The following is a 69,308-nucleotide window of genomic DNA, read 5'->3' on the forward strand; positions in this document are numbered from 1 at the left end:
AACCGACGCCTTCGTCTCGGTGTTCTTCCAAGGGCAGAGCATGGAGACGGACGTCATTCGTGAGAACAACAACCCCATATGGTCACAAGACCTGGACTTCGGGCCGGTGACACTGCCGCTGAAGCCCGACTTGAAAATCGAGGTATTGGACAAGGACACATGGAGGAAGCAAAGCCTGGGCGTCTGCAACACCTACCTTGAGGTCGGCAGGAGCGAGACACTCACCTGCAGCCTTAAACACGGCCAAGTATCGTATTCGTACACGCTGGAGTGCGGGCCCAACCTGGGAGGCAACAACTGCCATGAGTACGTGCCTGTGAGAGGCTAATGGGCTAAAACCCAGCAGTCCAGGCTCCCAGCCCCCTGCGCTAACCCACTAGCCCCCACTTCCCTCCCAGAGCTGGGGATAGAACCCAGGAGTCCTGGCTCCCAGCCCCCTGCGCTAACCCACTAGCCCCCACTCCCTTTCCTGAGCATTAGCAAGTCTCCCAAGAGAATAAAGCGGCTACACCTTTCCAAACTGACCCTGCCCATCTCAGAGAGAGTGCAGGGGTGGGTTTAGACAAATCCCTTTGTTGTTTTTAGTTGGTCTAGTTTTGCTGCTTCCAACCACAAGTTGCACATTGAAACCATGAAACTAATAAATGTCTGTGTACTCTTGAATTATTGTTTTTATTTTAAAAGGTTCTCCTCGTGCTCGCCAGCCGCCGTGGGCGCTGTTGCCTCCCTATGGCACATGCCTGTGTTGAAGTACATCCCAGAGCAGGACAAGCAATTGGCACATAGTGTGCATTGAACGGGCAGGCCAGAAAGTTCCCACATTTGGGGATGTTTTGTTCATTGAACGGGCGCGGGGATTGGAGGCTTCTCAAATTCTCACGATGGGCGTCTACATTGGCACCGGTTGATCACCGAAACTGCTCCATCCATCCCCTGTCACTCATTTCCATGCCCGCCCATCCTGGCTAATAGCTAATTACCATTGATTGACATATCCTCCATGAACTTATCGAGTTCTCTTTTGAACCCTGTTATGGTCTTGGCCTTCACAGCATCCCCTGGCAAAGAGTTGACATTGAGGGTTCAGGGCGTTGACAATTTAAATGCCATACGGACGCTGGGCAGAGATGACTGGGCCCTTCTGAGATGCTGGAAGGGGTAAATCCGGTCCCAGGGCAGGGGATTGGCTGGCTTGGCAGGGGGTGGGGAATGGGACATGGGGCCTTGCCTCTCTCGTGGGTGCTGGCTCCAACCCAGCCCCAGGGCATTGCACTGGCTGACTCATGGGGGGTGGGGAATGGGGCCTTTCCCCTCTAGGGGCCATTGGCTCCTATCTTAACCCAAGAGCCACACGCCTTTGCCCACCCAAGGGGTGAGTGAGATGCAGCTGCCTCTGGGGCTGAGCAGAGGGGACCTGTCAGGGTGTGGCCATTTCCTTCCCATTTCAAAGGGAACTTCGCAGTCCACATCAAAGCCCCTGGGCACAGGTTGTGTGGGGGCTGGTCGGCAGATGCAGGCAGGATGCTGGGGGCTCCTGGGGCTTGACTCTTTGTGGCCACCTGACTCACAGGCTGCCAGTAAGCGTCTGAGAAGAGACGGCACCGGGATGTGGCCAGAAGCCCCCCGAGCAGACAGCCCTCCGCAGCTCCCACCCCTCCCAGTGAAGAGAAGGAGAATCAAGACCACAGAGGTCAACAGAGCAGGCTGAGCCCTGTGCAAAGAGAAACAAACATCAGCTGGATTGTTTAACAGGTGGGGAAATTGAGGCAGGGAGAGAGCGGGGGTACGCCAAGGTCAGGGAGCTGGGGATAGAGCCCAGGAGTCCTGGCTCCCAGCCCCACCCTCCTCTAACCCACTAGACCCCAATCCCCTCCCTGAGCTGAGGAGGGAACTCTAGTGGGTTAAATCTGTGGGGCCTTGTACAGCAGACACAGAAGAAGGAAGGACACTGAGAGCCTTTGCAATGGAAAATAGTCTGTGGAGCCCTTTACTGTACCAGTAGCGATACCCCCATTCCCAGCCGGCCCCAGAGCGGGGGGGGGGCTCATTGGGAACGGGCCATGGGGCCTTTCGCCTCTAGGGGGCACCAAACTCCACCCTTCCCCAACACAGCTACCAAATGCCCAGGCATTCCCAACACAGTCACCTCCCACCCTTCTGGGAACAGGACACAGGGCCATTCCCCCTTAGGGGGTGCCGGCTCCACTCCAGCCCTAGGGAAGGGGACTGACCGGCTCAGATGGGTGGGGAACGGGCCATGGGGCCTTTCCCCTCTAGGGGGCACCAAACTCCACCCTTCCCCACCACAGCTACCAACTGCCCAGGCATCCCCCACACAGTCACCTCCCACCCCGGCCCTCTTCTGGCCGGCTTGGGCAGATGGGTTATGGGATTCGGGGCCTTTCCTGTCAAGGGGGTGCTTCTGATCCAGCCCCAGGTTTTGGGGGGACTTTACCTTGAGTTTTCATAAGGAACCATCTGGGGCCAGGGGAGAGGACAAGTGGGTAGAGATGAGCCAGAGCTGCTGGGGTTCCTACATATCCTGTCTTCCAGAAGACCTGTCAAGGCTGATCCCCACTCTGGCACTTCGAGTGCAGAAGGTGGGGGCCCGCAAGGACTCCAAAAATTAACAATGGCCAATCCAGGCTGGTATTAAACTCCCAAGGTTACAGCTTTTTTCCAGGGACTGGAGATGCCTGGAGAAGCATCACCGCCGACTGGTGGATGCTGTACTCAGCAGGCCTAAGAGGAGACACATTCAGGTTACTTCAGTGATGAATGACCCCAAAGTGCTCACCCAGCACAGAGATGCAGCCACCTCTGGGGAGGGGCAGCTGGGAAAAGGAGGCAGCTTCTCAGGAGGCAGCAGAGTGGGGAGGGATGGCTGTCTCCTTATTGGTGCCTGGCACCATTGATCCGCATCCCCTGGCCCCTGCTTCCCCTCATTCCCATCAGCCCCTGCTCCACCGCTCTCCTTGGCCCCTCCCCTCCACCACGCTCCCCATCAGCTCCCAGCCTTAGCACGGCCTTCACACTGCCTGTGTTGTACCAAGTGGGGGCCCTCACCCCCAGCCCTTGGCTGCCCCTCTCTTCCCTGGCCCACAGCACCCCCTGCTCTTTGTGTTTGTGGGGGTGTCAGCTGGCCCAACCCCCCACAACAAGCCAGGGAGGGGTCTCTGACCTCCTTGTCTCTCCACTCCCGAGCCCAGCTGTGTCTCACCCACGGCAGCATAAGCCAGATATTGGCTCTCCCCATTAACCCGGCAGGGGGTCAGGACTCCTGGGTTCTCTCCCCAGCTCTGGGAGGGAAGTGGGGGCCGGTGGGTCAGAGCAGGGGAGGGCTGGGACCCAGGACTCCTGGATTCTACCCCGAGCGCTTTATTTTAATTCCTAACCTCTAAGCTGCAATGAGGAGTGACATTTCCCAGTTGCCGTGGCGATTCAATGAAACATGGTCCTCCTGGTGTGATGTCACCTTGCACCTGTTCCTCAGCTGCCCCTCCCCAGAGGTGGCTTCATCCCAGTGCTGGGTGAGCACTTTGGGGTCGTTAGTCACTGAAGTAACCTGAATGTGTCTCCTGTTAGGCCTGTTGTAGTACAGTATCCACCACTAGGGGGCAGTGCTTCTCCAGGCATCTCCAGTCCCCATGAGCGGCTCATTTCCTGTCAGGTCCTTCTGTATGTGCAATAGTCTGACTCAGTGTAGGAGTGTAGAGAGGCTTTATGATTATCCCCTCCCAGAGCTGGGATAGAACCCAGGAGTCTTGGCTCCCAGCCCCACCACTCTGACCCACCAGACCCCACTCCTCTTCCAGAGCTGGGGATAGAACCCAGGAGGGGGCCGAAGCTGGGGACCTTGGAGTCCCAGCTAGAACTGGGCAAAAATGTTTATCAAAAAATACAGATTCATGTTGACAGAAGAAATTTAGGGAATTTGCGTCAACTTCAGAAAATTGTTTCTCGCTCCCCAAAAATGGTCAAAAAATTGGAAACGTTTTGTTATTCCAATTCCAATCAAAATCTCCCATTTTATTTTTAAAAACCCTCAAAGCATTTTATTTGACCAAACATGATATTTTATGTGCTTTCACTTTGCCAAAAAATTTGAAATTTTTTTGTATTAAGCCAAACTAAAACTTCCCCACCCCTGAGGTTTTGGCATCACTCCAAGTCATGCAGTTTGACGAGGATTTGATGTAGGGAAGGACCAGGGAACTACAGTGGATCACAAATTGAATTGAGTGAAGACCGTGATGCAGTTGCAAAAAAGGCTTTAGGAAAGATGTGGACACACTAGAGAGAGTCCAGAGGAGAGCAACAAAAATGAGAAAAGATTTAGAAAACCTGACCTGTGCAGGAAGGTTAAATATCTGGACATATTTAGTCTTGAGAAAAGAAGGGGGACTCGAGAACAGTCTTTAAATATGTTCAGGGCTGGTATAAAGAGGACGGGGATCAACGGTTCAGGTAGGACAAGAAGTAACGGGGTTAATCAGCAGGAAGGGAGATTTAGGTTAGAAGAGAGCAGGAAAAACTTTGATCAGCACAGAAAAGGCCCCTTCCCTGCGTTTCTACCCAGCTGTCCCCTTGTAGGGCCCTGTCTTCTCCCCGCAGGCCCAGCAAGGGCCGATGAGGATTGATGAACCGGCCCCTGGCACAGCTCTGCCCTGATCTCTCTTACAGAGACAGAATCCCAGCCTAATGCAAGGGGCTCAGAGCTCGCGTCAGAGGTTCCGTTGCCAGTAGGTTGACCAGTTCTCCCAAGAGCCAGCTGTGGGGATCAAAAGTTATCTTACTGGTGTGTGACCCTAGCAGATAAAGCTGGAACAGAATTTCACTGGGTCCAAAGTGGGCCAGGCGCTGGGACCAGCTGCCCGCCAGCAGACACCCCCGTTGTTCCTCCATCAGCTGCAGGTGCAGCAGGGTTTAGCCGTAAATCGCTACGGCAGATATTAAGCTTTTCACCCATGGAACCTCGGCACGTGTCCTGATCCCTTGCTTTCGCCTAGCTTCCGTGAGGGCAGCCGCGGCTGGGTGAGCCGGGCCTAGTCTCCTTCCAATGGTCCTGGCGACACCTCCTGGCTTGAATCCGCATGATTCAGGAGGAGACTGGAACTGGGAATGAACGGATCGAATCTGAGGGCTTGGAAATGAAGCTGGATTTGTGGACAAAATCAGGAGCTGTGGCTATTTTGGCCACTGCCCCCTTTGGAGAGAACTCTGGGGTGGCGATGAAGAGGCCGGGTGGACAGATGGGAGCAAGTTTCACCATCAGGGCAGCCACCTGTACCGTCTCCTGGACTCCACCAGGTAGGGTTCTCGATTCTGGTTGGCCGCATTCCTGGAGGTTTCATCACATGACAGAATCTTTAATGAAAGATTAATCTTTAATTCCTGGACATACCCTATCATCCCCCCTCCCCTGGCACTCACATTAGAGACAAACACCTCCATCTGACCGCTTTCCAGCATCTGCTCCTGTTCTTTGTCCAACACCACACCGCTGTCGGCTGCCGAGAGAGTAAGGGACTGGGTCAGCTCCCTTCTCTCCTCTCTAAACCCAACTGAACCTCCCTGAGGCAGGGATAGAACCCAGGTTTCATCAGTCCCGCACCCCCCCCCCCCCGGCTCCAAACAGCTCCCCTCCCGTCCTGGAGGTGGGACTAGAACCCGGGAGGTGGCTGCATCTCAGCACTGGGCGAGCTTTCCTGGTGTGATGTCATCGTGTCGCTGTTCCCCAAGTGCCGATCCCCAGAGGTGGCAGCATTTCATCACCAGGCAGCCCTCCTGGTGTGACATCACCTTGTGACTGTTCCCCAGTTGCCTCTCCCCAGACGTGGCTGCATCTTAGTGCTGAGTGAGTACTTCAGGGTCTTTCATCACTGAAGTAACTTGAATCTGCCTCCTGTTAGGCCTGCTGTAGTATGCTCCCCAATCTGGGTCTATACTGATTATGTGATATGTATGTGATAAGTAGCCCTGCTTGTGAACCTTGTAACCCAGGGATCGGCAGCCTTTCAGAAGTAGTGTGCCGAGTCTTCATTTATTCACTCTGATTTAAGGCTTCGCGTGCCAGTCATACATTTTAACATTTTTAGGTCTCTTTCTGTAAGTCTATAATATATAACTAAACTATTGTTGTATGTAAAGTAAATCAGGTTTTTAAAATGTTGAAGAAGCTTCATTTAAAAATAAATTAAAATGCAGAGCCCCCCAGACCAGTGGCCAGGATCCGAGCACTGTGAGTGCCACTGAAAATCAGCTCGTGTGCTGCCTTCGGCATGCGTGCCATAGGTTGCCTACCCCTGGTGTAACTAACACATGTAATCTCTCATAACTCAAGCCTGACCCCAGATGTGCAGCACCTTCTTCCTTAACTTGTGTAAATTTGATTTTAAACATTAGCTTTAATAAAAAAATTAATATTCACCAGTAGGTGACGATGCTTTTCCATGCATCTCCAGTCCCCGGGAGCTGCTCCTGTAACATCAGTTCCTTCTGTATGTCCTGTAGTCTGACTCAGTGTAGGCATCTAGGGAGGCTTTACGATTATCCCCTCCCAAAGCCAGCCACAAAACTCAGGAGTCCTGGCTCCAGCCCGTCCCCCACCCTCGCTCTGACCCACTTGGCCCCACTCCCCTCCCAGAGCTGGGATAGAACCCGGGTGAGCCGGGGCTGGGGAGCTCAGACTCCCAGCCTGAACTGGGCAAAAATTTTCAATTTTTTTATTTTAAATGCAGATTCAACTTGACAGAGAAATTTTATGAATTTGTTTCAATTTCTATATATTATTTTTGTCCCAGTCCCTAAAATGGTCCAAAATCTTGAAACATATTGATACTTCAATTCCAGTCAAAATCTTCAATTTAATTTTAAAATCTCTCCACACCGAAGCATTTCATTTGACCCAACATGATTTTTTTCCTGTGTTTTCACTTTGCCAAACTGGTTTTCCTTTGTTTTCAGGTTTACCCACAATGAAATCCCCCCCCCCCCGCCTCCCCGGGTTTTGGCACAGCCAGCCAACTGCATGAAAATCAGGTTTTCACATCACTCCCATCATTCAGTTTGAGGAGGATTTAGTGTCGGGAAGGACCTGGAGGCTACAGGGAATCGCAAATTGAATATGAGTCAAGACTGTGATTCGGGTGAGAAAAAAGTGAATTTTCTGGTGTGCAGAAACAAGAGTGTCCTACGTAAGATGTGGAAGGTAATTGTCCTGCTCTACTCGGAACTGGTGAGGCCTTCACAGGAGAACTGTGCCCAATTCCAGGGCTGCACTTTCAGAAAGATGTGGACACACTGGAGAGAGTCCAGAGGAGAGCAACAAAAATGAGAAAGGTTTAGAAACCCTGACCTGTGAGGAAAGGTTACAAATCTAGTCCTGTTTCCTCTTGAGAAAAGAAGGGAGGAGTTGGGAACAGTCTTTAAATATGTTCATGGCTGGGATAAAGAGGACAGGGATTGATTGTTCTCATTGGCCACAGAAAGCAGGGCAAGAAGCAACAGGTTTAATCTGCAGCCAGAGAGATTTAGGTTAGATAGCACGAAAAACTGGGCTCAGCACAGAAAATGCCCCTTCCCTGCATTTATACCTGATTGTCGCCTGGTAAGGCCCTGTCTTCTCCCCGTGTGCCCAGCAGGGTCCGATAAGGATTGACAAACCTGTCCCTTGTGCAGTGCTGGCCTGATCTCTCTCTCACGGAGACAGAAACCCAGTCTGAACTCACACACACATTAACAGAGCGTGTCTATCAGGACTGGGTTAATCAGAACTCCCAAGTTGACCCACTATATGTCCCTCGGCTCAGTAGGTTGGGCTGAGCAGCACTTTCAAGCTGTGACCCTCATATGCTCCAGGATCAACACGTCCCTTTCCCCACTTTTACATTACAATTGTTCTGGTAGTAACCCAACTGATGAGCAAACCCCGCAGGACTCGCTGCATAGTCAGTGGGGATCCCGGCTGCAACACACCGACATGGGCTCTGGGTGTGCTGCAGCCAGACCAGGGTCCGCTGCCCCTGAGTACTTCCAGACTCCCCCTCGGGTAGTAACTGGGTCAGGGTGTTGTCCTCCGGGGGGTTCAGCACCATAGGTTCCTCTGAGTAGCGAGCGCAAGGTAGGTCTGGCAACTCCTCCGGGTAGCGGGGGCAGGGCAGGTCCGGCAACTCCTCCGGGTAGCGGGCGCAGGGCAGGTCCGGCAACTCCTCCGGGTAGCAGGGGCAGGGCAGGTCCGGCAACTCCTCCAGGTAGCAGGAGCAGGGCAGGCCCGGCAACTCCTCCGAGTAGCGGGTGCAGGGCAGGTCTGGCAACTCCTCCGGGTAGCGGGCGCAGGGCAGGTCCGGCAACTCCTCCGGGTAGCGGGCGCAGGGCAGGTCCGGCAACTCCTCCGGGTAGCAGGGGCAGGGCAGGTCCGGCAACTCCTCCGAGTAGCGGGTGCAGGGCAGGTCTGGCAACTCCTCCGGGTAGCAGGGGCAGGGCAGGTCCGGCAACTCCTCCGAGTAGCGGGTGCAGGGCAGGTCCGGCATCTCCTCCGGGTAGCGGGTGCAGAGCAGGTCCGGCAACTCCTCCGGGTAGCGGGGGCAGGGCAGGTCCAGCAACTCCTCCGGGTAGCGGGTGCAGGGCAGGTCTGGCAACTCCTCCGGGTAGCGGGTGCAGGGCAGGTCCAGCAACTCCTCCGGGTAGCGGGGGCAGGGCAGGTCCGGCAACTCCTCCAAGTAGCGGGCGCAGGGCAGGTCCGGCAACTCCTCCGGGTAGCAGGGGCAGGGCAGGTCCGGCAACTCCTCCGGGTAGCGGGCGCAGGGCAGGTCCGGCAACTCCTCCGGGTAGCGGGCGCAGGGCAGGTCCGGCAACTCCTCCGGGTAGCGGGGGCAGGGCAGGTCCGGCAACTCCTCCGGGTAGCGGGCGCAGGGCAGGTCCGGCAACTCCTCCGGGTAGCGGGCGCAGGGCAGGTCCGGCAACTCCTCCGGGTAGCGGGCGCAGGGCAGGTCCGGCAACTCCTCCGGGTAGCGGGCGCAGGGCAGGTCCGGCAACTCCTCCGGGTAGCGGGTGCAGGGCAGGCCCGGCCAGTCCTGGCGGCCGCCTTGGACCACGGAGTTTTCCCAGTCACAAGCTAGGCTGGAGGCGTCTGGCCTCTCCGGCGGCTGGGCTCCTACTGAGCTCTGAGGGCCGGCCTTTATACTTCCGGGTCGGCGCCTGACCCTCTGAGGGGCGGGCTCAGAGCTCCCTAGCTCCATCCACTCCGGCCTCTGGACGGGCTCTTCCGTCTCCGGGGCGGCAGGTAGCCACACCGCCTGACTACAGGGCTAGAGACAGGAGCTGTTTTCAGTTAAGCGTGGAGCTTTGGGGAACGTGGTTCAGACCTGGGTCTGTGTTGCAGCAGGCTAGCGTGTCTAGCTCAACAAGACAGGGTACTGAAATCCCGAGCCGGCAGGAAAAACGGGCTCAGAGGTAGTCCCAAGGGGGGTTCTGCGACCCAACCCGTCACAGTGGCGTAGTCGGCAGTCTCTGTGCACAGCTGATTGCTTTGAGACACTGGTAGAGATTTTAAGTGTGTTTTAAGTGTGCTGGTTGGAGAACAGACAAAGTGGTTACTGGTTTGTTATTTTCTGCTTGCTTATTTCAGTTAGTGGGGTGTATGGGGTGTTCAGGGGTGTATGGGGGGTTCAGGGGTGTATGGGGGGTTCAGGGGTGTATGGGGGGTTCAGGGAGGGGCAGCACCTCTGGTGTAGGGGCATGTCGTGTCCCTTCAGGGCAGCTCGTCCACCTTTGGTCCCCACCTGTCACTCAGCTCTCACCTGTGGCTCCTAGTAGCTGTAGCATGCGCAGCGGCCACACCCCGGGCAACAGCTTCGACAGGCTGGCCAAACCAGGTTGAGGGTAGCCGTCGGGCATAGACCTTCGGTGAGATGGGGCCTTGTCTATCCCGAGCATGTGAAGACAGACTCCGGCGGATTGAGCGGATGAGACCTTTTGGAATAGGACCAACGGTCATGAAGGTGGTTTCTGCAAGCGACGTGGTACGCTAAGAGCACGGCAAGACGCGAAAGACGCCCTGGTCAACCACTGCGCCCAGCCCATCTCCAACCGTCTCGACTTTTGTCCTGCCACTGGAGCAAGATGGGATCTGGGAAGAGAGAGTGAGGCTGACTATGCGCACCTCTCCCTCACTTTAATCCAATTCACGTGCAAGTCTTGACATCCCTCCAATTCCCGTAAACTTTAAAGTCCTGTGGCGATGGGCGAGCGACGAAGCAGCAGGTGTGGATACACTGGAAGCTGTAGCCGTGGACCTGCACACAGGTGGCTCAGGTCTAATGGTCATCTTCTTGCTGACCGAAGCAACAGCTGGATTCGGCGTCTACCTGAGTGACTGAGCAGCCCTCTTTAGGACCGCACTGCTCACCTCCGTAGCAAGAGGAAGGGGCTAGAAAAGGTGCCCTAAACATTGTTTGCTTCATAGAACCCTGGCCAGCTTACCGCGGCTGGAGGGGATCCCACCTTATGCGGTCGAATAACAAAATTTCAAACAACAAAACGCAAGGTGACACCACTCATTATTGGTACATGGAATGTACGCACGCTTCAAGACAACCCCTCAGCAGATCGACCAGAAAGAAGAACGGCTCTGGTCGCCAGAGAGCTCGCAAGATTTAACATCAATATTGCGGCCCTGTGTGAAACTCGTCTAGCCAACGAAGGTCAGCTCACAGAAACAGGAGGTGGTTACACATTCTTCTGGTGTGGACGTAGCAGTGACGAACGTCGTGAATCTGGAGTTGGCTTTGCGGTTAAGAATCATCTTGTCCACAAACTTGCCAGTCTTCCCAAGGGCGTGAACGATCGACTCATGACACTGCATCTTCCACTACCGAGAGGAAAGCGAGTTATACTAATCAGTGCTTACGCACCCACAATGACGAATCCAGATGAAGTAAAGGACAAGTTTTATGAAGATCTCGATGTCCTACTTTCATCCGTGAAGCACACCGACAGGCTGATTCTACATGGCGATTTTAACGCGAGAGTAGGATCCAATCACTCTGCCTGGGATGGCGTCATTGGAAAAAATGGAATTGGCAAATGCAACAGCAATGGCCTACTGCTATTGAAGACATGTGCGGCTCATGATCTGATCATCACCAATACCATCTTCCACCTGCCCACTCGCAAAAAGACGTCCTGGATGCACCCACGTTCCAAGCACTGGCATCTCATTGATTATGTCATCGTGCGGAGGAAAGACAGACAGGATGTAAGGGTGACTAAGGCCATGCTGAGTGCTGACTGTTGGACTGATCATAGACTTATCATCTCTAAATTAAGCCTTCACATCAAGCCAAAGAGACGTCCGCAGGGAAATAAAGCTGTGATGAAAAAGATCAACGTCAGTAAACTGAGGAACCCCAACACAGCAGCTTCACTAGTAGAAGATCTCGACAACCAACTCTCAGAGCTACAATTAGAGGAAAACGTTGAGAGGAACTGGGAACGCTTCCGAAATATTGTGCACTTTTCTGCACTAAAGGTTCTTGGACCCTCACACAGGAAACAGCAGGACTGGTTTGATGAAAACGACGAAGAGATCAAGGCTTTACTTGCTGAAAAGCACTGCCTTCACCGTGCTCATCAGAACGACCCGTCATCAACAGCTAAGAAAAATGCCTTCAACAACTTTCGCAGGACCGTACGGAGCAAGCTTCGTAAGATGCAGGACTCCTGGTTGAGTGCCAAAGCAGATGAAATCCAGAAGTTTGCTGATAGAAACGATGCCAAACGGTTCTACGAAGCCCTTAGATCCTTGTACGGACCTCGGCCTTCAGGGAGTTCCCCTCTACTGGACTTAGATGGTGTAACTCTCATTACTGAGAAGACTCTGATTTTACAGCGTGGGCTGAGCATTTCCAATCCGTACTGAACCGCCCATCTTCCATCAATAATGAGGCAATTGACAGAATGCCCCAGGCGGATATTAATTACAGCCTGGATGTTCCGCCATCAGAGACTGAAACCCTACAGGCCATCAGTCAGCTGTCTAGTGGCAAGGCCTCAGGATCTGATGCGATTCCAGCGGAAATCTATAAGGATGGTGGTGCAATGCTTGTTGACAAACTCACTCAGCTGTTCCAGTCCTTCTGGAATCAAGGGTCCATTCCTCAGGAATTGAAAGACGCGTCCATCGTACACCTCTACAAGAGGAAAGGAAATCAAAAAGTCTGTGATAATCATAGAGGAATATCACTGCTTTCTAGCGCAGGTAAGATCCTTGCATGAGTGTTGCTGAATCGCCTGATTGACCACCTGGAACAGGGTTTACTACCCGAGACACAGTGCGGCTTCCGCAAAGAGCGTGGCACTGTGGACATGATCTTTGCAGTTCGGCAGCTCCAAGAGAAGTGTCAAGAGCAGAATCGTGAACTGTACACCATCTTCGTGGATCTTACCAAGGCTTTTGACACTGTCAGTCGCGAAGGTCTGTGGCGCATCATGTCGAAGTTTGGGTGCCCTGACAGATTCATCCTGATGGTACGTCAGTTCCACGCAGGGCCGGCTCTAGGTTTTTTGCTGCCCCAAGCAAAAAATGTTTTGGCTGCCCCTCAACCCAGCCCTGGGCTCCCCCCCGCACTCCCCTGTTGCCCCAGCCCTGGGCTCCCCCCACCCACCCCCTGCCACCCCAGTGCTGGGCTCCCTCCTTTCCCCCCCACTAGTGCCCTCCCCCCACCCGCACTCCCCTGCCGCCCCAGCTCTGGGCTCTCCCCCGCAAACTGCCCCCTGCTGCTGTCCCAGCCCTGGGTCACTGGTAACTCGCTCCCAGGGCGGGTCATTCATCAGGAATTTTGGATGTGCACAGAACACAGACAGGATTGGTTCCCATATGGTTACAGAACTGTGGTAAAGTGGAACAATTTTCAGCTTCTGTGATTGGAGGATATTTGGATGCATATTATAAGACTGTCCTACATAAATGAGGAAAAGTTGAGATGCCTTTATTATTCTTTTGTTCCACTCTTTGTTTCTATGGGGAATTTGCCAATGGAATATCACTGTCTTCCTTTTAAACAAATAAAACTTTTTTTTTTAAAAGGGGGCAATAGCTGTTGAAAATAGCAATTCCAGTCCTAAAAACCACCGGGAAGCATTTCTTGCTTCTTCATTTCTTATCCTACTTATTCTACAGCAAGTTACAGTGGATCAGTATATTTGATTTGGGAGAAATGATGTAACAGCTGCCCAAATTGAGCTTGAGCACTCCTGAATTTTGAGGGTGTTCAAATCTGGAAGGCAGGTGCTAATTCCCTTTCTGAATATTAGCTAAATCTGGAAAGGAAAAGTCAATTTCTGCTTCCATGGCTCAGAAGTGGAAATCCTTCTACATGCCTGGTACTGTATCTAAAGCTGCCGAAGTCCCCTAGCAGAGCCTTCCCCCCCTTACTTTTCATTTTAAATTCTAGTGGGATCCGTGTACCTCCCTTGCTAGGCTTCAGATAGAGAGGGGCACTGTCCATTTAGTCCACCCAATTCCTTCTTTGGGGGCTGCAAGGTGAGGTCACACCAGTATCCCTAATGCAGTCTGGGGATGTCTTCTGAAGGGGATATCTGGGCCAAAGCCTTCTACTCCTTGGGCATACTTGTTCCCCATTCACAGTGCCACCCCTTTCGACTCACAGCAAGCTGCAGCATGGCTCAGCTACCTCACTCCCTACCCCTCCCTTTCCTGTTGATAGCAGCCAAGGGAATGCTGGGAAATGTAGTTCTTTCCCTGCTCCAGGGCTGGCTCTATAGGCAGGGAGCAAGGCAAGGAACAACAGCTCCCAGGGTCCCATGGGTTCTCAGCTTCCATGCTGTATGCCTAGCTGCTCTGTGGCGCCGCTTCTGCAGGGTTGTGAGAGAGGAGGAAGTGAGTTTAAAAAAAAAAAAAAAAGGATGGCCAGAATGCTGCCCCCTGCAAATGTGCTGCCCCAAGCACCTGCTTGTTTTGCTGGTGCCTAGAGCCGGCCCTGGTTCCACGACGGCATGATGGCTCGTGTTCTGGACGACAGAGAAGTTTCAGAGGCCTTTCCCGTCACAAACGGCGTCAAGCAAGGGTGTGTGTTAGCACCGACCCTGTTCAGCATAATGTTTTCAGCTATGCTGTCAGACGCCTTTCAGAACAGTTCCTTGGGAGTCAGCCTGAGATACAGGACTGATGGGAAACTGTTCAACCTGCGAAGACTCCAGGCTGTCACCAAAATAAAGGAGACTGTGCTACGAGACCTTCTTTTTGCTGACGACTGTGCCCTGAATGCTGGATCAGAGCAGGAAATGCAAGCTAGCATGGATAAATTCGCAGCAGCATGCGATAACTTCGGCCTCCTCATCAACATAAAGAAAACCGAAGTGATGCACCAGCCAGCTCCGAAAGCCCAACACCAAGAGCCCACCACCATAGTGAAGGGACAAAAGCTGCAAGCAGTGGACCAATTTACATACCTTGGCAGCACCCTTTCTCGCGCAGTGACAATTGACATCGAGGTCAACTTCAGAATCGCTAAGGCAAGTTCTGCATTTGGCAGACTGTTGACCAACGTGTGGGACTGCCATGGAATAAGCCTTGCTACAAAGCTTAAAGTCTACCGAGCAGTAGTGCTAACTACACTGATGTATGCCAGTGAGACTTGGATTGTATACAGGAGGCACGCTAGGCAACTGAACCACTCCACATGACTTGCCTCCGCAGACTTCTGAGGATCCGGTGGCAGGATAAGGTGCCAGATACAGAAGTCCTCTCCAGAGCAGGCCTGCCATCAATTTATACTCTGCTTATGAAAGCCCAGACACGCTGGGCAGGCCATGTTGTAAGGATGCCAGACCACCGCATCCCCAAACAGCTCTTCTATGGTGAGCTGTCTCAAGGAAAGCGATCGCACGGGGGACAAAAGAAGCGATACAAAGATACGCTGAAAGCCTCTCTTAAGTCCCTGGATATTGACATCACCTCCTGGGAAACCCTGGCACAAGACCGATCGACATGGCGTACGCTGATCCATCAAGGCTGCCAGACATCTGAAGCCAGAAGGATAACCATAGCACAAGAGAAGCGAGCACTCCGTAAAGCCAGAGCTGTAAATGTAGTAACAGTGGTGCCGACACATGTCTGCCCGACATGTGGCAGAACATTTCATGCCCGTATTGGCCTTATCAGCCACCTGCGGATGCACTGTGGACAGCTCACAACCTGCTAGATGTCAAGGTCTTCTTCGAAAACGATGGACGAACATCATCATCATCATCATTTCAGTTAGCGGAAATAGGGACAGAAAAGTAAGCAAAATAAGTGAAGATCAGAAGACGTTAGAACTGCACAGGTTGAAAATTGCCCAGAAAGGCTGAACACTGGGAGCTGGGAAAGTCTCTGTTAACTAAGAAGCCCCTGAGCTGAGTGCATCTCAGTTTCAGTGAACTGCAGAGAGGTTTGGCCCAACCTCTGGTTCTGTGCTGAAGCTGACTGGAGTGTCTAACTCAGGAAGACAGGAGTGGAGGGGCGCCTGTTCTGGTAGGAAGGGGGTCTCTGTGGTATCCCAGTTCATTGAGTGATGATCTCAAGAGAAGACAAATGGAAATTGATGTGCAATTTGCCCAGGAAAAGGCTGCCATGAAGGAAGAAGCAGCTAAACAAAAGGCTGCATACCAGCAAGCACTGGACTTAAAAGACAAAGAGATTGGAGCACAGAAAGATGCCCAGGAGGAAAAGAAAAGAGAACTGGGTAGCAGAAGCCCTCCCCAGAAAACCAGAATGTTAAATGTCCTGCCTCCGCCATGGACAGTTTCCAAGTCTCTGGCAGTAAGTTCAGGTGAAGTGTGTGACGTTGCACTCCGTATGATTTTATGAAAATATGCTAATAAGTGTGAATATAATGTAACTGGAATATGCTTTATGCAAAAGGTCTAAGGTATCATTACAAAGCTTATAATCTACTGAGTGTGTTCATCCTATTTGCATGAATGTATCATTCTTGTATCTGAAACTAGAAGTATGAAATATAACTCTGAGGTTCTATTGTAATTATGCAAAGTGTGGGCCATTAATGGTGATTTGGAATCTTGATGGCTCCCATCAACCAGGACAATTGACTGTGGATGGCTCTGTTTGCTTGCAAGCCTTCCTGTGAGTCAAGCCAGGGAAGAATGAAGGCTTGGGGGTCTCACAGGACATGTGACCATGTCACCTGCTACTGGAATCCATCTTAAACCTGGTGCTTTTCCATTTAGAAGGAGGGGTGGGGACCCAGAGAGACAAAAGATTCCTGCATTGTCCCAAAGCTATAAAAGAGGGTGGAACAGAACAAAGGGGGCTGCAGTCATGAGAAATCCCCTAGCTACCACCTGAGCTGGAAGAAGGACTGTACCAGGGGACAGGATTGGGCCCAGACTAGGAAAGAGTCTAGTCTGTGAAAGAAGCTGATTGGAACATCTCTGAGGGTGAGATTGTATTTGTAATCAGTTTCTTAATGTATTAGGCTTAGACTTGTGTGTTTTGTTTCATTTTGCTTGATAATTCACTTTGTTCTGTCTGTTATTACTTGGAACCACTTAAAACCCACCTTTTATATTTAATAAAATCACTTTTCCTTATTAATTAACCCAGAGTAAGTAATTAATTCCTGGAGGAACAAACAGCTGTGCATATCTCTCTATCAGTGTTATAGAGGGCGGACAATTTATGAGTTTACCCTGTATAAACTTTATGTAAGCAGAGTCAGGATGAGCTCTACCCTGACATCTGGTGGTGAATTATGGCGAGTGTGGAAAAGAATTTCAGGGGCTGATCTTGTTTGCATAGGCAAACCCACTCCGCCTAGCATAGCCCACGACAGCCCAAAATGGTCACTTTGACAGTTGTGGGATCCCCAATTTCTCTGTTATTGGGGCAGGAGGAATAAAGTGTTGTTACCCTGATTATGTGAATGAAAGACTATGAAACTGTTTTATGACAGAGGGTCTCTCCATCAACTAAATAGCACTCGCTAGACAAGGGACATGGGTTCCAAAACCCAGTGAATTGAGAGCAGTTGGGAATTGATATGTGGATGTGATGGGATGGGCTCTTTTTGAGGGCCTGGAGCACTAATTGCATCTCTTTTTCTCTCCAGTGTTGAATAGCAGAGCTAATTTTGATTCCATTAGGAGTTTAGTTACAGGCGGCTGAGCTGAATTCACTTTGGGCCAATGGTGCACCAGCACTGGGGCTCCCCTGCTAATAGCTGAAATCACTAAAAGAGCTGAACTTACTGATCTGAGTGCTGTGTTAACTAGTGGGAGAGCCTGAAGCTATATTGCTAAGCAGCTGGCAGAGCAGAGCAGTCTGCAGGATAGTTGGAGCGGCCCACGGACCAGGGAGCGGAGTGGAGCAGAGCGGAGCTGAGCAGTTTGTGGGATGGTTAGCGTGGCCCATGGAACAGCAAGCGAGCAGAGCGGTTTGCGGGGACGGCTGGAGTGGCTCACGGGTCGGCTGGAGGAGCAGAGCGGCTGGTGGAGTGGAGCCAGTCGTGGTGAAGGCGGCAGCAGAACTCCACGGAGAGGCGGAGCAGTCAGCCTCGGACCACGTAAGGTGCCCCTTAACACCTCGTGTGCCCCTCCCCCTGCATTTCCACCCAGCCGGGGGTGGGGCGGTAAAACTCTGCAGATAAACTTTTGAACTCTGGGGCAGCACTGACCAGAGACAGAGACTTTTGGGTTGTTGGACTTTGAGGTGATTGGACTTAAGACCCTAAGGGGAAAAGGACATTGCCAAAACTTACTTGGTGGGTCTTTTGCTCATGGTTTATGTTATGAATCCTGTTGGTGTTTCCTCAATATGATGCCACATTGTTTCCCTCCTTTATTAAAAGGATTTTGCTACACTCAGACTCTGTGCTTGCGAGAGGGGAAGTATTGCCTCCTAGAAGCGCCTGGGGGGGAAGGGGGTGGTATGTAATTGTCCCAGGTCACTGGGTGGGGGCTCGAGCCGGTTTTGCATTGTGTTATTGAAACGGAACCCCTGGATACTGAACCCGGCCCTTGTTTCTGCCAACTCAGAGGGGCAGAAGGGTTACATTCTGTAACAGAGTAAAACAGATTCATTTGGAGTTTGGATCCCACTGGGGGCTTGGTGTCTGGGTGCTGGAGACAGGAGAACCTCTTAAGCTGTTTTCAGTTAAGCCTGCAGCTCTGGGGGACGTGGTTCAGACCTAGGTCTGTGTTGCAGCAGGCTTGCGTGTCTGGCTCAACAAGGCAGGGTTCTGGAGTCCCAAGCTGGCAGGGAAAACGGGCTCAGAGGTAGCCTCAGCACATCAGGTGGCAGCCCCAAGGGGGTTTCTTTGACCCAACCCATCACACAGGGCTCTTTAGCTTAGGTACGAGGAGAGTTACTGCAGAGCGAATGGGGAAGCCAAAAACACTCAAGAGAGACTGGGGGTGAGGTGCTCACCTCTTTGTGAAGCTTGAATCAATTGGGTTTCCCAGGTTGTGGTGGTAGCTGAGGGTCTGGAGCACTGGAGACAAGCAGAGCCCCCAGAACTATCACTCAGGAGAAGATAAAGTCCCAATTTAACTGATGCAGATTTTGGATCCAGACATCAGAACACTCACTTGAGCATGTGTGGGGGTTTTTGTAGAAAAAGAACAATGGCTCAAGGGAGACACTAGATTTCTTGGTGGGTAAACCAGGGCCACCCAGAGGGGGGGGCAAAGGGGGCAATTTGCCCCGGGCCCCGGGCTCCGCAGGGGCCCCCAAGAGAACAGCGGAGGCTCCCGCCTCCGCCCCTCTCCTGGAGCCTCAGCGCATCAAGCGCCGAGTCTCCGCCGCGGCCTCTGAGCCCCACACCGCTCCGAGCCGCGTGGGGAGGGGGCGGGGCTGGGAGCACCGGGCTGAGCTCAGCTGCCTCCGCTCGGCGGGGAGCTCCCAGCCCCGCCCCCTCCCCACGCGGCTCTGAGCGGGACGGAGCTCAGGCCCCGCCGGCCACACGCTGCGGCTGTCGGGCGAGGCGCTGAGACTCCGGGTGAGGAGGGAGCCGGGGGTAAGAGGCTGGGGCCAGGGCGGGGGGGAAGCGGGACCCGCCGCCGAAGCGCAGCCCGGTCTTCGGCGGCGAGGGGCCCCTTCCCTTCCGGGCCCCGCCGCCGAAGTGCCCCAAGACCCGTGGGGGGCCCCCCCCCCCCCCCCGCCGAATTACCGCCGAAGACCGGGCTGCACTTCAGCGCTTCAGCGGTAATTTGGCGGCGGGGAGGCCCCCGCCGCGGGTCTTGGGGCACTTCGGCGGCGGGTCCCGGAACAGAAGGGCCCCCCGCCGCCGAAGACCCCGGGCCCCCGGAATCCTCTGGGTGGCCCTGGGGTAAACTGATGATTTAAGGGAGTATATCAAAACTGTTTTGTTCAGGCTAGACAATAAGAACTGATCATTCCCGGCTATGGGCAGTGTCCCTTCGAGGGAGCTCATAATGCCATTGGGCAGCTTCAGTATATTGGATACCAATAGAGGATTTATTACTAGAGTTGGTCTGATAACTGCTGAGCTGGGTGTGTGCAGGCGTGGGGTCATCAACATCTGGAGCAGAGATTTCCCATCATGCACTGCTTCCCTGCTTTCCTGGTCCCAGAGTTCAGTGCGGTTCTTGCCTTGGAATTTCTGTTCTCCATTATCTATGGTAATGGAGGTGCCTCTGTCACATCTTTAGTGCAAATGAGGCTGGGGAGTTGCCTTAATCCTGTCACCCTTGTCCAGAGGGGCTTAGGTGTGTCTCCCCCTGCCATTTCACTGGTTTTTGTAGGTCTTTCTTCCGAGCAGTTTTGATTCAAGCAGAGGTTGCGGGGGGGTCGGGGGAGGGAAGGTCCTTCCTGAGTCAGACAGGCTGGATACTGTGCCCTGGTTTCCCAAGAACACAGAGCTGGTAGGTAACACGTGACAAATGCCCCCTCCCAACTCCAGCTATATATCCACAGAGCACGCTGCCGGGATCAAACATTATCTTAATGGAGGAAGTCCCTAGCAGATAATAAAATTGGAGACCTGATTGGTGAAGAAAACCAAGAGGGGAGGGACTAGCTTGGCCACTTCCCTGTTTTAGAGAGAACTCTGGGGTGGCGATGAAGAGGCCAGATAGGCAGATGGGAGAAAGTTTCACCATAATAGCAGCCACCTGTATTGTCTCCTGCACTGCACCAGGCAGGGTGGCCGATTCTGGTTGGACATATTCCTGGAGGTTTCATCACAAGACTTTTCATTTTTATGAAAGATTAATCTTTAATTCCTGGAGGTTCTAGGGGGGTCCTGGAGGGTTGGGGACCCAACTGCCATGACATCATTGGGGCTTCATTGTCCTGGGCCTTGGATCTGAGCTCGGATCAGGCCAGACAGAGGGACCCGGGTGTCGTTGCCATCACCGCTGGCTTTGGCTAAATCCCATACACGGCCAGGAAGGTGAGACATGGAGATCCTGCTCCCTCCCCCTCCATCATGCTCGTCTTTTCCTTCCCCCTCTTCTTTCTTCTCTCGCCTCTTTCTCTCGCTCTTTTCGCCTCTCTGATAAGAGTCCGGCTCAGCTGAAAAGATTTTGTCATGTGACGACCCCTCCAGGAATACGTCCAATCAAAATTGGCTACCGAAATGGCCCATTGCTGGGACAAGTTTGCCAGGCCTTGAAGTGGCTGGTCAGGGTGGGATCTGGGGCCTTGTTTCTCCAGCTGTGAGGCTACAAGAGTAAGTCAGCAGCTGAATTTTGTTCTCTCTGCTGGTCTTTTCTGTCCCCTTTCATGTGTGTTTTTGGGTCTTCTGGGAGACAGGATCAGCCTTTCTCAGCAGCAGCAACATCCCCTGCAGGTCCACCCTCGTCTCCTTTCCCCCCCAGAGGACAGTTTGTTCCAGCTAGAAGAAAAGCAGTGTGTCAGACAGGGGGTCCCTTATCAAAATACCCGGTAAAATCCCCCCCAACCTGGGGCTGGATCAGAGAAGCGGCCCCTTGATGGTAAAGGCCCCGAATCCCATAATCCACTTGCCTGAGCCAGCCAGCAGGTGGCCAAGGTGGAAGGTGACTGCGTGGGGGACACCTGGGCAGGGGCTGGCTGTGGTGGGGGAGACCGGGGTCTGTTGCCCCCTACAGGGGAAAGGCCCCATGTCCCACTCTCACCCACCTGAGCCTGCCACGCCCCTGCTCTGGGGATGGAGTGAAGCTGGCACCCCTAGAGGGGAAAGGCCCCATGTCCCTTTCCAACCAGCCCCTCAGCTCTGGGGCCGGGCAGGAAAGGGAATATGGCCGATGGGTACAGTAAAGGTCCCATGGCCTAGTTTCCATTGCAAAGGCTCCCAGTGTCCTTCCATCTGCCTGTGTCTGTCACACAAGGCCACACAGGTTTTACCCACTAGGGTTCTGTCCTGGGCTCTGGGAGGGGACTGGGGGCTGGTGGGTTAGAGCAGCGGGGGCTGGGAGCCAGGACTCCTGGGTTCTCTCCCAGCTCTGGGAGGGGAGTGGGGGCTGGTGGGTTAGAGCAGGGGGGGCTGGGAGCCAGGACTCCTGGGTTCTATCACCTGCTCCCTGAATCTAACCTAGGCCCGCCCTCCCCATGCCTCAATTTGCCCACCTATAAAACAATCCAGATGATGGTTGTTTCACTTTGCACAGGACTCAGCCCCACTCTGATGTACCTCTGCCCCCTAAGCTCCGTAGACCTCTGTGCATAGGATTCTCGTACTCTCCACTGGGAGAGGTGGGAGCTGCGGAGGGCTGTCTGCTTCTGGCCACATCCTGGTGTAGCCCGTGCTTACCTGCAGCCTGTGACTCATGGGGCCACAAAGAGTTGGGCCCCAGGAGCCCACACCATCCTGCCTGCATCTGCGGCCCAGTCCTGGCCCCATGCATGGCTGGGGGCTTTGATGTGGACTGTGGGGCCCCTTTTGAAATGGGAAGGAACTGGACACACCCTGACAGGTCCCCTCTGCTCCACCCGAGGCAGCTGCATCTCACACATCCCTGGATGGGGAATGGCGTGTGGCTGTTAAGACAGGAGCCGGCGCCCCCTAGAGAGGAAAGGGCCCATTCCCACCCCCCTGACTCAGTCAGTGCCCCACCCTGGGGCCAGATTAACCCCGGCCAGCATCTCAGAAGGACCCAGCCATCTCTTCCCCCATATTCCTCTGGCATTTAAACCCCTGGTGGGCTGGAGCTTTCTTGTCCTGGCTGCAGCGCCTCAAAGCCAGCCCCGGCCTGGGCTCACACTCCCTGGTGCCCACCCACCCCTGAGGGATCTGAGTTTCTCCTACCCATGGCCATCACTTCCAGAGCGTGTCCGGCCGAGCAATTCTCACCGCCCTGGACTGTTACACAGAGACACGAATGGGCCACCTGTAGGATGCCGCCCTAGTAGCAAACGCGCTTCCCTTCTGCTGTCCAGCCGCGCGCCGGGGGCCCGGGCTGGGAGGGGGAGGCTGCTGACCTTTCCCCCACTTTGTGCTCTGCGTGATTTCTGGTAAATGTAAAGTGAAGGCTGGGAGCCAGTGACCATGAAAGACTTTCACTTCCAGCTGGCTCTTTTTCTCCATGGTACAAAGCAAACCCACCTATCAACGCCCTGGGCAGGGGGGAGGGTGCTCGCCCACCCACAACCGAGGGCTCCGGCACCAGCTCAGGAGGAGAAAACACTAACAAAGCCCAAGGTTCAACTAAATTCAGGGGAAAACAAATGATCAAACGGGAGCAGGAGGCTACAGGGCCATGCCTCTAGGGCCATCCCTGGGGGGGTGCAAGGCCAGGGAACCCCCCTCCCTTCCATCCTGCCCCTTCCCGTCCCTGCTCCACCCCTTCCCCTAAATCCTCACCCCTGCTCCACCCCCAGCCCGCCTCTTCCCCCATGTCTCCTCCTCCAAGTGATGCTGATGAGGAGGCAGGCCCGACCCCTGCTGTCAGTGCCAGGCTACCCCCCCACACACTAACCGTCTGGGCCGCCCTGGGCCCCACATGCCCCCCAAAGCACAGGGCCCGTGGCGGTTGCCCCAAACCAGCCTATGGACGGGACGGCTCTGACTGGTGCTGACGTCTAGGTCTGTGGCAGACACTGAGGGGGTAGGTCTCTTCACGGAGCTCTTGCTGCACAATCCCCAACTAAGTGTAGGGGTAGCGGGGTCCCCCTCAGTGCGCCGGAGGCTGGTCCTGGCAGGAAGCACCAGGATCAGAGACCTCCTGCACTATGAGCAGTGGGGGAGGGACTGGATGGGTCCCCTGCCGCGTGGTCATTTCATGGGGCTCTCCACCCCTCATACCTCCTGGCGTGTACTCCCGGAGGTGAGGGCCGCCTTACCGCCCACCTCCATGGCTTTCCTTGAGTAGGTTCTGTGAGCAGGAGCTCCCTGCCCAGCCCTCACCCCCGCCCTCTGGACCTTGTTATCAGGCCCCTTCCCGGTGACCCACCCCCCCCCCCCCGACCTGACCCGTTGGCTCTCACAACTTGACAAGGCTCCATAATCTGCAGCCAATTCATTTCTGAATCACACGTAGGAAACATCTGCACATGCTCGTGCTCCACACGTTTCATTTGCTCACCCTTGTGTCCCACCCCAATACGCAGAGGGGGCACCTTGTGCCATCCCTTGAGGGTGAGGAGCCCCGGGGAGCCAGCCTTTATTCCACCGGGTTCCGCAACTCGCCAGGAACATCAGCTGATGGCTCCATGAAGGTACTTGCACGGTTCATGCCTATCCCAGGCCCCTCCCCTTTTGTGGCGTGAGGGAGACTGTACCAGGTTGCAGACCCCTCGGATGGAGAAGAAAGAGCTGCCGGTCGCAGCGGAGCTCTTCGGGGGGGCAGAGGAAGTCGTGTGCCAACACACTTCATGCAGCTTAAAGGAATCTCTGCAGGGCCTGGAGGTGGAAGACTTGGACCTGGGTGCAGAGGCAAACCAGGCCCTGTCCTTCCCCCTCTGGGGAGACGAGACCCAGTGCAGGCCTGGCCAGAGAAACTCCAGAGCTACCTTCTGGAGCAGGGCCAGGAAATCCAGGGCCAGGCTCAGGGTGTTGAGCCGGTGCCAGAGCAGGGACAGGACTAGCTGGTTGAGCACCAGTGATTTCCTGCACAGGAAGAGGCACCGGGACAGTCCGGTTCACCTCCGCAGGCGCTCAGGCACCTGCCCACCTATCAACGCCCCGGGCAGGGGGGAGGGTGCTACCCCACCCACAACCGAGGGCTCCGGCACCAGCCCCGGGGGAGAAAACACTAACAAAGCCCAAGGTTCAACTAAATTCAGGGGAAAACAAATAATCAAACGGGAGCAGGAGGCTACAGGGCCATGCCTCTCAGGGCCGTCCCTAGGGGGGGTGCAGGCCAGGGACAACCCCCCCCCCCCACCCTGCCCCTTCCCGTCCCTGCTCCACCCCTTCCCCTAAATCCTCACCCCTGCTCCACCCCCAGCCTGCCTCTTCCCCCATGTCCCCTCCTCCGAGTGATGCTGATGAGGAGGCAGGCCCGACCCCTGCTGTCAGTGCCAGGCTACCCCCACACACTAACCGTCTGGGCCGCCCTGGGCCCCACATGCCCCCCAAAGCACAGGGCCCAAGGCGGTTGCCCCAAATCATCCTATGGACAGGACGGCTCTGACTGGTGCTGACGTCTAGGTCTGTGGCAGCCACTGAGGGGGTAGGTGTCTTCGTGAAGCTCTTGCTGCACAATCCCCAACTAGGCGTAGGGGTAGCAGGGTCCCCCTCAGTGCGCTGGAGGCTGGTCCTAGCAGGAAGCACCAGGATCGGAGACCTCCTGCACTATGAGAGGTGGGGGAGGGACTGGGTGGATCCCCTGGCGCGTGGTCATTTCATGGGGCTCTCTACCCCTCATACCTCCTGGCGTGTACTCCCGGAGGTGAGGGCCGCCTTACCGCCCGCCTCTGTGGCTTTCCTTGAGTAGGATCTGTGAGCGGGAGCTCCCTGCCCAGCCCTCACCCCCGCCCTCTGGACCTTGTTATCAGGCCCCTGCCCGGTGACCCACCCACCCCCCAACCTGACCCGTTGGCTCTCACAACTTGACAAGGCTCCATAATCTGCAGCCAATTCATTTCTGAATCACACGTAGGAAACATCTGCACATGCTCGTGCTCCACACGTTTCATTTGCTCACCCTTGTGTCCCACCCCAATACGCAGAGGGGGCACCTTGTGCCATCCCTTGAGGGTGAGGCGCCCCGGGGAGCCAGCCTTTATTCCACCGGGTTCTGCGGCCCGCCAGGAACATCAGCTGATGGCTCCATGAAGGTACTTGCACGGTTCATGCCTATCCCAGGCCCCTCCCCTTTTGTGGCGTGAGGGAGACTGTACCAGGTTGCAGACCCCTCGGATGGAGAAGAAAGAGCTGCCGGTCGCAGCGGAGCTCTTCGGGGGGGCAGAGGAAGTCGTGTGCCAACACACTTCATGCAGCTTAAAGGAGTCTCTGCAGGGCCTGGAGGTGGAAAACTTGGACCTGGGTGCAGAGGCAAACCAGGCCCTGTCCTTCCCCCTCTGGGGGAGACGAGACCCAGTGCAGGCCTGGCCAGAGAAACTCCAGAGCTACCTTCTGGAGCTGGGCCAGGAAATCCAGGGCCAGGCTCAGGGTGCTGAGCCAGGGCCAGAGCAGGGACAGGACTAGCTGGTTGAGCACCAGTGATTTCCTGCACAGGAAGAGGCACCGGGACAGTCCGGTTCACCTCCGCAGCCGCTCAGCCACCCTGCCCTCCTATCAACGCCCCGGGCAGGGGGGAGGGTGCTCGCCCACCCACAACCGAGGGCTCCGGCACCAGCCCAGGGGGAGAAAACACTAACAAAGCCCAAGGTTCAACTAAATTCAGGGGAAAACAAATGATCCAACAGGAGCAGGAGGCTACAGGGCCATGCCTCTCAGGGCCGTCCCTAGGGGGGGTGCAGGCCAGGGACAACCCCCCCCTCCACCCTGCCCCTTCCCGTCCCTGCTCCACCCCTTCCCCTAAATCCTCACCCCTGCTCCACCCCCAGCCCGCCTCTTCCCCCATGTCCTCTCCTCCGAGTGATGCTGATGAGGAGGTGGGCCCGACCCCAGCTGTCAGTGCCAGGCCACCACCCCCCACATTAACCCTCTAGGCCGCCCTGGGCCCCACGTGTCCCCCAAAGCACGGGGCCCAAGGCGGTTGCCCCAAACCAGCCTATGGACGGGACGGCTCTGACTGGTGCTGACGTCTAGGTCTGTGGCAGCCACTGAGGGGGTAGGCGTCTTCACGGAGCTCTTGCAGCACAATCCCCAACTAGGTGTAGGGGTAGCAGGGTCCCCCTCAGTGCGCCGGAGGCTGGTCCTGGCAGGAAGCACCAGGATCAGAGACCTCCTGCACTACGAGAGGTGGGGGAGGGACTGGGTGGATCCCCTGGCGCTTAGTCATTTCATGGGGCTCTCCACCCCTCATACCTCCCGGCGTGTACTCCCGGAGGTGAGGGCCGCCTTACCGCCCGCCTCCGTGGCTTTCCTTGAGTAGGTTCTGTGAGAGGGAGCTCCCTGCCCAGCCCTCACCCCTGCCCTCTGGACCTTGTTATCGGGCCCCTGCCCCGTGACCCACCTACCCCCCGACCTGACCTGTTGCCTCTCACAACTTGAGAAGGCTCCATAATCTGCAGCCAATTCATATCTGAATCGCACGTAGGAAACATCTGGCAGGCCTCCAACCGCACCAGGGAGCCTGGGTCCTGCACCACGAGAAGCACGTCGGCGGCATATGCTGACAGGCCCACCCAGAACTCCAGCTCATCGTCCGGAGCAGATGGAGGCAGCGCTCAATGGCCAGAGCATTCAGCTGGCCTGACAGGTGACGGGTTTGGTCAGGGTCCTCCACGGAGGTGCACAGCACTTGGAGGAAACCCACAAACAGTGGCCCAAACTCAAACGCCCGCAGAGTGCCCAGGAGATACCCATAGTCCACCCTGTCGAACGCCTTCTCCTTCTCAGGGACAGGAGGGCAAACAACAGACCATCCCTACACACGAACTCAAGGAGGTCCCCGAGCCCACCATTGTGGACCCCAGTCACCAGGACCGTCCCTTGGTGGGGGGGTACAGGGCCCAGGACACCCTCCTCACTTCAGGCCCCACCCCCACTCCACCCCTTCTTCCAAACCCCCACCCCACCTCTTCCTGCCACTGCTCCACCCCCACTCCACCCTTTCCCTCAAGCCCCCAACTTGCCTCTTTCCATCTTCCACCCCCTCCGCTGCGTGACACCGGGAGCCAGTGGCGTGGCAAGGGCTGGGGCCAGGTTGCTCATAGCTGCCAGCACCAGGGCCCCTGCTAGCCCCACAGGCCGCCCTGGGCCCCGCATCTGGAGTGAAAAAATCCTATTTTAGTTTAGGTATGAGTTAGTTAGAAAGAAAGATCATAAATAATGTAGTATGTATTAATGTGTTTTGTAATTATAATTTGAAGTACCCACCCAGCCACCCTTTCTAAAAGCAGGAAGGAACGGCCTAGTGTGCCTTTGGTCAAGATGCATCAGCCAGAATCTTGTGTCTGAAGCTGATTTCAAGGTCACCACTTTCTTATAGGTTTAAAGTTAGCATTGTGAAAGAAGTAAAAGAGTGTGATGATTGGTTTTTTTAAATTGCAACTTGATGTTCCTATGTAAATGTTCATGCTGTTTCTGTGTAAATCAATCCTGCTTTAGGTGTGAATGAGGGATGTGTGTGTTATAAGATAAGAATGAAGGCTATCACCGGACCTGATGTTCTAGGGAGGAACCAAAGAGAGATACAAAGGCACCAGGAGATTGCTGTGTACTCCAATAAGATTTTGAGGAGGAGAGCAGATTGACGACTCTAAAAGGTGAGACAAGCACCTATCAATCAGGACAAGAGAGCTGTAACCCAAACCAGTATAGGGTAACTCCCTGAGGAACTGATGAAAGGATGAGAAGAACAACTTAAGAAAAGAAGCACTTAACATGCACTCATCAAATGATTGATTACAGCATGACGGTGCGAAACTCACTGACCCCAATGAAGGAAAATTCCTATAAAGCAGGGTGCTTTGCCCTGGGACTTTGGGTTCACCTTGCCACAACTTCCGAGCATCAGATCGAGATCAACAGGACCCCGCTTCCCCATTCGTTACTAATATAACTGGCCATTAGATTAGTCCAAGCTACAGGCTGGTAACTATAACATCCACTGGTGGGACAGTGCGTGTGTGTCTGAGTGTGTGTGTGTGTTTATGTGAGCATATGGAGTTGGTTTACTATTGTATTCTTAATAAACGCGGCATACCGCCTTATCCCCTGAAAAGGATCCTGGGTGCTTCTTATAAGCATAACACATCTCCCTGAACGTGGGGCCCCCAAATCGTGGGGCCCGGGGCAGTTGCCAATCACAGTCAAATGGCCTTAGCTATGACCGTGTAGGGTACACTGAGGAGTGAGACAGGACACCAGTTCCAAAGGTTGTGGTGCAGAGGTCCCCCTCAGAGGTGGGCACGGCTCGCCTGCATGACAGGGGTAGCACTCTGCTCCCTACGGACTCGTCCCAGACTATGGCAAGGTCCAGGCCGAGGACGTCCCAGACCACGTGGCGAATTCCACGGTCAGTCTCTCCATGCCTGGAGATGGATCAGTGGGCATGAGACAAAGGGCTTCTGAGAACTCAGCCAGAGTGAGAGGCAACCCCTGCCAGTCCTGGTTGCCCGCGCTGACCGTTGGGAGTCCATCCCAGAGCACCTCGCGGGTGTCACAGACTCACAGGTTGTGCCCACTCTTGGCCCCGTGCGGTCCCTGGGGGGAACCCCATTCAGTGTGACAGCCCTTCTCGGGCGTCCACTCTTTCCTGGGGTTACCCGGTCCACCTCCTGGAATCACACCTCTCTGAGCTTTTAGTACGTATGTCTCTCACTGTGGGTCCCCTCAGCGAGTCCAGAGGAACTAATGCCACCCTGTTCTCTAACCCAGAAGGACTCTTAGCCAGCGTAAAACAGGAGGGTTTCCTGACCATCTGAACACAGCGTAGGAACTCTCAGGGCCCTCAGGCCTGGCCTCCCTCAGCACAGCACATCCCAGTCCCTCCTGCATCCAGGTGGGCTCTGCCTGCTCCCTCCCCCCAGTCCAGAGATCCTGAGCTTTGCAGCTGGGCCTTTGATATCCCCCGGCCCCAAGCCTTGCCCATGTCCTTTGTCTTCTGTCCAGGTAAACAGTGTTGCATTGGCCTCCTCTCCTCTCTGCTTCTACTCTCATCCGTCCATCGTTCTTCTCTGTCTGGAACCGGCTGGTCAGGTCACCGTGGTCCTCTCTCTGTAGCCCTTTGTCCTCCTGCTGCCCAGAACCGTCTGTGGCATCTGAGCTGGGTCTCCCGGTCACCCATTGCTGGGTTATCCATTCTCCAGGCCATTGGCTGGGGTCCCAAGTTCCATCGCTGGTCCCTCTAACAACAACCTCCCTCTCCCATTAATTGGTTAAACCAGTAACACCCATGGAAACTGAGTCCCACCACCTCCGCATGCAAACCACTGAAAAACACAGAAAATCCCCCACTTCATCACAACAGGCATTGGGGTGCCTGCAACTGGATTCTCGTTAATTAAGGTTCTCTCTGTTTCTCTTCTCTTAGGGAGGATCGGAGACCAAAGAGCCCCTCTCTGGTGAGGGATCCCATCGCACCGGCCATGCCCAGATCTGGTGCTTCATCCCACTCCTCCTCCTCCTTCTTCTTCTCCTGGGGGGTCTCCCCCTAGTGCTACACCAGCAAGTCTGAGGTGTGCGATGAGAACGTGGCATCTCTGCCTGCACACAACCTGGCGGGGGAGGCCATCGACGTGACCATGCTGGGTGGACCCCAGCCTGTGGCGCAGCCTGAACAATCCCTGGGAATGGGAGGCTGCTGTCACTTCACCCGCTTGGCACGGGGGTGGCAGTCCTGGTGGTGATTGTAGCGTCCCTACCCCACCTCCTCACCCTCTGCTTGGACCCCACACAGCCCAGGAAACCATCACGGTGAGGGACTGCAGAGCTCTGTGCTGGCCTCGGTGGGCAGCAGGTGTCCCCAGCCCTGAGATCGGTGGGGCGGGCAGGGGAGTGGATTGGGCTTCCCTGGCCCCAGCATCAGAGTAGAGAAGGGAATTGGGGGACTCTGTCCCCAGGAATGGTGCGGATCGGGGGTCTGCCCAGCCCCTGAGAGGGCAGGGGGCTCACCCGGGGGTGCTGGGAGAGGTGGGAGGTCAGGCTGTGCCTTTGCCCAGACTGGAAGAGGGAGGAGAGAGGGGCCTCAGGAGAAGGGGTGCGGTGGGGGCGTGGCCTCAGGGAAGGGGGCGGAGCATCCCAGAGAAAACTAGAAGTCAGCACCTAGGACTGTATTTATATGGCACAAGGCAAACCCAGGTGACCAGAGGCCTCTTTAGGAGCTGGGAATCACTCTTGCTTCTGCCACAGACAAGGTAAGTGCCGTTTAGTTATTGTAAAACATTTGAAAATATAGAAGAGAAACACTGGGGCGAAATCCTGAGTTCTTCAGGGGAAGAGGGGGGAGATCCTCCTCCAGGCTCTGACCCCACTTCCCGAGCTGGTGCCCGGGTGCCCAGGCAGAGGGGCTGAGGAGGGTAAAGGAACTGCAGAGCTGACTCCGCTGCCCCAGGGTGTCTCGCTGCGTGGAAGCCCCTCAGCCCCCCACTAACCCCTGATCCCCTCCTTGGCCCCCATTCTACCCCAAGTGCCCCTCCCCCATTTCTTCCCCCCTCCCTCTTGCCCCCCAGCTCCCCTCACCCTGCCCAATGAATAATTCCTTCCTGACCCCCAGATCCCAGCACATGCCTGGGGGCAGGGAGAGGGTGTGGACACTGTTACCACTCAAGAAAGAGATCGTGGAGTCACTGTGGAGAGTTCTCTGAAGACATCCACTCAATGTGCAGCGGCAGCCAAAAAAGTGAACAGAATGCTGGGAATCATTAAGAAAGAGATAGATAATAGGACAGAAAATATCATCTTGCCTCTATGTAAATCCCTGATACGCCCACATCTTGAATACTACGTGCAGATGTGGTCGCCCCATCTCAAAAAAGATCTATTGGAATTGGTAAAGGTTCAGAAAAGGGCAACAAAAATGATGAGGGGTCTGGAATGGCTTCCGTATGGGTAGACATTAATAAAACTGTGTCTTTTCAGCATAGAATTGAGATGGCCAAGGGGAGATATGATAGAGGTCTATAAAATCATGACTGGTGTAGAGAAAATAGATAAGGAAGTGCTGTTTACTCCTTCTCATAACACAAGAACTAGGGGTCACCAAATGAAATTAATAGGCAGAAGGTTTAAAACAAATAAAAGGAAGTATTTCTTCACACAACACACAGTCACTTGTGGAACTCCTTGCCAGAGGATGCTGTGAAGGTCAACTCTATAACAGGGTTCAAAAAACAACTAGATAAATGCATGGAGGACAGGTCCATCAATGGCGATTAGCAGGATGGGCAGGGATGGTGTCCCTAGCCTCTGTTTGCCAGAAGCTGGGAGTGGGCGACAGGGGATGGATCACTTGATGATTCCCTGATCTGTTCACTCCCACTGGGGCACCGGGCACTAGCTACTATCAGCAGACAGGATACTGGGCTAGATGGACCTTAATCTGACCCAGTATGGCCGCTCTTATGTTCTTATGCACACAAGATGTGGGGAAGTGAGAGGGCCTATTTCTCCCCTCCCTCAACACTGGAACACACATGGGGGGCAGAAAGCGGGACTCAGGGCACCCCCAGATCCTGGAACAAACACAGGTAGAGGGGCTCAGGTCGCCCACAGATCATGGCATGGCCAGGGGACGGAGGGAGGGGCTCAGCCCCACCCTGTGCCTAAGCACTGCCACTCGCCCAGCCTCCTTGTCTCCCTTCCCCATGTTCTACCCATCCCCACACTCTGTCCTGAGAGCAGAGGGGGGCTGCAGGTAACACACATCCCCTGAGGTAACCCAGCACCCACACACACTGGCTCCCCAGCAAGTTCTCGGCTTTCAGTAGAACCCAAGAGTCCTGAGATTGCTCAATCAGGGCAAGCTGCAAAGAATGGGACAGACAATCCCCAAACTGGTGGTTATTCTAATAGATTCACCAAGCCAGCAACAAAACAGCGTCTGCAATAACTTACTGGTTACTCAGAAGCCAAAACTGTTCCCTTAAAGAAACCAGCCTTGGGCTGCAATCCAGACAGCCAAGTGAAGTACGATCAGGATTACTGAAAATCTTGCTCATCATATAAAATATTCTCCCACTTTCAAAGGATTGGACACATTCCTCACCAGCTCAGTGAATATTTCAGCTCTTACCCAAATGCACTTACAGCCAACGCTTGTGAACTAAACTAAACTTTATTAAAAAAGGAAAGAGAGGGGATTGGTTAAAAGATCATTATCCAGCCAGCTATGAATAGAGTTCTTAGGTCAGTTTCGTAGTAAAGATGGTGAGCTTCAGAATTGCAAAGAGTCCTTTCCTGAATCTGTTCATCAGGTTATAGTCCCAAATAGACAGGCCAATGTCCAATATCAGCGTGATCCAGACTGGAGCTGGAGACCTCAGTCTTGGGAATCGAACTTCCCCCATGAAGCTTAAGCAGATCTGAGATTACAGGATCGGGGCCCAAGAGTTCTTTTATAGTTCTCTGGCAGCATCTGGACAGTGGACATTCCTTGGGGGAATAATAGGTGACTATCATGGCTTTGAAATAAGACCTTCTATTTCCGAAGGACCTCCGGTAATTAGCTGCCTGGATTAACATAAAGCAACTGCCCGCCTTCTGCCATTTACAAGTAATTAACTGCATACTTCAAAGAGGAATGAAGACAGTGAAATTAAATGTTAACATCTCTTTTGGATCTCTGAATTAACAAAATATAGTGACAGACAGGAACCGTTTGGTTACATTGTCAACCTCTAACAGCGTATACGTAAACACACAAAAACCACAATGATTACCTCCTAATATGTCTCTAAAGTTTGAATATGGGCTTGTCTGCTAATGTTTAACCCCTTCTGACACCATGTCCCCCACTCCCCTTCTGACCCCTAGACCCCACTCCCCTCCCTGAGCCAGGGAAAGAACTCAGGAGCCCTGGCTCCCAGCTCCCCATTCTAACTGCTAGACCCCACTCCCCTCCCACAAGGGGAGCCCCAATCCCAGCCCCTCCGCTGCTCTAATGCCTAGACCCAAGTCCAATCCCAGAGCAAAGGAAAATATCCAGGAGTCCAGATTCCCAGCTCCCACCACCACCCCCTGCTCTACCCACTAGATCCTGCCCCACTCCCAGAGCCAGGGAAAGCACCCAGAAGTCCAGAGTCAGACCCCACTCCCCTCCCTGAGCCAGGGATAGAATTTAGCAGTCCTGGATCCCTGGCTCTCCTCTCTAGCCTGCCTGACCCCACTCCAGATTTATAATTGTATCACTGGTATAAAGATCTGGCCGTTCCCCCCAGCTAGTTCCCCCTCACTCCCCCTTCTCCCCCTGATCCTCCTGGATTTGTTCGGGGGAGGATTTTGCTGTATGTGGGGGTCCCTCTTTCTGCCTGCCCTGCCTCCTGATTGACGAACCCAGGGAGCTCAGGAGAGCTCAGCTCCCTGCACTCTGATCCAGCTGACATCTGGATCAGGGCAGTGCCTGGAAACACCATGGCTCCAGCCCAGCTGCTGTGATCCCCACACGAGAGCCCTGTGCTTTGCCGCAGACAGGGGAGCCTGTTGGACGTGCTGGGGAGCAGCAGTCTGTGTAGGTGTGGGGACATCACCGTACCCCAGTACCCATGCCAGTGCTCCCCAGAGCTCTCTGGGTGGCTGTTCCCCTGCTGCCGCACCCCAGAGGTGGCTGCAACTCAGCGACGGATGAGCTGTCTCTGGACAATATAATTGTCTGGTTGTTCCCCAGCTGCCCCTCCCCAGAGCTGGCTGCAGCTCAGTGCCAGGTGAAGGAGTCTGGCACATCCAGCGATTTAGGAGGTAAGACATGAAGGGAATTGAGGACCTTCATGTGGGTGTGCACCCTTCTCTCTCTATCTCTTCCTGCCGGAGGGAATGGGGCTGTGAGTATTTCAGGAAGGTCACCCTATTGCCTGCAGCTCACATGGGGGATTCAGTTCCCAGCACAATGAGGGGAGATTCATTTTGGGGGTGGGGTGGGGAGCGGGGGTTTACACAGGTGCTTATCCGCCCAGCTATCTATTGTATGGAATGAGAACTGTTCACCCATGTGTCTCATGTCCCAACTACACACAACTAAATCAACTGCCCCCTAGTGGACAGAATCAGAACTGCCAGGTTGAATGTGTCCTAGTCCCTGTGCTGCCCACACCCAGCAGCAACTCTCCTTCAGAATCAGCGGGCAATGGGGCAGGCAGGCTATAGCATAGGTTGTTGGAGAGCTCTTCTCTCAGATCCAGGGAGGGTCAGAGCAGCTTGCAGGCTTCTGGGATGCTGCTAGGATGTGTTGTGCCTGTGGAATTGCCTGCCACTAGATTGTGGTAAATGAAGCCTCTCTCTGTTTCTCTCCCTCTAGGGAGGCTGAGAGACTGAAAGCCACTCCTAGCTGAGGGGCACCATCGCACCAGCCATGGCGAGATCCAGTGCCTTCATCCCTCTGCTCCTCCTCTTCCTTCTCCCTGGAGTCTCCTCCGACTGCTACATGGGCACAGCTGAGGAGTGCGAGGAGACCATGACCTTCGTGCCCGGGTACAGCTTGGTGGGGGAGGGCATTGACGTGACCACTCTGAAGCGGACAGGGGCCAATCTGGTGGACACCAGCCTGTGGCGCCACCCAAATGGCACCTGCACCCTGTGCGAGAACCGGCTGCAGGGGGGGAGACTGCACAGGGTACCTCTGGCCATGGTGGACTGGAATGTCCAAATGTTGTGCACCAACGACCTCAGCAGCTCAGTGAAAGAGTCAGCCGCGGCTGTGGCCCGGGCACTGGCGTGGGATGTGAACAATGAGTGGATGTCAGAGCTGGGGCTGGAAGAGGATTCCCATGGCCCGGCCTTGAGGGGGTCCAAATCCCAGCTCACCAGCTACGCTTCCCAGAAGGAGAAAGATGACAAGTACATGTTCGTGTACCAAGAGATTCCCTGTGTGTTTTACAGGTGAGAATCCCCAGCTAGGCCCCTGCCCTGCCCTGCTCCCAGCAGCACATTGTTCCCTGCTGCTCCCGCCACCCTGCTCTGTGCAGCCCAGCGCCCCCTACTGCTGCAGCGGGGTAATGGGGTAGCACTGACTGCAAGAGGAGAGCGCCTCCTACTGCGCCCCCACCTGCCAGGGAACCCACGAGTGAGCACTGGGGAAGTGGGGCCAGTTTGTTCAGGGGGAAGGTGCAGGAGGTCTCTGGTTGGCTCCTAACTCCTCTCTCTTTCCCCTCTGGGCAGGGTGAGATTCACTCACGACCCTCCACTGACGCCCCAGTTCTCCCGGGCCCTGAGAAGCCTCCCACTCAGGTACGACTCAACCACATACCGGTTCTTCCTGACCACCTACGGTACCCACTACGTGAGGCAGGCAGACCTGGGGGGGCGCGTGCAGCAGCTGATGGCCATAGAGACCTGCCGGGCAGTGCTGGACGGGCTGACAGCCGATGAAATCAAGGATCGCCTGCGCTCACAGTTCTTGCAAGACCTGGGCCTGAGCCAGAGCAGCCAGGGCAGGGGGAGATCCCAGATGCCCTACGTGGAGAAGCGCATCCAGGTGACGGGTGGCAACAGTGACTCCAATTTGCTCTTCTCCACCAATCAAAATGCCAACTCCTTCTCGACCTGGAGGGAGAGCCTCAAAACCAGCCCCGACCTGGTCTCCTACTCTCTGATGCCCATCCACACCTTGGTGACACCCAGCGACCCCAGGCGGGAGGCACTGAGGCAGGCAGTGAAGGAGTATGTGGATAAGCAGAGGCTCAAGAAGAGTTGCCTTCGTAGCTGCCCACAAGGGAGTCAGGTCGACTCCGACGACCCCTGCAAATGCTACTGCCCCGGCAACCCCTTCACCAACTCCATGTGCTGCTCACTCAAGAGGGGCACGGCCCGGCTGAAGGTCCATGAGCTGCGAGGCGCAGGCCTGTGGGGAGACATCATGACCGACACTGATGCCTACGTCAAGGTCTTCTTCCAAGGCCGGGAGCTACAGACAGAGATCATTGAGGACAGTAACTACCCCACCTGGTACGAAGAACTGGACTTCGGGCCAGTGACGCTGCCGGTGATGCTGTGGGAGCTGTCCAAACTGGAATTGGAGGTGTGGGACAGCGACCCATGGGAGGACCATCGCCTGGGCTACTGCAGCACCAACCTCGAGGTCGGCAGGAGCAACACACTCACCTGCCTCCTTGACCACGGCCACTTGCAGTTTTCCTACACGCTGGAGTGTGGGCCCAACCTGGGGGGCAACAACTGCCATGAGTACGTGCCTGTGAGAGGCTGAGAGGATAGAACCCAGGAGTCCTGGCTCCCAGCCCCCACTGCTCTAACCCACTAGACCCCACTCCCTTTCTTGAGCGTTACCAAGTCTCACAAGAAAATAAAGCAGCAATGCCTTTCCAAACTAACCCCGCCCATCTCAGAGAGAGTGCAGGGGTGTGTTTAGACAAATCCCTTTGTTGTTTTCAGTAGGTCTAGTTTTGTTGCTTCCAACTGGAAGTTGCACATTGAAACTAATAAATGTGTGTGTACTCTGGCATAATTTTGTTTTTATTAAAAAAGTTCTCGTGCTCGCCAGCCGCCTTGGGCGCTGTTGCCTCCTTATGGCACATGCCTGTGTTGAAGTACATCCTAGAGCAGGACAAGCAATTGGCACATCGTATGTATGGAACGGGCAGGCCAGAAAGTTCCCAAATTTGGGGATTTTTTCTTCATTGAACGGGAGTGGGGATTGGAGGCTTCTCAAATTCTAATGACGGGCGTCTTCATTGGCACTGGTCAATCACCGAATCCGCTCTGCCATCCCTTTTACAACTGGAACAGTGTGTTGAAACCCCCTAGTACCAAAAAGCTCCAAAACAAGCCCCCTCCCCAAGAAAACAGCTCCCGCCCCCCCTCCCCCAACTCTATAAGAATTAAAGCAACTTTTGAAAAAAGCAAGCCCAGTTCCACTGGGTACAATCAGCCCTCCCACTCCCCAGTGCCTCCTCCTGGGAACGCCCTCCCCTGCTCTCTGGGGTCTCTGCTCGCTGCTGCTCTGGCGCTGCCCTGGTGCCTGCGATTCTCCCAACCAGACTATGTCCTTGTAAAGCATTAAACGAGGGATCGTACCCTCAGTGCTGCTGTCGACTCAGCTCATTGTACCCCCATCAGTGCCCTGTGTACCCCACTTCCTGCAGCCTCTCCCCCCCCATGCCAGGAGCTCTGTACCCCCCATGCCAGGGGTTCTTTGCTCCTCCATTCCCCCTCCCCCCATACCAGGGGCTCTGTTTACCTTGCATAGTAGAGGCTCTGTTTGCCCCCCTCCCCTTCACTCCCTTCCTCCACAATCCCTCCCATGCCCCCTCTTCTTATATCTTTTTGTCCTATCACAGACCTCAGGGTTAAGAACATAACAGCGGCCAGACTGGGTCAGACCAAAGGTCCATCTAGCCCAATATCCAGTCCACATCAAAGCCCCCAGGCACAGGTTGTGCAGGGGCTGGGGCTGGGCTGCAGACGCAGGCAGGATGCTGGGGGCTCCTGGGGCTTGACTCTTTGTGGCCACATGACTCACGGGCTGCCAGTAAGCGTCTGAGAAGAGGCGGCAGCAAGATGTGGCCAGAAGCCCCCCCAGCAGACAGCCCTCCACAGCTCCCACCCCTCCCAGAGGAGAGTAGGAGAATCAAGACCACAGAGGTCAACAGAGCTTTGAGGCAGAGGCCCATCAGAGCAGGCTGAGCCCTGTGCAAAGAGAAACAAACATCAGCTGGATTGTTTAACAGGTGGGGAAACTGAGGCAGGGAAAGGGTGGGGGTACGCCAAGGTCAGGGAGTAGAATAGAACCCAGGAGTCCTGGCTTCCATCCCCCTACCCACTAGACCCCAGTCCCCTCCCTGAGCTGAGGAGGGAACTCTAGTGGGTTAAATCTGTGGGGCCTTGTACAGCAGACACAGAAGAAGGAAGGACACTGGGAGCCTTTGCAATGGAAAATAGTCTGTGGAGCCCTTTACTGTACCAGTAGCGATACCCCCATTCCCAGCCGGCCCCAGAGCCGGGGGGCTCATTGGGAACAGGACACAGGGCCATTCCCCCTTAGGGGGTGCCGGCTCCACTCCAGCCCTAGGGCAGGGGACTGACTGGCTCAGATGGGTGGGGAACGGGCCATGGGGCCTTTCCCCTCTAGGGGGCACCAAACTCCACCCTTCCCCACCACAGCTACCAACTGCCCAGGCATCCCCCACACAGTCACCTCCCACCCCGGCCCTCTTCTGGCCGGCTTGGGCAGATGGGTTATGGGATTCGGGGCCTTTCCTGTCAAGGGGGTGCTTCTGATCCAGCCCCAGGTTTGGGGGGTACTTTACCTTGAGTTTTCATAAGGAACCATCCGGGGCGGGGAGAGGACAAGTGGGTCGAGATGAGCCAGAGCTGCTGGGGTTCCTACAGCTCCCAGAAGACCTGTCAAAGCTGATCCCCACTCCGGCACTTCGAGTGCAGAAGGTGGGGGCCTGCAAGGACACCAAAAATTAATACTGGTCACTCCAGGCTGGTATTAAACTCCCAAAGTTACAGCTTTTCTCCAGGGACTGGAGATGCCTGGAGAAGTATCACTGCCGACTGGTGGATACTGTACTCAGCAGGACTAACAGGAGACACATTCAGGTTACTTCAGTGATGATAGATCCCAAAGTGTTCACCCAGCACTGAGAGGGTGTTCACTCAACTGCACCTGTTCCCCAGCAGCCTCTGGGGAGGGGCAGCTGGGGAACAGGTGCATGGTGACGTCACACCAGAAGGGCCATGTTTCTTTCAGGCGCCACGGCAACTGGGAAATGTCACTCCACATTGCAGCTTAGAGATTAAGAATTAAAATAAAGCGCTCGGCGTAGAACCCAGGAGTCCTGGCTCCCAGCCCCCCCTGCTCTGACCCACCAACACCCACTTCCCTCCCAGAGGTGGGGAGAGAACCCAGGAGTCCTGACCCCCTTCTATGTTAATGGAGAAAGCCAACACTTGGCTCATGCTGCCGTGGGTGAGACACAACTTGGCTCGGGAGTGGAGAGACAAGGAGGTCAGAGACCCCCTGTGCAGGAAGGTTAAATATCTGGACATATTTAGTCTTGAGAAAAGAAGGGGGGCTCGAGAACAGTCTTTAAATGTGTTCAGGGCTGGTATAAAGAGGACGAGGATCCACAGTTCAGGTAGGACGAGAAGTAACGGGGTTAATCAGCAGGAAGGGAGATTTAGGTTAGAAGAGAGCAGGAAAGGCCCCTTCCCTGCATTTCTACCCTGCTGTCGCCTTGTAGGGCCCTGTCTTCTCCCCGCAGGCCCAGCAAGGGCCAATGAGGATTGATGAACTGGCTCCTCACATAGCTCTGCCCTGATCCCTCTTGCAGAGACAGAATCCCAGCCTAATGCCAGGTGCTCAGAGCTCGCGTCAGAGGTTCCGTCACCGCTGGGTTGACCAGCTCTCCTTTGCAGGGCTCAAACGTTATCTTACTGGTGGGTGTCCCTAGCAGATAAAGCTGGAACAGAATTTCACTGGGTCCAAAGTGGGCCAGGCGCTGGGACTGGCTGCCCGCCAGCAGACACCCCCGTTGTTCCTCCATCAGCTGCAGGCGCGGCAGGGTTTAGCCGTAAATCGCTATGGCAGATATTAAGCTTTTCACCCATGGAACCTCGGCACGTGTCCTGATCCCTTGCTTTCGCCTAGCTTCCGTGAGGGCAGCCGCGGCTGGGTGAGCCAGGCCTAGTCTCCTTCCGGTGGTTCCTGGCGACACCTCCTGGCTTGGATCCGCATGATTCAGAAGGAGACTGGAACTGGGAATGAACGGATTGAATCTGAGGGCTTGGAAATGAAGCTGGATTCGTGGACAAAATCAGGAGCTGGGGTTATTTTGGCCACTGCTCCCTTTGGAGAGAACTCTGGGGTGGCGATGAAGAGGCCGGGTGGACAGATGGGAGCAAGTTTCACCATCAGGGCAGCCACCTGTACTGTCTCCTGGACTCCACCAGGTAAGGTTCTCGATTCTGGTTGGCCGCATTCCTGGAGGTTTCATCTGGGGACAGAATCTTTACTGAAAGATTAATCTTTAATTCCTGGACATACCCTGCCCCCCATCGTCCCCCCACCCCTGGTACTCACATTAGAGACAAACACCTCCGTCTGACCGCTTTCCAGCATCTGCTCCTGTTCTATGTCCAACACCACACTGCTGTCGGCTGCCGAAAGAGTAAGGGACTGGGTCAGCTCCCTTCTCTCCCCTCTAAACCCAACTGAACCTCCCTGAGGCAGGGATAGAACCCAGGTTTACATCAGTCCCAGCATCCCCTGCTCCAACCAACTCAACTCCACTCCCCTCCTTGAGCTGGGAATAAAACCCAAGAGTCATAGCTCAAAGCCCTCCCTGCTCCATCCCACCAGCCCCCACTCCCCTCCGGCATCCTGCATTCTTAACCTCTACGCTGAAATGTGGAGTGGCTTTTCCAGTTGCTTTGGTGATTGAATGAAACCTGGCCTGACTTGTATTTTGTAAAAACTATTGATAAATAAAGCACTTTTAAAAATGTCCCATGTTGCAAAAGGTTTGATTCTCATGTGATCGGCGCATGTGGCTTCCTGTGTGCAAAGATTGTTCCCCAGGTGCTCTGCCCCAGAGGTAGCTGCATCTCAGCACTGGGTAAGCCATCCTGGTGTGACATCACCTTGTGGCTGTTCCCCAGTTGCCTCTCCCTAGAGGTGGCTGCATCTTAGTGCTGGGTGAGTATTTCAGGGTCTTTCATCACTGAAGTAACTTGAATGTGCCTCCTGTTAGGCCTGCTGTAGTATGCAGGGGCGGCTCTAGTCATTTCACCGCCCCAAGCACAGCGGCACGCTGGGGGCACTCTGCCAGTTGCTGGTCCTGCGGCTCCGGTGGACCTCCCGCAGGAGGTCCACCAGAGCCACCCGCCGCCCTCCCGGCGACCAGCAGAGCACCCCCCGCGGCATGCCGCCCCAAGCATGCGCTTGGCGTGCTGGGGTCTGGAGCCGCCCCTGGTAGTATGCTTCCCAATCTGGGTCTATACTGATTATGTGATATGTATGTACCTTGTGAACCTTGTAACCAATACATGTAATCTCTCATAACTCAAGCCTGACGCCAGATGTGCAGCACCTTCTTCTTTAACTAGTGCAAATTTGATTTTAAACATTAGCTTTAATAAAATTTAATATTCACCAGTAGGTGGCGATGCTTCTCCATGCATCTCCAGTCCCCGGAAGCTGCTCCTGTAACATCAGTTCCTTCTGTATGTCCTGTAGTCTGACTCAGTGTAGGCACCTAGGGAGGCTTTATGATTATCCCCTCCCAAAGCCAGCCACAAAACTCAGGAGTCCTGGCTCCAGCCCGTCCCCCACCCTCGCTCTGACCCACTTGGCCCCACTCCCCTCCCAGAGCTGGGATAGAACCCGGGTGAGCCGGGGCTGGGGAGCTCAGACTCCCGGCCTGAACTGGGCAACGTTTTTCAATTTTTTTATTTTAAATGCAGATTCAACTTGACAGAGAAATTTTACAAATTTGTTTCAATTTCTATAAATTCTTTTCGTCCCCGTCCCTAAAATGGTCCAAAATCTTGAAACATTTTGATACTTCAATTCCAGTCAAAAGCTTCTATTTTATTTTTACCTCCACATCGAAGTATTTCATTTGACCCAACATGATTTTTTTCCTGTGTTTTCACTTTGCCAAACAACTAATTTTTCTTTCTTTTCAGGTTCACCCAAAATGAAATCCCCCCCCCCGAGTTTTTGCACAGCCAGCCAACTGCATGAAAATCAAGTTTTCACATCACTCCAATCATTCAGTTTGAGGAGGATTGAGTGTTGGGAAGGACCTGGAGGCTACAGTGAATCGCAAATTGAATATGAGTCAAGACTATGATGCGGGGGAGAAAAAAGTGAATTTTCTGGTATGCAGAACCAGGAGTCTTGTACATAAGATGTGGGAGGTAATTGTCCTGCTCTACATGAAACTGGTGAGGCCTTCACAGGAGAACTGTGTTCTGGGAGCTGCACTTTAGGAAAGATGTGGACACACTGGAGAGAGTCCAGAGGAGAGCAACAAAAGTGAGAAAGGTTTAGAAACCTGACCTGTGAGGAAAGGTTACAAATCTGACCATGTTTAGTCTTCAGAAAAGACTTGAGAACAGTCTTTAAATATGTTCACGGCTGGGATAAAGAGGACAGGGATCAATTGTTCTCATTGACCACTGAAAGCAGAGCAAGAAGCAAACAGTTTAATCTGCAGCCAGAGAGATTTAGGTTAGATAGCACGAAAAACTGGAATCAGCACAGCACAGTAAACACCCCTTCCCCTCATTTCTACCTGGCTGTCGCTTGGTAAGGCCCTGTCTTCTCCCCGTAGGCCCAGCAGGGTCCGATAAGGATTGACAAACCTGTACCTTATCCAGCGCTGCCCTCATCTCTCTCTCATGGAGACAGAAACCCAGTCTGAACTCACACACACATTAACAGAGCGTGTCTATGAGCACTCCCAAGTTGACCCCTTATATGTCCCTTGACTCAGTAGGTTGGGCTGAGAAGCACTTTCAAGCTGTGACCCTCATATGCCCCAGGTTCAGCAAATCCCTTTCCCCACTTTTACGTTACAATTATTTTGGTAGTAACCCACTTGATGAGCAAACTCCACAGGATTTCTCGGCGCTGCAGGGTGTGACATTGCACTCCATATGATTTTATGAAAATAGGCTAATAAGTGTGAATATAATGTAACTGGAATATGCTTCATGCAAAAGGTTTCTTCTAAGGCATCACTACAAAGCTTATAATCTACAGTGTGTTCATCCTACTTGCATGAATGTATCATTCTTGTATCTGAAACTAGAAATATTAAATATAACTCTGAGGTTCTATTGCAATTATGCAACATGTGGGCCATTAACGGTGGTTTTGAATCTTGATAGCTCCCATCAACCAGGAAAATTGACTGTAGATGGCTCTGTTTACTTGCAAGACTTCCTGTGAGTCAAGCCAGGGAAGAATGAAGGCTTGGGGTCTCACAGGACATGTGACCATGTCACCTGCTACTGAAATCCATCTTAAACCTGGTGCTTTTCCATTTAGAAGGAGGGGTGGGGACCCAGAGACACAGAGATTCCTGCCTTGTTCAAAGCTATATGAAGAGGTGGAAGAGAACAAAGGGGCTGTAGTTATGAGAAATCTTCTAGCTACCACCTGAGCTGGAAGAAGGACTGTACTAGGGGAAAGGATTGGGCCCAGACTAGAAAGGAATCTAGTCTGTGAAAGAAGCTCATTGGAACATCTCTGAGGGTGAGATATTACCTGTAATCAGTTTCTTAATGTATTAGGCTTAGACTTGTGTGTTTGTTTCATTTCGCTTAACTTACTTTGTTCTGTCTGTTATTCCTTGGAACCACTTAAATCCTACTTTTTATATTTAATAAAATCACTTTTCCTTATTAATTACCCCAAAGTAAGTAATTAATCCCTGAGGGAGCAAACAGCTGTGCATATCTCCCTTTCAGTGTTATAGAGAGTGGACAATTTATGAGTTGACCCCGTATAAACTTTATACAGAGTAAAACTGATTTATTTGGGGGTTTGGATCCCACTGGGGGCTTGGTGTCTGGGTGCTGGAGACAGGAGAACGTCTTAAGCTGTTTTCAGTTAAGCCTGCAGCTTTGTGGGACGTGGTTCAGACCTAGGTCTGGCTTTGCAGCAGGCTAGCGTGTCTGGCTCAACCAGGCAGGGTACTGAAGTCCCAAGCTGGCAGGGAAAACGGGCTCAGAGGTAGCCTCAGCACATCAGGTGGCAGCCCCAAGGGGGTTTCTGTGACTCAACCCATCACACAGGGCTCTTTAGCTTAGGTACGAGGAGAGTTACTGCAGAGAGAATGGGGAAGCCAAAAACACTCAAGAGAGACTGAGGGTGGGGTGCTCAGCTCTTCGTGAAGCTTGAATCGATTGGGTTTCCCAGGTGGTGGTAGTAGCTGTGGGTCTGGAGCACTGGAGACAAGCAGAGCCCCCAGAACCATCAGTCAGGAGAAGATAAAGTCCCAATGTAACAGATGCAGATTTTGGATCCAGGCATCAGAACACTCACTTGAGCGTGTATGCGGAGGGGGGGGGTTGTTGTAGAAAAAGAGCAATGGTTCAAGGGAGACACTAGATTTCTTGGTGGGTAAACTGATGATTTAAGGGAGTATTTCAAAGCTGTTTTGTTCAGGCTAGACAATAAGAACTGATCATTCCCGGCTATGGGCGGTGTCCCTTCGAGGGAGCTCACAATGCCATTGGGCAGCTTCAGTATATTGGATACCAATAGAGGATTTATTACTAGAGTTGGTCTGATAACTACTGAGCTGGGTGTGCGCAGGCGTGGGGTCATCAACATCTGGAGCAGAAATCCCCCATAATGCAGTGCTTCCCTGCTTTTCTGGTCCCAGAGTTCAGTGTGGTTCTTGCCTTGGAATTTCTGTTCTCCATTCTGTGCGCTAATGGAGGTGCCTCCATGCCCCATCTTTGATGCAAATGAGACTAGGGGAGTTGCCTTAATCCTGTCACCCTTGTCCGGAGGGGCTTAGGTGTGTCTCCCCCTGCCATTTCATTGCTTTTTGTAAGTCTTTCTTCTGAGTAGTTTGGATTCAAGCAGAGGTGGGGGGGGGAAGGTCCTTCCTGAGTCAGACAGGCTGGATACTGTGCCCTGGTTTCCCAAGAACACAGAGCTGGTAGGTAACGTGACAAACGCCCCCTCCCAACTCCAGCTATATATCCACAGAGCACGCTGCCGGGATCAAACGTTATCTGAATGGAGGAAGTCCCTAGCAGATAATAAAATTGGAGGCCTGATTGGTCGACAAAACCAGGAGCGGAGGGACTAGCTTGGCCACTGCCCCCTTTTGGAGAGAACTCTGGGGTGGCGATGAAGAGGCCGGATGGACAGATGGCAGCAAGTTTCACCATAGTGGCAGCCACCTGTATTGTCTCCTGCACTGCACCAGGCAGGGTGGCCGATTCTGGTTGGCCGTTTTCGTGGAGGTTTCACCACAAGACTTTTAATTTTTTATGAAAATTAATCCTTCATTCCTGGAGGTTCTAGGGGGGTCCTGGAGGGTTGGGGACCCAACTGCCATGACATCACTGGGGCTTCATTGTCCAGGGCCTTGGAGCTCAGCTGGGATCAGGCCAGACAGAGGGACCCAGGTGACGTTGCCACCTCCGCTGGCTTTGGCTAAATCCCATTCACGGCCCGGGAGGTGAGACGTGGACTTCCTGCTCACTCCCCCTCCCTTGTGCTCGTCTTTTCCTTCCCCCTCTTCTTTCTTCTCTCGCCTCTTTCTCTCGCTCTTTTCGCTTTCCTTTGAGAAGAGTCTGGCTCAGCTGGCCCTGGCTTCATTTTTCGCAAAGATGATGTCATGTGAAGACCCCTCCAGGAATACGTCCAATCAAAATTGGCTACGGAAATGGCCCATTGCTGGGAAAAGTTTGCCGGGCCTTGAAGTGGCTGGTCAGGGTGGGGTCTGGGGCCTTGTTTCTCCAGCTATGAGGCTACAAGAGTCAGTCAACAACTGAATTTTGCTCTCTCTGCTGGTCTTTTCCATCCCCTTTCAGGTGTGTTCATCTTGTTGGGTCTTCTGGGAGACCTTTCCCAGCAACAGCAACATCCCCTGCAGGTCCACCCATGTCTCCTTTCCCCCCAGAGGACAGTTTGTTCCAGCTAGAAGAAAAGCAGTGTGTCAGACAGGGGGTCCCTTACAAAAATACAAGTTAAATTCCCCCCCAACCTGGGGCTGGATCAGAGAAGCGGCCCCTTGATGGGAACGGCCCCGAATCCCATAATCCACTTTCCTGAGCCAGCCAGCAGGGGGCCAGGGTGGAAGGTGACTGCGTGGGGGACACCTGGGCAGGGGCTGGCTGTGGTGGGGGAGACCGGGGTCTGTTGCGCCCTACAGGGGAAAGGCCCCATGTCCCACTCTCACCCACCTGAGCCTGCCACGCCCCTGCCCTGGGGATGGAGTGAAGCTGGCACCCCTAGAGGGGAAAGGCCCGATGTCCCTTTCCAACCAGCCCCTCAGCTCTGGGGCCAGGCAGGAAAGGGAATATGGCCGATGGGTACAGTAAAGGTCCCATGGCCCAGTTTCCATTGCAAAGGTTCCCAGTGTCCTTCCTTCTGTGTCTCTCACACGAGGCCACACAGGTTTTACCTACTAGGGTTCTGTTCCGGGCTCTGGGAGGGGACTGGGGTCTGGTGGGTTAGAGCAGGGGAGGCTGGGAGCCAGGACTCCTGGGTTCTATCACTGGCTCCCTGACAGTGATCTAGGCCTGACCTCTCTGTGCCTCAGTTTCCCCACCTGTCAAACAATCCAGCTGATTGTTGTTTCTCTTTGCACAGGGCTCAGCAGGCCTGCTCTGATAGGCCTCTTCCCCCAAAGCTGTGTTGCCCTCTGTGGTCTTGATTCTCGTACACTCCACTGGGAGGGGTGGGAGCTGCGGAGGGCTGTCTGCTTCTGGCCACATCCTGGTGCCTCCTCTGCTCACATGCTTACCAGTGACTCATCTGGCCACACCATCCTCCCTGTGTCTTCAGCCCAGTCCTGGCTCCACCTGAGGCCGGAGACTTTTATGTGGACTGCAAGGTCCCCTTTGAAATGGGAAGGAAATGGCCCTGCCCTGACAGGTCCCCTCCGCTCCACCCCAGAGGCAGCTGCATCTCACACATCCTTGGGTGAGGAATGGCGTGTGGCTGTTGGGTTAAGATAGGAGCTGACGACCCTTATAGGGGAAAAACCCCATTCTCCATCCCCCTAACTCAGTCAGTGCCTCATCCTGCGGCCAGATTAACCCCTGCCAGCATCTCAAAAGGACTCAGCCATCTTTTCCCCCGTGTTCCTATGGCATTTAAAATGTCAGTGCCCTAGGAAACACAGCCACTGGCTTGGGGAGGGGGGCACACAGAGCCCCTGACATGGGCTGGAGCTTTCTTGGCCTGGCTGCAGCGCCTCAAAGCCAGCCCCGGCCTGGGCTCACACGCCCTGGTGCCCACCCACCCCTGAGGGATCTGACTTTCTCCTACCCATGGCCATCACTTCCAGAGCGTGTCGGGCCGAGCAATTCTCACCGACCTGGACAGTTACACAGAGATGCGAATGGGCCACCTGTAGGATGCCGCCCTAGTATCAAACACGCTTCCCTTCTGCTGTCCGGCCGCGCGCCGGGGGCCCGGGCTGGGAGGGGAAGGCTGCCGACCTTTCCCCCACTTTGTGCTCTGCGTGATTTCTGGTAAATGTAAAGTAAAGGCTGGGAGCCAGCGTCCCTAAAAAACTTTTAGTTCCAGTTTCCTATTGGCTCTTTTTCTCCATGGTACAAAGCAAACCCACCTATCAACGGCCTGGGCAGGGGGGAGGGTGCTCGCCCATCCACCCACAACTGAAGGCTCCTGCGCCTGCTCAGGGGGAGAAACCACTAACAAAGCCCAAAGTTCAACTAAATTCAGGGGAAAACAAATGATCAAACAGGAGCAGGAGGTTACAGGGCCATGCCTCTAGGGCCGTCCCTAGGGGGGTACAAGGCCTGGGACAACCTCCCCCTCCACCCTGCCCCTTCCTGTCCCTGCTCCACCCCTTCCCCTAAACCCTCACCCCTGCTCTGCCCCACTCCACCCCCTCCCCCAAGTCCCCTCCTCCGAGTGATGCTGATGAGGAGGCGGGCGTGACCCCTGCTGCCGGTGCCAGGCCACCCCCCCCCCACATTAACCCTCTAGGCTGCCCTGGGCCCCACATGCCCCCCAAAGCACAGGGCCCGGCCAGTTGCCCCAGACCAGCCTATGGACGGGACGGCTCTGACTGGTGCCAACATCTAGGTTTGTCGCAGCCACTGAGGGGATAGGTGTCTTCGTGAAGCTCTTGCTGCACAATCCCCAGCTAGGTGTAGGGGTAGCGGGGTCTCCCTCAGAGCGCTGGAGGCTGGCCCTGGCAGGAAGCACCAGGATCAGAGACCTCCTGCACTACGAGCGGGGGACAGGACGGGACTGGATGGATTCCCTGGCGCTTGGACGTTTCATGGGGCTCTCCACCCCTCATACCTCCCGGCGTGTACTCCCGGAGGTGAGGGCAGCCTTACCGCCCGCCTCCATGGCTTTCCTTGAGTAGGATCTGTGAGCGGGAGCTCCCCGTCCGCCCCTCTCCCCTGCCCTCTGGACCTTGTTATCAGGCCTCTGCCCCGTGAACCCCCTGCCTCCCAACCCACTGCCTCTCACAACATGAGAAGGCTCCATAATCTGCAGCCGGTTCATTTCTGAATCACACGAAGGAAACATTTGTACACACTCGTGCTCCACACGTTCCATTTGCTCACCCTCGTGTCCCACCCCAATACGCAGCGGCAGCACCTTGTGCCATCTCTTGAGGGTGAGGAGCCCCGGGGAGCCAGCTTTATTCCACCGGGTTCTGCGGCCCGCCAGGAACATCAGCTGATGGCTCCATGAAGGTACTTGGACATTTCACACCTATCCCCGGCACCTGCCCTCTTCTGGCATGAGGGAGACTCTGGCGCATGTTTACCTCACGTGCACCAGGTTGCAGACCCCTTGGATGGAGAAAAAGGAGCTGCCGGTCGTACCGGAGCCCAAGGGGGAAGCAGAGGAAGTCGTGTGCCAACAAAGAGCCTGGAGGTGGAAGACTTGGACTTGGATGCAGAGGCAGACCAGGCCCTGTCCTTCCTCTGGGGAGACTGAAACTCCAGTGCTACCTTCTGGAGCTGGGCCAGGAAATCCAGGGCCAGGCTCAGGGTGTTGAGCCGGGGCCAGAGCAGGGACAGGACTAGCTGGTTGAGCACCAGTGGTTTCCGCCACAGGAAGAGGGACCGGAACAGTCCGGTTCACCTCCACAGGCGCTCAGCCACCCTGCTCTCCAAATCCTGCCTGTTCTCCGATGGAGAGGGATGGGTGGAGGAAAGGTGAATGCTCAGAGGGGGTAGCAGACCCGTGCTCTACTGGATGGCCTGAAGCGCGGGTGGGAGGGAGCTCGCCTGCCACCTGTCCCTGACCACCAGGTCAGAGCTCCTGACTCAGTTGACCTGGGAGGAGGAGGCTGCTGATTAGACAGCCTGGCAGGCCTCCAACCGCACCAGGGAGCCTGGGTCCTGCACCACGAACAGCACGTTGGCGGCATATTCTGACAGGACCACAGAAAACTCCGGCTCGTCCTCCGGAGCAGATGGAGGAAGGACTCAATGGCCAGAGTGTGCAGCTGGCCTGGCAGGTGACCGGTTCAGTCAGGGACCAGTTGAGCCTGACCAAGCACTCCACGGAGGCGCAGAGCACCTGGAGGAAACCCACAAACAGTGTCTCAAACTCGAACTCCCGCAGAGTGCCCAGGAGATACCCATAGTCCACCCTGTCGAACGCCTTCTCCTTCTCAGGGACAGGAGGGCGAACGACAGACCATCTCTACACACAAACTCAAGGAGGTCCCCGAGCCCACCAGTGCGGACACCAGTCACCAGGGCCGTCCCTAGGGGAGGTACAGGGCCCAGAACAACCCCCCTCCACTCCAGGCCCCACCCCCACTCCACCTCTTGTCCCAAGCCCCTGCCCTGCCTCTTCCCACCCCTGATCCACCCCACCCCGTCCCCAATCCACCCCTCCCCCGAAACCTCCACCCTGCCTCTTTCTGGCTTCCACCCCCTCCCCTGAGTGACACCAGGAGCCAGCAGCGTGGGGTGGGCTGGGGCCAGGTCACTCGCTGCTACCAGCACCAGGCCACCCTGGACCCCAAATCTGTACTAGAAAAATCCTATTTTAGTTTAGGTATGAATTAGTTATAATGAAGGATACTAAATAATGTCGTATGTATTCAATGCATTGATGTATCTTGTAATTATAATTTGAAGTACCCACCCAGCCACCCTTTCTGAAAGCAGGAAGGAACGGCCTAGTGTGCCCTTGGTAAAGATGCATCAGCCAGAATCTTGTGTCTGAAGCTGATTTCAAGGCAGGAACAGACCCTTGTAGTCACCACTTTCTTACAGGTTCAAAGTTAGCTTTGTGAAAGAAGCAGAAGAGTGTGATGATTGTTTTCTTTAAATTGTAACTCGATGTTCCTGCTTAAATGTTCATACTGTTTCTGAGTAAATCAGTCCTGTTTTATGTGTGAATGAGGGATGTGTGTGTTAGAAGATAAGTGAAACTAACTGGCCATTACATTAGTCCGAGCTGCAGACTGGTACCTATAACATCGACTGGAGGGACAGTGCATGTGTGTCTGAATGTGTGTGTGTGTTTTTATGTGAGCATATGCTAGCTGCTTTACTACGGTATTCTTAGTAAACGTAGCGTACTGCCTTACCCCCTGAAAAGGATCCTGGGTGCTTCTTATAAGCATAACACATCCCCCTGAACGCGGGGCCCCACAAAGCGTGGGGGCCCGGGTCAGTTGCCAATCACAGTCAAATGGCCTTAGCTATGACCGTGTAGGGTACACTGAGGAGTGAGACAGGACACCGGTTCCAAAGGTTGTGATGCAGAGGTCCCCTCAGAGGTGGGCACGGCTCGCCTGCATGACAGGGGTAGCACTCTGCTCCCTACGGACTCGTCCCAGACTATGGCAAGGTCCAGGCCGAGGACGTCCCAGAACACGTGGCGAATTCCACGGTCAGTCTCTCCATGCCTGGAGATGGATCAGTGGGCATGAGACAAAGGGCTTCTGAGAACTCAGCCAGAGTGAGAGGCAACCCCTGCCAGTCCTGGCTGCCCGCGCTGACCATTGGGAGTCCATCCCAGAGCACCTCGCGGGTGTCACGGACTCACAGGTTGTGCCCACTCTTGGCCCCGTGCGGTCCCTGGGGGGAACCCCATTCAGTGTGACAGCCCTTCTCAGGCGTCCATTCGCTCCCAGGGTTACCCGCCCCCGCTCCTCTCTCTGCCTGAGTACAGCCTGGCGGGGGAGGCCATCGACGTGACCATGCTGGGTGGACACCAGCCTGTGGGGCGGCCTGAACAGTCCCTGCAGCCTATGCCAGAACCCGCTGCAGGGAAGGCAGCAGCAGAGGCTGCCGCTGGCCATGGTGGACTGGAGGGTGCACAGCTGGTGCAACGGGGCCTCAGCAGCTCGGTGGACGAGTCAGCCATGGACGTAGCCCAGGCAATGGGGTCGGATGTGAACAATGACTGGAAGTTGGAGCTGGAGCTGTCAGACGAGTCCCCATTCCTGGCCCTGGGCGTTCCCGATCCCGGCTCACCAGCTTCGCCTACCTGAAGGCGCACAGGCCAAGTTCATATTCGTGCATCACGAGGTGTCCTGTGTGTACGACAGGTGAGAATCCCCTGCAGCGCCCCCTGCAGCACGGCATCCTCCTCCGAGCCCCCCGCCCTCTTCTCTGGAGATCAGCGCCCCCTAGTGCGGCTCTAGGGCAAGGGGAGAGCGCCCACCACAGACCCCCCTGCCCCAGGGAAGCCAGGGGAGGTCTCTGGCTCCTAATTCCTCTCTCTTTTCCCTCTGGAAAGGTTAAGGAACCCCAAAGCCCCCCCAAAGCCCCCACTGCCACCCCACTTCCCCCAGGCCCTGCATCTCCTGCCAGCCAGCTACCACTCCTCCGCCTATCAGCCCTTCCTGGCCACGTCGGGCACCCACTAGGTAAGTCAGGCAGCCCTGGCGGGCAGGGCCCTTGGGGGAGGGAGGACAGTGGCTGGGGGGGGGGGGGTGCCGGCCTTGGGAGGGGGCGGAGTGGGGGTGGGAAGAGATGATAAGAGGGCAGGGAGTGGGGCACAGGAAGGGGCAGCTGCTGTCACTTTATGCACTTGGCACAGGGGTGGCAGTCCTGGGGGTGACTGTAGCGTCCCTGCCCTGCCTCCTCACCCCGTGCTTGGACCCCGCACAGCCCAGGAAACATGACAGCCCGGGACTGCCGAGCTCTGGGCCGGCCTGGGTGGGCAGGGGCTTCCCCCGGCTCTGAGATCGGCGGGGCGGGCAGGGGAGTGGATTGGGCTTCCCCGGCCCCAGCATCAGAGGAGAGAGGGGTACGGTGGAGACTCAGTCCCCAGGAATGGTGCGAGGGCAGGGGGCTCCCCCGGGGGTGCTGGGAGAGGTGTGAGGTCAGGCTGTGCCTTTGCCCAGACGGGCAGAGGGAGGAGAGAGGGAGCTCCGGACAGGGGGTGCAGTTCAGGCGGGGCCTCAGGGAAGGGGGAGGAGCAGCCCTGGGGAAAACCAGAAGCCAGCGCCTGTGACGGTATTTATATGGCACAAGCTAAACCCAGGTGACCAGAGGCCTCTTTAGGAGCTGGGATCACTCCAGCTTCTGGCACAGACAAGGTAGGTGCTGTTTAGTTATTGCAAAACTTTTGAAATGTAGAAGAGAAACCCTGGGGCGAAATCCTGAGTTCTTGCAGGGCAGAGCAGGGAGATCCGCCTCCAGGATCTGACCCCACTTCCCGAGCTGGTGCCTCGGTGCCCGGGCAGAGCGGCTGAGGAGGGTAAAGGAACTGCAGAGCTGACTCCGCTGCCCCAGGGTGTCTCGCTGCGTGGAAGCCCCTCAGCCCCCCACTAACCCCTGATCCCCTCCTTGGCCCCCATTCTACCCCAAGTGCCCCTCCCCCATTTCTTCCCCCCTCCCTCTTGCCCCCCAGCTCCCCTCACCCTGCCCAATGAATAATTCCTTCCTGCCCCCCCAGATCCCAGCACATGCCTGGGGGCAGGGAGAGGGTGTGGCCGCTGTTACCACTCAAGAAAGAGATCGTGGAGTCACTGTGGAGAGTTCTCTGAAAACAGCCACTCAATGTGCAGCGGCAGTGAAAAAAGCCAACAGAATGCTGGGAATCATTAAGAAAGGGAGAGATAATAGGACAGAAAATATCATCTTGCCTCTATGTAAATCCCTGGTACGCCCACATCTTGAATACTGCGTGCAGCTGTGGTCGCCCCATCTCAAAAAAGATCTATTGGAATTGGAAAAGGATCAGAAAAGGGCAAAAAAAATGATGAGGGGTCTGGAACGGCTTCCGTATGAGGAGAGATTAATGAGACTGGAACTTTTCAGCTTGGAAAAGAGACGGCCAAGGGGAGATATGATTGAGGTCTATAAAGTCATGACTGGTGTAGAGAAAGTAGATAAGGACGTGTTGTTTACTCCTTCTCGTAGCACAAGAACTAGGGGTCACCAAATGAAATTAAGAGGGGGACTCGATGCCCACAGTTCCTGGAACAAACACAAGTAGGGGGCTCAGGTCGCCCACAGATCCTGGCATGGCCAGAGGGGTCGAGAGAGGGACTCAGACCCACCCTGTGACTAAATCCTGCCACTCGCCCTGACCCCTTGTCTCCCTTCCTGGTGTCCCACCCCGCCCCACATCCTGTCCTGAGAGCAGAGGGGGGCAGCAGGCAACACACATCCCCTGGGGCGACCCATCACCCACACAGACTGGCTCCCCAGCAAGTTCTTGGCTCTCAGTAGAATCCAAGAGTCCTGGCTCCCAGCCCCGTGACTGGGATCTCGGGGGGGGGCACCCTGATATTTCTTAATCTGGGCAAACTGCAAAGAATGGGGCAGACAATCTCCAAACCTGGTGGTTCTTCTAATACTTAGATTCACCAAGCCAGCAACAAAACAGCGTCTGCAATAACTTACTGGTTACTCAGCTCTCTTAAAGAACCAGCCTTGGGCTGCAATCCAGACAGCCAAGTGAAATATGATAAGGATTACTGAAAATCTTGCTCATCATATAAAAATACTGGACACATTCCCCACCAGTTCAGTGAATATTTCAGTTCTTACACAAATGCACTTACAGCCAACTCTTGTGAACTAAACTTAACTTTATTAAAAAACAAAAGAGAGGGGATTGGTTAAAAGATCATTATCCAGCCAGCTATGAACAGAGTTCTTAGGTCAGTTTCATAGTAAAGATGGTGAGGTTTAGAATTGCAAAGAGTCCTTTCCTGAATCTGTTCATCAGGTTATCGTCCCAAAAAGACAGGCCAATGTCCGAAATCAGGGTGATCCAGACTGGAGCTGGAGACCTCAATCTTGCGAATCAAACTTCCCCCATGAAGCTTAAGCAGATCTGAGATTACAGGATCAGGGCCCAAGAGTTCTTTTATAGTTCGTGGCTTTGAAGTAAGAGCTTCTCTTTCTAATTAACTGCATGGATTAACATAACGCAACTGCCCACCTCCCGCCATTTACAAGTAATTACCTGCATACTTCAAAGAGGAATGAAGACAGAGATGTTACTCCATTTACAGTTGATCTAAATGTTAACATCTCCTTTGGATCTCTGAATTAACAGAATATAGTGACAGACAGGAACCATTTGGTTACACTGTCAATCTCTAACAGTATATAGGTAAACACACAAAAAACACGATCATTATCTCCTAATATGTCTCTAACATGGGCTAATATGTTGAACATGGGCTAGTTAGTCTGCTAATGTTTAATCCCTCTTGGCTCCGTGTCCCCCCGTCCCTTCTGACCCTTAGACCCCACTCCCCTCCCAGAGCTGGGGATAGAATCCCAGCCCTTCCCCCGCTCTAACGCCTAGACCCAATTCCACTCCCAGAGCAAATAAAAGAATCCAGGAGTCCGGGCTTCCAGCTCCCACCACTACCCCCTGCTCTAGCCACTAGGTCCTGCTCCACTCCCAGAGCCAGGGAAAGCACCCAGAAGTCCAGACTTAGACCCCACTCCCCTCCCAGAGCTAGGAAGAGAACCCAGGAGTCCTGGCTCCCAGCCCCCCTGCTCTAACCACTAGCCTCCACTTCCCTCCTTGAGCTAGGGAGAGAACACAGGAGTCCTGGCTCCCCTCTCTAGCTGCCTGACCCCACTCCAGATTTACAATTGGATCACTTATGTCAGGATCTGGCCCTTCCCCTCAGCCAGCCCCCCTCGCTCCCGCTGATCCTGCTGGATTCATTACTGGAGGGTTGCTGTAGGCAGAGGTCCCTCTTTCTGCCTGCCCTGCCTCCCAACTGATGAACACAGGGAGCTCAGGAGAGCTCAGCTCCCTGCTCTCTGATCCAGCTGACATCTGCATCAGGGCATTCCCTGGAAATGCAGCCGCTCCAGCCAAGCTGCTGTGATCCCCACACAGGAGCCCTGTGCTTTGCTGCAGACAGGTAACCAGGGGGGCAGGGGAGCCTGGTGGACGTGCTGGGGAGCAGCAGGCTGTGTAGGTGTGGGGACATCACCATACCCCAGTACCCATGCCAGTGCTCCCCAGAGCTCTCTGGGTGGCTGTTCCCCCACTGCCGCACCCCAGAGGTGGCTGCAACTCAGCGACGAATGAGCTGTCTCTGGACAATATAATTGTCTGGTTGTTCCCCAGCTGCCCCTCCCCAGAGCTGGCTGCATCTCAGTGCCAGGCGAAGAAGCCTGGCACATACAGCGATTTAGGAGGCAAGACTTGAAGGGAATTGAGGACCCTCATGCGGGTGTGCACTCTTCTCTCTCTCTCTCTCTCTCTTCCTGCTGGAGGGAACGGGGCTGTGAGTATTTCAGGAAGGTCACCCTACTGCCTGCAGCTCACATGGGGGATTCAGTTCCCAGCACAATGAGGGGAGATTCAGCTTGGGGGTGGGGTGGGGAGCGGGGGTTTACACAGGTGCTTATCCACCCAGCTATCTATTGGAAGGAATGATAAATATTCACCCATGTGTCTCATGTCCCAACTACACACAACTAAATCAACTGCCCCCTAGTGGACAGAATCAGAACTGCCAGGTTGAATGTGTCCTAGGCCCTGTGCTGCCCACACCCAGCAGCAACTCTCCTTCAAAATCAGCGGGCAATGGGGCAGGCAGGCTATAGCACAGGTTGTTGGAGAGCTCTTCTCTCAGAGCCAGGGAGGGTCATAGCAGCTTGCAGGCTTCTGGGATGCTGCTAGGATGTGTTGTGCCTGTGGAACTGCCTGCCACTTGATTGTTGTTAATGAAGCCTCTCTCTGTTTCTCTCCCTCAAAGGAGGCTCAGAGACCGAAATCCGCTCCCAGGTAGGGGGCACCATCGCACCAGCCATGGCGAGATCCGGTGTGTTCATCCCTCTGCTCCTCCTCTTCCTTCTCCCTGGAGTCTCCCCCGACTGCTACACCGGCACAGCTGAGGAGTGCAAGGAGACCATGACCTTCGTGCCCGGGTACAGCTTGGTGGGGGAGGGCATCGACGTGACCACTCTGGAGTGGACGGGGGCGGATGTGGTGGACACCAGCCTGTGGCGCCGCCCAAATGGCGCCTGCACCCTGTGCGAGAACCGGCTGCAGGGGAGGCAGCACCAGAGGCTGCCACTGGCCGTGGTGGACTGGAGGGTCAACATCTCGTGCAGCTGGGAGCTCAGCAGCTCAGTGGAAGAATCAGCCGCGGCTGTGGGCCGGGCACTGGCGTGGGATGTGAACAACGACTGGATGTCAGAGCTGGAGCTGCCAGAGGATTCCCAGGGCCCGGCCTTGGCAGGGTCCAAATCCCGGCTCACCAGCTATGCTTACCAGAAGGAGCTGCAGGACAAGTACATGTTCATACGCCACGAGATGCCGTGTGTGTATTACAGGTGAGAATCCCAGGCTAGGCCCCTGCCCCACCCTGCTCCCGGCAGCACGTTGTTCCCTGCTGCCCCCGCCACCCTGCTCTGTGCAGCCCAGCGCCCCCTACTGCTGCAGCGGGGTAATGGGGTAGCACTGACTGCAAGAGGAGAGCGCCTCCTACTGCGCCCCACCTGCCAGGGAACCCACGGAGTGAGCTCTGGGGAAGTGGGGCCACTTTGCTCAGGGGAAGGTGCCGGGAGTCTCTCTGGTTGGCTCCTAACTCCTCTCTCTTTCCCCTCTGGGCAGGTTGAGTCTCACCCAAGACCCCCCACTGATGCCCCAGTTCTCCAGGGCCTTGAGAAGCCTCCCACCCAGCTACGACTCAGCCACATACCGGCCCTTCCTGGCCACGTACGGCACCCACTATGTGAGCCAGGCAGACCTGGGGGGGCGCGTGCGGCAGCTGACGGCCATCCCGACCTGCCGGGCAGTGCTGGACGGGCTGACAGCCACCGAAATCAAGGCGTGCCTGGGCTCACAGTTCTTGCAGGACCTGGGCCTGAGTCAGACCAGCCACCAGGGCAGCGAGGGCAGGGGGAGCTCCCAGGCGCCCTACATGGAGAAGCGCATCCAGGTGACGGGTGGCAACAGCTTCTCCAAGCAGCTCTTCTCCACCGAGCAAAACGCCAGCTCCTTCTCGACCTGGAGCGGGAGCCTGAAAGCCAGCCCCGACCTGGTCTCCTACTCCCTGACGCCCATCCACACCTTGGTGAGAGCAGGCGACCCCAGGCAGGAGGCGCTGAGGCAGGCAGTGAAGGAGTATGTGGCTGAGCGGGGACGGAGGAGGAGTTGCCCTCGAAGCTGCCCAGAGGGGGGCCAGGCCGACCCCTGGGACCCCTGCAAATGCTACTGCTACGGCAACCCCCTCACCGACTCCATGTGCTGCTCACTCAAGCGGGGCACGGCCCGGCTGAAGATCCATGTGCTGCGGGGCAAAGACCTGTCGGGAGACATGGTGACCGACACCGATGCCTACGTCAGGTTCTTGTTCCAAGGCCAGCAGCTGCAGACAGCCCGCATTAAGGATGATAACGACCCCATCTGGGGAGAGGACCTGGACTTCGGGGCGGTGACACTGCCAGAGCGGCCCAAACTGGAAATGGAGGTGTGGGACAAGGACGTATTGGGCGACGACTTCCTGGGCGGCTGCTACACCTACCTCAAGGTCGGCAAGAACATCATGCTCACCTGCAAACTTGCACATGGCCAGTTGGAGTTTTACTACACGCTGGAGTGCGGGCCCAACCTGGAGGGCAACAAATGCCATGAGTACGTGCCTGCGAGAGGCTCAGGGGATAGAACCCAGGAGTCCCAGCTCCCAGTCCCCTCTTCTCTAACCCAACAGACCCCACTCCCCTCCCAGAGCTGGGAATAGAACCCAGGAATCCTGGCTCCCAGCCCCCCCTGCTCTAACCACTAGACCCCACTCCCCTCCCAGAGCTGGGATTCGAAACCAGGGGTCCCAGCTTGAACCCTCTGCTGCCTTTGAAACCAGGCCCAAAACAAGCCCAACCCATCTCAGAGGAAGACAGGTGTGCACGTGTGGGGTGGGGGGGAGGGTTATACAAATTCCATTATATTTTTTTAGTACTTCTAGTTTTGCTGCCTACAACATGAAGTTACACATTAAAATTAATAACCATGCGCGGACGTCCATTATTAAGAAAAGAGGTCATCCTCTCGCTCGCCACCCTCCGCGGTCGCCGTTGCTTCGTGGGACATTCCTGTGTGGAACCGTGAAAGCATCTTTCACGCGGGACGAGAAAATGCAGCATAGGAGGCGTCGAGTGGGTGGGATTTTCGTAACTGAACGGGAGCAGGGAGTGGAGGCTTCTCAAATTCTGGTGACGGGCAGGAGTCACCCACACCGCGCCTGCCACCATTTTTATAGCATGACTTTGTTAGGGTGACCAGATGTCCCAATTTTATAGGGACGGGCCCAAGATTCGGGGCTTTGTCTTATAAAGGCGCCTAGCAACCCCCACTCCTCTGTCCCGATTTTTCACACTTGCTATCGGGTCACCCTACGCTTTGTGCCGAAGTCCCGATACAAAAAAGCAGCTGCAAAGAAGCCACCTCCAAATAAAACAAGCCCCAAACACCCCACCCACCCACAGACTATCACGCTCAAAAAATTTAAGCAACTTTAAAAATAAATTTTAAAAAAATTACATTAAATTAAATTAAAAAAAAAATCTGAGTGCCACCCCCACCCCTCGCAAATTAAAACCACTTTTTTACATTGAACGCTATTACAGATGCTGGAGGCAAAGCGAGGTTTGGGGTGGAGGCTGGCAGCTCGTGAACCCCACCCCATGTAATAACCTCGCGACCCCCCTGAGAGGTCCCGACCCCCAGTTTGAGAACCCCCGTTATAGGTGGACTTGCCCACATCTGGCGCCCCCTGGTGCCTCCTCTGGGGAATGCCCTCCCCTGCCTTCTTGGGGCCCCGCTCGCTGCTGCTCTGGCGCCGCCCTGGTGGCTGGGAATCTCCCGACCAGGCTTAGCCCTTGTAAACGTAAGCGGGGGGCTGGTCCCGCTATGGTGGGGAACTTTCCTGGCTTCTGCGCTACCCCGGTGAAGTGGGCGAGCGAAAGGATCTGAGTCCTCACTCCCCCTTCCTTTACCCAGAGCCCTGCCTGCCCTCGAGGGCTCCCCTTCCACTCTCCTGTCTGGCAGAGTCCTCGTAACCCCAACAAGGCTGGGCCCAGGATTCCTGGGGGGCTCGACCCCCAACCCTGCTATGGTCACCTGGGACAGGGGCTAGGGTGTCCCCACTCCGGGGGGCTCTCTCTGCACTGGGCACCTCCCTGACCCACTGATCATTTCATACAATTTAAAGCAAATACAAGTTGTTTAATTAACAATTAATTTAAAAAATGAATAAGGAAAAATGGGAAAGATTAAAGCAGGGGTCCCCAACGCGGTGCCCGCGGGGGCATCTAAATGTGTCCTGGCCGGCGGTCGAGCATCCGCCAAAATGCCGCTGAATTTCTGCGGCGTTTCGGCGGTGACGCCTCTCGATGACGTCACTTGTCGGCGGAAAGTGATGTCAACAAGAGGCGTCCCCGCCGAAACGCCGCAGAAATTCGGCGGATGCTCCACCGCTGCCACGGTCCTTCGTCTGGCGCCCACCAGACAAAAAGGTTGGGGACCACTGGGTTAAAGGAAAACCCGTCACCCCACTCTGTGGCAGGGAACATCACAGACAGTGTCTCTGGAACGTCCGGGCAGTTCACAGCCTGGTCCTTGTAGGTCCCAGGCCCCTGTGCGGCAGGGACGCTGCGGGTCGGACACTTGCTCTGGCGGTGGCCACACGCTCCCAGGCTCTGGGTGGCAGGACCCTTCGTCCCAGCGTCGCCCCCGCCCCGTTGGGGTTACGATCCCCCCCAAGCCTGGCCTGCCGAGCCTCTTGGCTGAGGTGTCTCCCTGTGCTGGGCCCACTGCCCAGGGTCCCCCTCGCTCTCCCCAGCTGCTCCCCGCACCTGGCTCCGGACGGCTCCAGCTCCACTTTGCCTCAGCACCGCTGCTGCTGCTGCTCCGCCTCCAGCTCCCGGGCTGCTTCTCTGGCCCCTCCGGCTCTGGCTGCTGCAGCCCTGCTCCCAGGACAGGATCTGCTCTCTGGGCTGCTCCCGTGACTCTGCTCCCAGCACTGACCCGGGATCCAGCTTTATCTGCTAGGGACGCCCACCAGTCAGATGTTTGATCCTCACAGCTGGATTTTGGGGGCGCTTGTCAGGTGACAGAGCCTGCGGAGCTTGCCTGAGCTCCAAGCTCCCTGCTTCAAACTGGGCTTCTGTCTCCATGAGGGAGGGATCACGGCAGAGCTGGGTTCCTAAATCCTTATGGGACCCTGCTGGGCCTGCGGGGAGAAGACAGGGCCCTACTGGTGACCGCCAGGTGGAAATGCAGGGAAGGGGCCTTTTCACTGCTGATCCCAGTTTTTCCTGCTCTCTAACCTAAATCTCCCCGGCTGCAGCTGAAGCCTGTTACTTCTGGGCATATCGTCAGTGGACACGGAGAACAATTGATCCCCGTCCTCTTCATAACAGCCCTGAACATCTTTGAAGACTGTTCCCAGGTCTGTCCCCCCCACCACCACCCTTTTCTCAAGGCTAAACAGGGCCTGATTTTTTTAAATCTTTCCTCCTAGATCGAGTTTTCTAAATCCTTTGTTCATTTTTGTTGCTCTCCTCTGGATTCGCTCCCATTCGCCCACAGTTTTCCTACCGCAAGGTGCCCAGAACTGGACACAGTCCTGCAGCTGAGGCCGCCCCAGTGCCGACTAGAGTGGGACAATCACCTCCTGTGTCTTACATCCAATAGGGGGGAGAGATAACTCAGTGGTTTGAGCATTGGCCTGCTAAACCCAGGGTTGTGAGTTCAATCCTTGAGGGGGCCACTTAGGGATCTGGGGCAAAACTTGGTCCTGCTAGTGAAGGCATGGGGCTGGACTCAATGACCTTTCAAGGTCCCTTCCAGTTCTAGGAGATTGGTATATCTCCAATTATTATTACTCCTATTAATACACCCCTGTGATATTAGCCTTGTTCACAACTACATCACACTCCACTCATTCAATTTGTGATCCACTATCACCCCCAGATCCTTCTATACTGGGGGTCAGGACTCCTCAGGGGGTTGTGTGGTTATTACATTGGGGGGGGTCACAAGTTGTCAGCCTGCATCCCAAATCCCAGTTGCCTCCAGCATTGATAAGGGTGTTAAATTAAAAAAAGTTTTTATCTCTTTCTAAGGGGGGGGGGTCGCACACAAAGGCCCGCCGTGTGAAAGGGGTCACCAGCCCTAAAGTTTGAGAACTACTGTTCGATACACTCAATCCTCCTTCAGCTGAATGATGGGAGCGATACGAAAACCTGGTGTTTTTTTCAGTTGGCTGGCTGGGCCGAAACCTCCGGCTGGGGGGGGGGGGGGAAATCATGTGGGTCAAATTAAACGCTTTGAGTTGGGGGGGGAAGGGAAATAAAATAGGAGATTGTGATCGGAATTGAAATTTCAAAACATTTCGATTGTCTTGACCATGGGGGGCAGGGAGAGGGGGGAGAGACACCAACAATTTGCTGAAATTGACACAAATTCACGACATTTCTCCAGCAGCTTGAATCTGCAATTTTTGGTGAACATTTTTGCCCAGTTCTAGCCGGGAGTCCAAGGTCCCCAGCCCCAACCCACTCAGGCTCTCCCAGCTCTGGGAGGGGAGTGGGGGCTGGGAGCCAGGACTCCTGGGTTCTATCCCCAGCTCTGGGAGGGGAGTGGGGTCTAGTGCTTAGAGCAGGGCAGTGGCTGGGAGCTAGGACTCCTGGGTTCTATCCCCAGCTCTGGGAGGGGAGTGGGGGCTGGTTAGAGCAGGGAGGGGCTGGAAGCCAGGACTCCTGGGTTCTCTCCCCAGCTCTGGGAGGGGATAGTCACAAAGTCTTCTTAGACCAGTGTTTCTCAAATGCGGCCACCGTGGTTTTTTCCCTGCAGCCATGACAAATGCCTGGGCAGGTATGGGGGTGGGGGCAAAGCAGCACCCCCTCCCTGCAGCATCCAAGGGCTGGGGGGGCAGGGCTCAGCACTTCCTGTCTGGCTTCAGCCCCCCCCCCCCCTCCTGCTTCAGCCAGAGTCTCCGCTGGCAGGCATTAATCCCCCCACCCCCTCCAGCTGTGCCGTTCCAGGGGTGGTCTTACTCCTCCTCCTTCAGCCTTGGGGCTCTGGCAGTGGGCTCCTGCCTCCCCCCACCCCCACCCCCAGCTACTGGGCTCCGCCCCCCGGATCCAGCCATGGGGCTGCAGCTCTGGGTTTCAGCAGGGCCAACCTTACTGGGTGCCATGGTCAAAGGGCACAGAAGGGAGCTGTGGGGGGGGGGGGAAGCATCAGGCCCAGGGGGTTCCATCAGGGGGGGGAGGGAGGCAGCCAGGGCCAAGGGCACCAAAAGAGAGAGCTGTACATTAATTTCCTTATTGAGTCTGCAAACAAGACCCTACATAAATAAATGACAGCGGTGCGGCCGTGTAGCTATGCACAATTGTGTTTGTTTCCCCTACAGTTAATTAAGAATTATACAAAAAAAGGCTCAGAGCGCCCACCAGCAAAAGTTGGTGTCGGCACTTGGAGGCCACCGAAAAAGTGTGTTGTGAGAACCACTCCCTAGACTCGCACACCGAGCCAGCCTACTGCTGTGGAATGGATGTGAAAGGAGCCACTTAGGACCGGAGACGCATGGAGAAACATCGCCCCGTACTGGTGGCCACTGTACTACAGCAGGCACTTTAGGAACATAAGAAAAACAGGAGTACTTGTGGCACCTTAAAGACTAACAAATTTATTTTAGCATGAGCTTTCGTCAGCTAAAGCTCACTTCTTCGGATGCATAGAATGGAACACACAGACAGGAGATATTTATACATAAGGAACATAAGAGCATCCATACTCGGTCAGACCAAAGGTCCATCTAGCCCAGTGTCCTGTCTTCCAACAGTGGCCGGTGCCAGGTGCCCCAGAGGGAATGAACAGAACAGGAAATCATCAAGTGATCCATCCCCAGTCGCTCATTCCCAGCTTCTAGCAAACAGAGACTAGTGACACCATCCCTGGCCATCCTGGCTAATAGCCATTGATGGACCCGTCCTCCATGAATTTATCTAGATTTTTGAACCATGTTATGGTGTTGGCCTTCACAGCATCTTCTGGCAAGGAGTTCCACAGGGTGACTGTGTGTTGTGTGAAGAAATACCTCCTTTTGTTTGTTTTAAACCTGCTGCCTGTTAATTTCATTGGGTGACCCCAAGTTCTTGTGTTATGAGGAGTAAACAACACTTTATGTACTTTCTCCACACCAGTCATGATTTTATAGACCTCAATCATATCTCCCCTTAGTCGTCTCTTTTCCAAGCTGAAAAGTCCCAGTCTTATTAATCTTTCCTCATACAGAAGCCGTGCCAGCCCCCTAATCATTTTTGTTGCCCTTTTCTGAACCTTTTCCAATTCCAATAGATCTTTTTTGAGACGGGGCAACCGCATCTGCACGCAGTATTCAAGGTGTGCACGTACCATGGGTTTATAGAGGCAAGATATTTTCTATCCTTTTCTTAATTATTCCCAGCAGTCAGTTCGCTTTTTTCACTGCCGCTGCACACTGAGTGGATGTTTCAGGTTACTTCAGTGAGCAATGACCCCGGAGTACTCACCAGGCACTGAGATGCTTCCACCTCTGGGGAGGGGCAGCTGGGAACAGGTGCAGGGTGACGTCGCACCAGGTGGGCTCGCCCGGCGCGGAGATGCAGCTGCTTCTGGGGCAGGGCAGCTGGGGCACAAGCTTTGCACACAGAGGCACATACACCGATCGCACGAGAATCAAACCTTTTGCAACACACGGGGCATTTTTTAAAGGTGTTTTCTTTATCCTTTTTATTACAAAATACAACTCAGGCCACGTTACATTCAATCGCCACGGCAACTGGGAAATGTCGCTCCACATTGCAGCGTAGAGGTTAAGAATTAAAACAAAAGGCTGGGGCAAGAACCCAGGCGTCCTGATCCTCTGCCTGGTTAACAGGGAGAGCAAAAATCTGGCTCATGCCTCAGTGAGTCAGACCCAGCTTGGCTTGGCGGAGGGGCAGTGAGGTCAGAGACCTTTCTCTGGCTTGCTGTGGGGGGTTAGGTCCGCTGACACCCCCCATCCGCACGGATCAGGGGTGGGGTGGGCCAGGGAAGAGAGGGGGCAGCCAAGGCCTGGGGGTGAGGCCACCACTTGGTACGACGGAAGCAGTGCGAACGGCCGTGCTAAGGCTGAGGGTGATGGAGGAGAGGCGCCAAGGACAGCAGTGGAGCAGGGGCTGATGGGAGGGGGGGAGAAGCAGGGGCAGAGGGGTGCAGAGCATAGGTGCCAGGCAGTGGGCCATGTGGAATGGCGCCCCTCCTGCCAGTCGGCTGGGGGATGGAGAGGGTCAACGGAGAGGGGACGCGGGATTTGAATGGGATCCTGATTAAATACTGAGCCCCAGGGGGTTAAGGCACAAGAGACATGGGGAGGTCGGCCTCCCCTCGGAGCTGGGGATAGAACCCAGGAGTCCTGGCTTGGCACTTACCTCACTGGCAGTGTGAACAGAGACCGACCCCACCCTGCCCCCTAGAGGGAACCTCCTGTTAAGGCAGTGATGGGGCACTGTGAGCAGGGGAGGCCGGAGGGCACCGCCCCCCACAACCAGCAAACAGCGACCCATGGGCATGGGACGCCCCAATACTCTCACTTGGGCATGGAGTCCCCCACTCTAAGGAGGGGAGTTGGGGAGAGCAGCAGGTACACAGGAAGTGGCACCATATGAGACAGGAAGTGGGCACAGCTGGAGAGGGGGGCGGGACACGGACCGTACCACAGAGAGCAGGCCTGCCCGAGACAGGACGTTGACGTCAGAGGGGAGGGGCCGGAGCACAAAAAGGAACTGGCGTCACCATAACACGAAGTAGAGACAGAGCAAGAGGCAGGGCCCACACAAAGCCGATTTTCCCAAAACAGGAAGTAGATACTGGCAGGACGAGCAATGAGACAGGAAGTGGGCTTGGCCAGGTAGAGGTGGGCTTAGAAGAAGTTGACTTGCTTAGTGCGTGAAGTTAACGCTAGCGTGAGGGGCTTCGCCACGCCAAGTGGCACTGCCCAAACCAGGAAGAGGCTCAAAGGGGAGGGACAGAGCCACAGGAAGTGACATGGAGGATGAACCGTCAGACTAAAATGCCACAAATTCACAGACCTCAGAAAATCAGAGGCTCTTCAGGGCGGATCTCACCCCTACCCCGAAGGCAAGAGATGCGAGGAGTCAATAGAAACCGTTCTGGACGGGAGGGGGCTGGCTTGTGCTTAAAGATCAGGATTTAAACTGGGCGTTCGCTCCGGCCATCAGTGCATAAACCTCCCAGCAGGGGGCAGTGGTTCCGCTGGAAGACAGGGCCGTGCTCACGAAACCTGAAAGGCAGAGAATATAGCTGGGGTTAGAAACGCAATATGGGCCCACCCTGCCCCAGCATCCCCAACACCCACACCCATGGTGCGTGCTGAGGGGTGACTATGCCCCACAGTACTTACCAGAAAGCCCCAGCCACACAGCAGGGGAGAGGGGGGTGGAAACCGAACACAGGTCTAGCCGGTGGCGATGGCCACTCCGATGATAATCACAACGATGACGACGGTGACCGAGAGGCAGATGATGATCATGAACTTCTTCTGCCGAGCCCCGCACAGAAGGGGAAAGTGTTAGCCGGCTTCCCACCTTTCACAGCTTAACCCACTAGCCCCCACTCGCCTCCCAGAGCCATCAAAAGAACCCAGGAGTCCTGGCTCCCAGTTAACAGTGAGGTGTATAAAAAGTGGGATGTGGGTCCTTTCCCCTTGAGGGGTGTTGGTTCCGATCCAGCTGCTAAGCTAGGGGTCGGGGGTGAGATTGGTTTGTTCAGTGGGGCGGGAAAGGAACATCGGGGACCCACCTTGCGGGCTTTCTGCTGGCTCTCCCGGGCCGAGCTGAGATGGACGTGTCCCTTCTTGACGTAATCCTGTGAGTCCAGGATGTTCTTCTCAATCCGGTCGATCATCTCCCCCTACAGCCCAGGGGAGAAGGAGGTGGTTGTGATACCCTCAGCCGGCCCAGGATTCGGGGAACAGGGAACCAGGGTGAGAGACGGGGGCGCACGAGGCGGCCAAGCTGAAACGAAGGGGAGATGGACAGGGCTATGGGAGGAATGGGGCAGCACCGACAGGAAGCGGCCCTTCCCCACACAGGAAGTGGCCATTGGCAATGCGGGGCGGGGCTGGGCACACAGGAAGTGGCCTTTCCTAAAACAGGAAGCGGACATTGGCTAGAGCGGGCAAGTGGAAGTGGTGGCTGGCAGGAGAGGCGGGTGCAGGGGAAGGAGCCAGCTGCCCAGAAGAGGGAAAGCTGTGCCCCCAGGGAGGTTCTGGACCCCCCCCTACCTGCAGCTCCACCTCGGTGGCAAGGTAGGTGAACATCTCGTGCAGCTCCTGGATGCTGCGCTCCAGCTTGAGGATCTCGTCGTGCCGGGTCTCTATCTCGTTCAGCGCCTGCTTGGTCACACGCGTGTCCTTCATGATCTGCCGGGGGAGGAAGGAAAGGGGGGGGGGGTCAATACCCCAGCCTGGCCTGGACAGACCCCGTCTCCCCCACCCATCGTTCCCACACACACACGCACACCCGTCCCTGGCACTCACGTTAGAGACAAACACCTCCGTCTGGCCACTCTCCAGCATCTGCTCCAGCTCTTCGTCCGACACCACGCCGCCGCCGGCTGCCGAGAGAGTAAGGGGCTGGGCCAGCTCCCTTCCTTACCCACTAGACCCCACTCCCCTCCCGAGGCTGGGGAGAGAACCCAGGAGTCCTGGCTCCCAGGCCCCCTGCTCTAACCCACTTGACCCCACACCCCTCCGAGTTAGGGAGAGAACCCAGGAGTCCGGGCTCCCAGCCCCCCTGCTCTAACCCTGGCCTCCCCAAGGTCATTGGAACAGGTTTATCATCCATCGATTGCCCTGCATGGATTTGACCCATGAATTCCAGCCCCCCAGCGCAGACCCCTGCTACTCTAGCTCCAGGGGTAACCTGCCTTAACAGGTAGCACCATTACAGCCGTTATCCTCGGTACACAGCTGAAGGGGTAATGCCATTGGCTAGTAGCAGTGGCTGGCTGTTATCCTCGCTGCAGACCTAAAGGAGGTGCTCCATTAGCTGGCAGCAGCAGTAGGCAATTAGCCCATATCGATGAGCCACTAAAGGGGCACGTTCACTCTGCAGGTTACATCCCGGGGCCCTCCCTAGGGATTGGGGGCAAGACTATCTGGCCAACGCAGAATTCCAGTCGGGGATCTGCTCGGTCAGAGGGGCAGGACCCCTTGACCAATCCAGAACCCCCGCCAAGGATAAGGACCATCGAAGGGGCAGGACCCCCTTGGCCAACTCAGAGTCCAGGCTGATGTTCTGGACTGGCAGCGAGGCAGGATCCATGGCTCTAGACTGTCCTAGGGGCAGGATCCGGGGGACGGAGGGAAAGCCCCCCAGGCTGGGCCCTGAGGCCGGCACTCACTGATCTGCAGCTGGCGGTGGATTCGCTCCACGTTGCGGTCCCGGTACTGCGACTGGATGGTGTTGCACTTGTTGATCAGCTCCAGGAACTGCTGGGACAGGATGCCGTGCTGGGAACGGGGAAGGGGGGGGGTGGGTTAATCGCAGCTCCTGTGCCCAGACACAAACACACCCGCACCGCCCTCCTCACTCACCCCTCACCTGGGTTCTCTTCATCCGGATGTTGATGGCGTTTCTGTTCTCATCCTCCTCGCCCTTCTTGGGTTCGATGGCTGGGGAGAGACTCGAGTTGATGGAGAGAACCCAGGAATCCGGGTTTCCAGCCCTGCCCCTACCCCACCTCCGTTCCCCTCCCAGAGCTGGGACGGAACCCAGGAGTCCGGGCTCCCAGTCCCCCAATCTCACACTCACTTTTCAGGCGGCTCCGAATGTCTTTGGCCAGACCCTTGATCTCCTCACGCAGTCTCTGCAGATCTCGCTTCATGCCTGGGGCAGATTTGCGGGGAGGGTGTCAGATGTCAGCCGAGCCCCTCATCCTCCCAGGGACAATCCCAACCCCATCCCCAGATCTTTAAGGGGTCCTTAAGTCAAGCCTAGACCCATCCACTCCTGAGGGGACGTTCAAGAGCCCCCTCCCCAAGAATGATCTAGGCAAAACCCTCCGCTCCCCAATGCTACCCAAGAGCCCCCCTTCGCCTGCCCCACCTATTCCCTCCCCCCGACCGCCCCACATATTCCACCCACCAAACTGCTCCCCGCACACCGCCCCCCATGCCAACCATATCCTTTCCAGACCTTCCCCGCACATCGCCTCAGGCTCCCACCCCCGATTCCCCATGTCCGCAGACCGCCCCATAAGCCTGGTCACACGCCGCTCCACATCATCTCCCCTTGTGTTCCCCTCTCACAGACTTCCCCAAACCCCCTCTCCCAGTTACCCTCTTCCCCCTCCACTCTCCCAGACCCCCACAATACCCCACCTCACCTCCAGCTTCCTAACCCTGCCCCCCACTTCCTCCTGAAAGCCCTCCCTTCCCAACACTGCCCCATACTCCTCCCTGGGACCCCTCCAGCCCCCACATCCATAAACCCCCTGCCCCAACCCAGACCACCCCCACCCTGCAGGGGACCCACAAACCATGCCCCTCTCCCCCAACCCAACCCTGCCACGGGACCCAGAATATGGCCCAGGCCATGCATGATGCCACGTTACAAGCCATGTGGGGGCGGGGGGCGCGTTGTGTCAGTGTTGGAAGGATTCCTGCCCCCCTCCCCTCCCCCCCGGCTTACTGTCCTCCGGCAGCGGGGTGGCCAGAATCGTGGTCTGATGCTTTTCCAGATCCTTCACCTTCCCCTCCAGGGTCTTCAGCGCCTCACGGATCCCCCGGGCCTGCAGGAGCGGAAAATAGACAGAGATGAGACCACCCCGCAGCCTGGAGCAGCCACTCCCATGCCCTGGTGATGGATCAGAGCCAGCGCCCCCTAGAGGGGAAAGGCCCCGTGTCCCATTCCCTGCCCCCAGTGCAGCCAGTCCCCAGCCCTGGGGCTGGACCA

The 69,308-nt window shown here is 55.3% G+C and overlaps 3 protein-coding genes and 1 pseudogene across 5 annotated transcripts in view; 3 read left to right on the forward strand and 1 right to left on the reverse strand.

Annotated features, from left to right (window-relative positions):
- LOC123369764 overlaps positions 1–663 on the forward strand; it is a 5,988-nt pseudogene extending 5,325 nt beyond the window's left edge.
- Positions 664–22,965: 22,302 nt separating this feature from the next.
- On the forward strand, positions 22,966–36,648 carry LOC123369769 (perforin-1-like). Of its 3 annotated transcripts, none has more exons than XM_045015715.1 (5): positions 22,966–23,070; positions 26,632–26,793; positions 29,572–29,954; positions 34,489–35,069; positions 35,349–36,648. In XM_045015715.1, exons 4-5 carry the CDS (start codon positions 34,543–34,545, stop codon positions 36,391–36,393), a joined length of 1,572 nt encoding a protein of 523 aa, XP_044871650.1. In that variant the 5' UTR covers positions 22,966–23,070; positions 26,632–26,793; positions 29,572–29,954; positions 34,489–34,542; the 3' UTR covers positions 36,394–36,648. The 3 variants fall into 3 exon arrangements, with proteins under 3 accessions (XP_044871650.1, XP_044871651.1, XP_044871652.1); XM_045015716.1 differs by having other exon boundaries at positions 29,572–29,716; XM_045015717.1 differs by lacking the exons at positions 22,966–23,070; positions 26,632–26,793; positions 29,572–29,954 and adding an exon at positions 30,357–30,394.
- Positions 36,649–52,274: 15,626 nt separating this feature from the next.
- Positions 52,275–58,314, forward strand: LOC123369765 (perforin-1-like). Its single transcript, XM_045015710.1, has 3 exons — positions 52,275–52,411; positions 56,057–56,636; positions 56,917–58,314. The coding sequence occupies exons 2-3, from the start codon at positions 56,110–56,112 to the stop codon at positions 58,043–58,045; spliced, it is 1,656 nt and encodes a 551-aa protein (XP_044871645.1). The 5' UTR covers positions 52,275–52,411; positions 56,057–56,109; the 3' UTR covers positions 58,046–58,314.
- A 7,461-nt stretch (positions 58,315–65,775) lies between these two features.
- Positions 65,776–69,308, reverse strand: part of LOC123369772 (syntaxin-4-like) — a 6,783-nt gene continuing 3,250 nt past the window's right edge. Inside the window, exons 3-10 of the mRNA XM_045015720.1 lie at positions 69,045–69,144; positions 68,166–68,240; positions 67,956–68,026; positions 67,756–67,864; positions 66,890–66,966; positions 66,635–66,772; positions 66,151–66,261; positions 65,776–65,890 (exon numbers count right to left, since the gene is read on the reverse strand). Of these exons, the coding sequence (XP_044871655.1) occupies positions 65,807–65,890; positions 66,151–66,261; positions 66,635–66,772; positions 66,890–66,966; positions 67,756–67,864; positions 67,956–68,026; positions 68,166–68,240; positions 69,045–69,144 (765 nt within the window). The 3' untranslated portion in view covers positions 65,776–65,806. The remainder of the gene's footprint in view (positions 65,891–66,150; positions 66,262–66,634; positions 66,773–66,889; positions 66,967–67,755; positions 67,865–67,955; positions 68,027–68,165; positions 68,241–69,044; positions 69,145–69,308) is intronic.

Source organism: Mauremys mutica, chromosome 4 (genome assembly GCF_020497125.1).
Source record: "Mauremys mutica isolate MM-2020 ecotype Southern chromosome 4, ASM2049712v1, whole genome shotgun sequence".
Lineage (NCBI taxonomy): Eukaryota > Metazoa > Chordata > Testudines > Geoemydidae > Mauremys > Mauremys mutica.

Excerpts from the sequence above, each read along its gene's own strand:
- LOC123369769 (XM_045015715.1), top strand. The coding sequence starts at position 34,543 with ATGGCGAGATCCAGTGCCTTCATCCCTCTGCTCCTCCTCTTCCTTCTC. Across the intron at positions 35,070-35,348 it reads ATTCCCTGTGTGTTTTACAG|GGTGAGATTCACTCACGACC; the intron begins GTGAGAATCCCC and ends CCCTCTGGGCAG.
- LOC123369765 (XM_045015710.1), top strand. The coding sequence starts at position 56,110 with ATGGCGAGATCCGGTGTGTTCATCCCTCTGCTCCTCCTCTTCCTTCTC. Across the intron at positions 56,637-56,916 it reads ATGCCGTGTGTGTATTACAG|GTTGAGTCTCACCCAAGACC; the intron begins GTGAGAATCCCA and ends CCCTCTGGGCAG.